Source organism: Anolis carolinensis, chromosome 4 (genome assembly GCF_035594765.1).
Source record: "Anolis carolinensis isolate JA03-04 chromosome 4, rAnoCar3.1.pri, whole genome shotgun sequence".
Classification (NCBI taxonomy): domain Eukaryota; kingdom Metazoa; phylum Chordata; class Lepidosauria; order Squamata; family Dactyloidae; genus Anolis; species Anolis carolinensis.
The window spans coordinates 9918898-9990986 of NC_085844.1; the positions used below are offsets into that span (position 1 = coordinate 9918898).

At 39.4% G+C, this 72089-nt stretch overlaps 5 protein-coding genes and 1 long non-coding RNA gene across 6 annotated transcripts in view; 4 read left to right on the forward strand and 2 right to left on the reverse strand.

Moving 5' to 3' along the window:
• Positions 1-3547: 3547 nt before the first annotated feature.
• Positions 3548-5170, forward strand: LOC100558081 (cation channel sperm-associated protein 2-like). The gene is given in 2 exon segments (XM_008108337.3): positions 3548-3725; positions 3728-5170. Coding segments are annotated over 2 exon segments (1425 nt in total). The 5' UTR covers positions 3548-3577; the 3' UTR covers positions 5005-5170.
• Positions 5171-16059: 10889 nt separating this feature from the next.
• On the forward strand, positions 16060-17754 carry LOC134298764 (cation channel sperm-associated protein 2-like). The gene has a single exon (XM_062979977.1). The coding sequence runs from the start codon at positions 16107-16109 to the stop codon at positions 17583-17585; it is 1479 nt and encodes a 492-aa protein (XP_062836047.1). The 5' UTR covers positions 16060-16106; the 3' UTR covers positions 17586-17754.
• Positions 17755-24734: 6980 nt separating this feature from the next.
• Positions 24735-29613, forward strand: LOC134298765 (uncharacterized). The gene is made up of 2 exons (XR_010005854.1): positions 24735-24990; positions 26565-29613. It is a non-coding gene; the product is annotated as an uncharacterized LOC134298765 (long non-coding RNA).
• A 1372-nt stretch (positions 29614-30985) lies between these two features.
• On the forward strand, positions 30986-40883 carry LOC134298766 (uncharacterized). The gene is made up of 2 exons (XM_062979978.1): positions 30986-31269; positions 39168-40883. Exons 1-2 carry the CDS (start codon positions 31189-31191, stop codon positions 40155-40157), a joined length of 1071 nt encoding a protein of 356 aa, XP_062836048.1. The 5' UTR covers positions 30986-31188; the 3' UTR covers positions 40158-40883.
• A 14125-nt stretch (positions 40884-55008) lies between these two features.
• LOC103278486 (mas-related G-protein coupled receptor member H) lies at positions 55009-55990 on the reverse strand. The gene has a single exon (XM_008108338.2). It carries the CDS (start codon positions 55981-55983, stop codon positions 55009-55011), a length of 975 nt encoding a protein of 324 aa, XP_008106545.1. The 5' UTR covers positions 55984-55990.
• Positions 55991-66334: 10344 nt separating this feature from the next.
• Positions 66335-72089, reverse strand: part of LOC107982764 (mas-related G-protein coupled receptor member H-like) — a 7320-nt gene continuing 1565 nt past the window's right edge. The window contains exons 1-2 of the mRNA XM_062979979.1: positions 70176-72089; positions 66335-68041 (exon numbers count right to left, since the gene is read on the reverse strand). The exon at positions 70176-72089 is cut by the window's right edge and continues 1565 nt beyond it. Coding sequence (XP_062836049.1) covers positions 66994-67983 — 990 coding nt within the window. The 5' untranslated portion in view covers positions 67984-68041; positions 70176-72089 and the 3' untranslated portion in view covers positions 66335-66993. The remainder of the gene's footprint in view (positions 68042-70175) is intronic.

Consider the following 72089-nt stretch of genomic DNA (forward strand, 5'->3'; position numbering starts at 1 on the left):
TTGTCTCCTGTGGAGGGCCAGATCCTGACGGCTGAGCTATAACAGCTGGGCTCGGTGCTTTCTGGATAAGGATGAACTACAACCCCCAGATTCCAAGGGCAATCACCCCCAAACCCTGACAGTATTCTCAGTAGTCCATCTTGGGTCTGTATGACAAGTTTGGTCCAGATCCATAATTGTTTGGGTTCATAGTGTGTTCTGGGTATAGGTAAACTACAACTGCTATTAATTGCCCCAAAGACCTCCAGTATTTTTTGTTGGTCATGAGGATTCTGTGTGCCAAGTTAGTTACAGGTCAATTGTTGGTGAGGTCCAGAGTGCTGTTTGACTGCAGGTGAACTCTAAATCCCAGTACCTACAATGGCTATAAATCAAGGTGAATTTCCCCCAAACCTTTCCAGTATTTTTCTTTGTTCATGGGAGTTCTGTGCGCCAAATGCAGTCCAGGTCCATTGTCAGCGGGGATCACAATGCTGTGTCTTGTACTATCAAACTGCAAAGTGTAGCTGCACCATTAGACAAGGATAAAGTTATGAGGAGAGGGGATGAGAATATTTCCTTTCCCCCAAATAAGATTTCCATTCCACCCAACTGTCTAGCTTTGCAGGAACATAAAAATAGCATCGAGCCATTGCACTCAAAGTAGCATCAAACTGCAATAACTCTACAGTGTAGGTGCACCCTAAGGACCCTTCCAGACAGGCCCTATATCCCAGGATCTGAGCCCAGTTTTTTGCTTTAAACTAAATTATATGAGTCAGCACTGCCAAATAATCTGGGATAAACAGAAAACCTGGGATCAGATCCTGGGATATAGGACCTGTTGGGAAGGGCCATATGTTGTGACTCAGCTTTTGTGTGACTCTGATGAGGATTCTGGGATGCATTTTCAAGATGATGGGATTCAGGTTCAGAATGAGTTTCAGGATGACTCTGATGGGAATTATGGGATTCAGATGCAGAGTGTTCCTGCTGTGGGATATGAGGAGGAGGGAGGCTTTCTCATGGGAAGAAATGATGTTAATGATGATGGTTTTCAGGTACAAGAAGCAGAAAGGGAGAGTGTCCCCAGCCTCAGTTTGATAACACTAACGAGCCCTGTGGCCTTGAAAGCGAAAGCGATGAGGGCGCATCTCTAGATCAGGCTAGTCATTTGGAATTCAGGGAGTTGCACAGAAGTCTCATAATAGCAAATAAGAGGAAGGGCAAAGGGCAAAGAAATGCCTTCATGTTATGCTATTAAAACAGTCTGCTGAGAGGAAAATCTTCGTCAATGCAATTTCTTTGCTTGAATCAAGTACCAAGTCTGCTTTCCTGTATTATCTTGTAGCCTGGATGTATCCTCGTTTCTGGGACTTTGGCTTCATTTTAAGGACCTTGTTTCATGCCTAATGTTTCCATGGATTTGTTTTTACAGCCTTGTTTTTGCAACTATCTTTTGGAACTGAACTTTTGCCTTTTATGAACTATCTTTTCTCTATTTCCTAATAAACTACAAATGACTACTTTTGGTATACAGTCTGGTGTCTTTAGCAAGGTGAAGCTAACCTGAGGTGCGACACCATTAGTCTCATGTTTTGACTCTCAGGGTCTGCGATAGTCTTGATCTGACAATCCTAGAGAGAAGGCTACACTGTCTTTGGTTTGTAATTTTTCTTTTAGCATTATCTGTGGAAAATCAGGTAGCCATTTGTCCTGGATGCCTGAAGGGTGAGAGATTCCACTGGCTATTTTTGACAACATTGAAGCCTTGAAAAATAGCTGGCAATGGGCTGAATTGACAAGGAGCCAATTTTTCCCATTGACTCAGAAGCTGGCTGGTGCCACAGTGACTTCGGACAAGGGAAAGAAGAGCAATCCGGTGATTGAATGCCTTTGGCAGAAGGAGACAACTTTGGCTCAGTCCCATGAGGAATTCATTTTCTTATTCCGACATTGCTTTAGTGTTGTGTTTGTTTTCCAAATTCCATGAGTGGAGATGCATAGAAGAGGTAAATCCCCAAAGACAGCTGGCAAAGAATAGTGACAGATTCAGACAATCAAAATCTCCCGTAGCTTCACTTAATTAACTAATGGCTTGCCTAGAGATATAATGGGATTCAAAAAAGAGAAAGCTTTTAAGCAAAACTTGAAGCCAGCAGCATCCGTAATAGCTGGCTGATACCATTTTCTTCTTTTTGTCTTCTCCAAGATGCATGGCACAATACTGCAAGGGAAAGGGCTGCCTAACTGCAATAGGCTTGCTCCACCTCGTGTTTTTGCATGGCAACTACAGCCAATTTCAAAGTGGATTCAGACAAAATTCAGGTGTAATAATTGTACTAGAGAACCAGTGTGATGTCATGGTTTGAGTTTTGGAGTAGGACTCTGGGAGTTCAGGGTTCAAATTCTTGATCAGCCATGGAAGCCCACTGAATGAACTTAGATAAGCCACACACTTTTAACCTTAGAGGGAGGGAATAGCATACCTCCTGTGAACAACATCTCTCCAAGAAGACAGGTCCATTATAAGTCAGAGTTGGCATGATGGCAGATAACAAGTTGTGTGGGCCGTAAAACAAATCCCAAAGTTAGCATGGTGCATATTGGAATGAATCCCACATGGCTTTGGTGGTGAATTGTTCCCCCCAAAAGGTCATCCTGCTTCATAATATGGGAGTCTGAAAGTGAAAAGAGGGAAAGGCATTGTCTCTGAGCATGTACAGAGTTAGTTGGATACAAACTTAGTTTTGGTGTTGGTATTAAAAAAAAACCCTATGCAATCCAGTTTCAATTGTGGATCTCATTTAACCTTATTGACGACACCAAGCCGCATGTTAGCTTGTATAACGTTTGAAGGTATCTAGTTGGGCTACAACAAGGGAAAGTTTAAAAAAAAGAAAAAGTCATTTGATGTAACATTTTCAAGGACAATTCACTGAAGACTGCTTCACTCTTGAAACTAGAATTAAATCCAGACTGAAATGGATCCAGATAATTCTATCCCACTTTAGTGATTCTCCACTTTTAGTGATTCTCCACTTTTTATTTCCTGTTCAACTTAAAAGTATGTCATGGTGGTAAGAAGGGGAGTGTCATTTGCCTGTATTGGAATCCTTCAATTCACAACAGTAACAATTGGGAAAGAATATGGATGTATGACTTAAACATCTTCAACTTTCCCCCAACCCAATATGATTTTAGCATCTGTGTCTAATGAAGAAGGCAGTGAAGCTTTGGAAGCTATTGGACTGGACAGTTGTTTTGCTACTTTCATCGTACTTATAGCAGATTCCTGCATATTAAATGTAGTCAAAGCCTTTTAACAATCCCATATTTAATGCCTCAGTTCTTTGTATGGACCTGGGAACAAATGTAAAGCAAATATTTGACAACCTGAGCCTACCTAACACATAAATCCAAGAATGCAGATTCCTATTTGTACCAATAAAAACAGATTCCTCTTTGGTAGTAGAATGTTGTGACTACCAGAATCCTTTGGCATTCTTGACTGTGAGGTCATTGCTGCAGTCTGTCGTGCTGCAGGAAGATCCTTTTAATTTTCCCTGTATAGGACTATAAGCAGCAAACGGGAGTCATGGAGTCTACCCTGCACTCTAAAAAAGTTCAAGGAAGCAAAACGAACACACCTATCGAGGTGCACCCCCGAGCAGATGCCATTCGCTCTAAGCTGATCTATACTTTCTACTTGATTGATCACCTGCATGGCCTGAGTCATGCTGTGCCCACCACAACATACGAGATTTCCTAGACCCCAAGAAAAGGAAGAAGCTCATGCTCACAGACCACCACCAGCTGGTTCGGTTTAATGTGATGCCTGTCCGGAATGTGATGGTCACTCAAGAGAAACGCTGGCGCAACCGTATTGAGGTACGCTGCAGTCACTGGCCCCCATTTGCCTTGTGGGCTTCTTGGCTCTTGAACACCAAAATGTTCAATCATTTCATCATCTTTCTCATTGCTTTAAATATGGTGGTGCTCATGATTTCATCAGAAATAGTGGAGAGGAAGGAAAGCCATTTTGTAAAACTGAATATAACAGTGGAGGTGATTGTTTGGGTCATTGTGCTGGTCTTTTGGGGTGAGATTATACTTCATTGGACTGTCAGTTTTCAGCAATACTGGACAAACCCTTGGAATGTCTATGACTTCACAGTCACCTTCATATCCTTTGTCCCTGAGTAGGTTTGTCGTGTGTTACGCTGCTTAAAGCTTTTCTCCAGAATCCAACAGATCAGGGTCCTCATCATGTCCATTGCCAAAGCACTGAAAGCCATGACCTTCATCCTTGTGCTCCTACTCTTCTTCTTCTATGTCTTTACAGTATCGGGCATTTTCTTCTTTGAAACATTTAGTCGCTCAGACCTAGAAGGCCTCGAGTATACAATGTATTTTTCAGACATACCAAATTCCCTTGTGACAATTTTCATTCTCTTCACCATGGATCACTGGTACGCATTGTTGCAGGACATGTGGAAAGTCCCAGAGGTAAACAAGGTTGTCAGTGGTGTCTTTATTTGTGTGTGGCTTCTCATTGGGGCATTCATCTTCAGGGACATCCTTGTGGCTAGCATGGTCACCAATTTCCAGAACATTCGAGGTAACCTTACTGAGGAAGCTAAGGAGATTGAGACCCAGCAACAAGCAAACGAATTTAAGCTGGAGCTCCTGGAAATGAGAAACAATCAATACCAGGGACAATCCTATAAGTGCAACATGTTACCAGAAAAGACGAGCACAGAGTCAGGATCAGCAATTCCATCTGGAGAGGATCCGGAGTGCAGTTTACATGACTTTCACACTGGGCGATTGGATTGGGAGTCCTACGTACACAGGAACCTGCCAGGTCTATATGACGCTGATGAGTCTGAGAAAGTAGTTTGGCCTCAAGATACGCTCTTCCGCTACTTTGAGCTGCTGGAGAAGCTGCAATACAACCTGGATGAGCGGCGACAACTTCAGGACTATGCTGTCTTAGCTTTGTCAAACCTTGAAGATAAATAGAAGGAATATTGGATGTACCAACATGTCTTTCTTAACCAATAAGTAAGCCATATTTTGTTGTGTTCACCTGATCCTACCCCATCACCATCCTGCTGCACTCCTGTTGAATTAAACATAGCTGTTTAATGGTGGAATAAGACCATTTAATAAAGGTTTTTTTTTCAAATAAAAGAAATTTTGTGTCTTAATTCAAAAATCTCAAATAAAATAATTCCAGAGGAATCTGTTTAATTCCCTCAATTCCAGTTGTCAATGTACTAGCCATTCTTCACAGGGAGAGGTAGATACATGACAGAATGTCCATGTCATTTTCCATACATGTTGCATCTGCTTGGACTGATGACATGATCATCCAAAGTACTGTTGGGATTTAGACAGATGGATGTGTAAAGATAAGAAGTCCTTTCTGCGATGCATGTAGTAACCAAACCAGGCATGAAAGGATTAGGATCAAGGATTTGACATGCCTAGACTGAAAGATTGAACATTTCTGGGGAAAGCAATGCATGTAACATCTGTAGGCTTTCTTTGAATGATGAGACTGATAAGCAGAGCATAAATGTCCTTGATGCCATGATGTATTCCTCTTTAGCCATGCACTGCATGCTGTGACTGCAGCTCAGTCGTTTAGTCATCTCCAACTCTTCGTGACCTCGTGGACCACCGCCAGAGCTCCCTGTCGGCTGTCACTGCCCCCAGTTCCTTCAAGGCCAAACCAGTCACCTCAAGGATACTGTCCATCCATCTTGCCCTTGGTCGGCCTCTCTTCCTTTTTCCTTTCATTTTCCCCAGCATCGTGATCTTTTCTAAGCTTTCCTGTCTCCTCATGATGTGGCCAAAATACTTCAGCTTTGCCTCTAATATCCTTCCCTCCAGTCAGCAGCTGGGCATTATTTCCTGGAGTATGGACTGGTTGGATCTTCTTGCAGTCCAAGGCACTCTCAGTATTTTCCTCCAGCACCAGAGTTCAAAAGCATCTATCTTCCTTCACTCAGCCTTCCTTATGGTCCAGTTCTCGCATCCATAGATTACTATGGGGAATACCATTGCTTTGACTATGCGGACCTTCGTTGCCAGTGTGATGTCTCTGCTCTTCACTATTTTGTCAAGGTTGGCCATTGTTCTCCTCCCAAGAAGTAAACATCTTCTGATTTCCTGGCTGCAGTCTGCATCTGCAGTGATCTTCGTGTCTAGAAATATAAAGTCTGTCACTGCCCCCACGTTTTCTCCCTCTATTTGCCAGTTATCAATAGGTGTAGTTGCCATGATCTTGGTTTTCTTGACGTTTAACTGCAACCCAGCTTTTGCACTTTCTTCTTTCCCCTTGGTGAGAAGGCTCCTCAGCTCCTCTTCACTTTCGGCCATTAGAGTGGTATCATCTGCATACCTAAGGTTGTTAAAGTTTCTTCCAGCAATTTTAACTCCGGCCTTGGATTCCTCAAGCCCCGCATGTCGCATGATGTGTTCTGCGTACAAGTTGAATAGGGAGGGTGAAAGTATGCAGCCCTGCTGTACTCCTTTCCCAATCTTGAACCAGTCTGTTGTTCCATTATCTGTTCTTACTGTGGCTACTTGGTCTTTATACAGATTTCTCAGGAGATAGACAAGGTGACTTGGTATCCCCATACCACCAAGAACATGCCATAGTTTATTATGATCCACACAGTCAAAGGCTTTAGAATAGTCAATAAAGCAGATGTTTTCCTGAAACTCCTGGCTTCCTCCATTATCCAGCGGATATTGGCAATTTGGTTCCTCTGCCTTTTCTAAACCCAGTTTGGACAGCTGGCAACTCTCGCTCCATGTATTGCTGGAGTCTGCCTTGCAGGATCTTGAGCATTACCTTACTGGCATGGGAAATAAGTGCCACTGTAAGGAAGTTTGAGCATTCTTTAGCATTTCCCTTTTTTTGGTATGGGGATATAAATTGATTTTTTTCCAATCTGATGGCCAATCTTGTGTTTTCCATATTTGCTGGAATATGGCATCCATCACCTTGACAGCATCACCTTTCAAGATTTTAAACAGCTCGGCTGGGATCCCGTCGTCTCCTGCTGCCTTGTTGTTAGCAATGCTTCTTAAGGCCCATTCAACCTCACTCCTCAGGATGTCTGGTTCTAATTCACTCATCACACCGTCAAAGCTATCCTCTATATTATTATCCTTCCTATACAGATCTTCTGTATATTCTCGCCACCTATTCTTCATCTCTTCAGCTTCTGTTAGGTCCTTGCCATCTTTGTTTTTGATCATGCCCATTTTTGCCTGAAATTTGCCTCAGATGTTTCTGATTTTCTGGAAGAGGTCTCTTGTCCTTCCTATTCTGTTGTCTTCTTCCACTTCCATGCATTGCTTGTTCAAAAATAGTTCTTTGTCTCTCCTGGCTAACCTCTGGAATTGTGCATTTAATTGGGCGTATCTCCCCCTATCGCAGTTTCCTTTCGCCTTCCGTCTTTCTTGGGCTACTTCCAGTGTCTCAACAGACAACCATCTTGCCTTCTTGGTTTTCTTTTTCTTTGGGACGTACTTTGTTGCTGCCTCCTGAACAATGTTGTGGACTTCTGTCCATAGTTCTTCTGGGACTCTATTTATTAAATCTAGTTCGTGAAATCTATTCTTCACCTCCACTGCATATTCACTGGGAATATTTGTGAGATCATATCTAAGTGGTCTGTGTATTTTCCCCATTCTCTTTAGACTGATTCTAAATTTTGTAATAAGAAGTTCATGATCTGAACTACAGTCAGCTCCAGGTCTTGTTTTTACCGACTGGATGCATGTCCACCACCTTTGGCTGCAAAGGATGTAGTCAATCTGATTTCGGCCATCTGGTGAAGTCCATGTGTAAAGCCATCTTTTAGGTTGTTGGAAGAGAGTGTTTGTTATGCACATTGAGTTTTCCTGGCAAAATTCTATCAGCCTACGTCCTGCTTCATTTTGTTGTCCCAGACCATGCTTGCCTGTGATCCCGGTTATCATTTGACTGCCCACCTTAGCATTCCAATCTCCTGTAATGAGAATCATGTCTCTTTTTGGTGTGTTATCCAGTAGGTGCTGCAGATTCTCATAGAACTGATCTAATTCTGCTTCTTCAGCAGCTGTGGTTGGGGCATATATTTGGATCACTGTGATGTTAAATGGCTTGCCTTGAACTCGAATTAAGATCATTCTATCATTTTTTTGGGTTGTATCCAATCACTGCTTTCACAACTTTATTATTAAATATGAAGGCTACTCCATTTCTTCGGTGTTCCTCTTGTCCGCAGTAGTAGATCTGGTGGTCATCTTTTGTGAAGCGGCCCATTCCAGTCCATTTCAGTTCACTGAAATGCTGTGACTAACCTTGTATATAGAGTCTAATGTAAATAAAGCAAATAGCCGCCCCCACTGGGCTGAACTTAAGGGTCACAGTGTGAGTGATTGTGAGGCCAGCAAAGACCAAAAAGATCTATGGTACATCAAGAGAATGTCTTGGAGGTTGGCCAAAGCTCTTGCCCAACATTACAGCCTCGGCATGGTATGGACATCAGGATTGGGTCTGATTTGTTCTGGTCCATTATCCACACAGTCAGCTGAAACTAATCCCTTTCCCCTGCACTCATCAGTACAGGGAAAAGGGGGAAGAATCAGGTCTATTTTACCCCTCCGCTGAGAATCTAGAATTGATAATATGCGTATTCCATCCCATGTAGCTCCACTGCTTTTGCCCTTGGGAGCTATTTTGGGTGGTTAATATGGGCACATGTCTTGTAAATGGGAGCAGCAAGCTGATGTTGACTATTATTTCACTGCCTACAGCTCTCAGCTCCCATCCTGACAAATAATGTCAGTACTGATCATTTCTTCCAAGGCACTGAAATACTTGATCTCAGCAAAGTTTCGAACTAACTGATGTGCCGACATTTGTTTGCTTGCTCGCCATTCCCCAGTTGTGATTACTTTAAAAAAGGAACAAACACTGATTATTTAGTACAGACCCATTAATCGCAGCCTGTTGATACCTGCATTTTTATTCCATCCCATAAACCACTTGTGAGTGAAGCTTTCATGCACTGCTGCTCAAAGCACTTTGGAGATAATAGTGGAATGAAATGCAATGGGACAACAAATCATTAGCTGAGAAGAAATGGATGCCTCATAAAAGCTATCACAAGCAAAATATGAGTGATGTAAAAAGAAAGGGGATCCGTGTGACAAGCACCTAGATTTCCAACTGAGGGGAACAGCTTTTTTTGCCAGGGGTGCAAGAATGACCAGACTTCATAGTGGAAGGTTAGTAAAGGTAAAGGCTTTCCCCTGACATTAAGTCTAGTTGTGTCCAACTCTGGGGGTTGGTGTTCATCTCCATTTCTAAGCCGAACAGCTGGCATTGTCTGTAGATGCCTTCTAGGTCATGTGGCTGGCGTGACTGCATGGAGTGCCGTTTCCTTCCCGCAGGAGCGGTACCTATTGATCTACTCACATTTGCATGTTTTTGAACTGCTAGGTTGGCAGAAGCTGGGGCTAATAGCAGGAGCTCACTCCACTTCCCGGATTTGAACTGCCAACCTTTTGGTCAGCAAGTTTAGCAGCTCAGCAGTTTAATCCTCTGTGCCACCATGGGCTCACAGTGGAAATCCTATGCAAAATGCCAACTGTGAAATAACAAATGACCAATAAGAAATCTACATTAATCCTAGGGTGCATCTACATGGGGAGGGAAACATGTTTAATTTGGTAGTCCTGTCACCATTGTTACAGTGGCCATAGCTCTCCAAAGAGCTCCTGTGTATCCTTACACACCATTGCTAATGTTTGCGAGGGCACCCACAAAAACCAGAGAGAGGAGGGGGAAAGGAGGGTGGCAATCCCCTATCCAAGTCCCTTGCAAACATCAGAAAGGGTGCCCAGGGAAAGCCAGGACCTCTTTGAAGCTCTGTGGCAACAGGACCATCTAGCTAGGCACCTCCCCCCTTGTCCTTGGAGTGTGGAGCTCGGGGAAAATGAGATGGCCATGTGAACAGTGGGGTTGGTTCCAATTCAAATGTCTTCCGGCCTTCAAAACTATGGAACTTGAGTTCCTTTTCATATGTTTCTCTGTTTTTCAGAATGTATACAGGGATGTAATAAAGTAGTCTTATTCTGTGTTGGCTCTTGGCTTTCTTCAATGTCTAAGAGATAATAATAATAATAATAATAATAATAATAATAATAATAATAATAATAATTGTGTGGTTTTCTGGCATTGTATATTTCTGCTGCTTCTGTGACTGTTCATTTGTATTTTGATTCCGTAGCCCACTTGTCGATGGATGTCCAGAATCAGCAGCATCCACTTCGGTGCTTTTTATCCTGGGCGACGACCAAGCCAGTATAGACTTCATTTTGGTTTGATTCTCCATAATGCTAATGGGTTAGGTGCACTTAGTTCCACTCCTCAGTTGAGACCTCTCTGGCTTGGTTGGACCTGCCGGTAGTTACACTACCACCAGCACAGCTCTCAGCATCATTGGAGCAGTTAAGCAATTAAGGCCAAGGTTGAAAAATCAGCTGATGACCCAAAATGCAGACTGTGCAAGGAAACCGACGAAACCATTGATCATATCCTCATCTGCTGTAAGAAAATCACACAGACAGACTACAAACAGAGGCACAACTATGTGACCCAAATGATTCATTGGAACTTATGCCTCAAGTACCACCTCTCAGCAGTAAAGAACTAGTGGGATCACAAACCAGCAAAAGTATTGGAAAATGAGCACGCAAGATACTGTGGGACTTCCGAATCCAGACTGACAAAGTTCTGGAACACAACACACCAGACATCACTGTTGTGGAAAAGAAAAAGGTTTAGATCATTGATGTCGCCATCCCAGGTGACAGTCGCATTGATGAAAAACAACAGGAAAAACTCAGCCGCTATCAGGACCTCAAGATTGAACTTCAAAGACTCTGGCAGAAACCAGTGCAGGTGGTCCCGGTGGTGATTGGCACATTGGGTGCCGTGTCAAAAGATCTCAGCCGGCATTTGGAAACAATAGACATTGACAAAATTACGATCTGTCACCTGCAAAAGGCCACCTGACTGGGATCTGTGCACATCGTCCGAAAATACATCACACAGTCCTAAACACTTGGGAAGTGTTCGACTTTGTGTTTGATTTTGTATTACGAAAACCAGCATATCTATCTTGTTTGCTGTGTCATACAATATAACAACAACAACAACAACAACAACCTTATTTTTATACCCTGCCTCCATCTCCCCGAAGGGATTCGGGGTGGCTTACATGGGGCCAAGCCCAGATAAAAACAGCATACAAGATAAAATACATCAAAAGAAATACAGAAACGAAATAAATTTTTTCACATTGATATAATAAAATTAAAGTAATGACCATAATAAAACATGAATTAAACCCCCGAATAAAAAAGGCAGAATACTTGATGAAACTGTCTTATGTTGAGTCAGGTCACTGGTGTACATAGCCAAAACATTACCTTCTCTCGTGGACAACAATGCTCTGAGTATAGGATCTTTTAAAGAGGGGCTGAGATAATTTTAAGGAGAACCTTTTGGTTGGCCGGAGATGGACTGAAATTGGTTTGCTTAGCATTTTAATGTGAAACAACATGATTCACTCTTCCTGAACTACAGCAAGCTTCGAAATGCAATTATCTTTGCTTTGTGCCCCTCCCTGACTGTCATGATGCAATTACCTGATCACAAAATGCATACCAAGATGTATATGGTAGAGAAAATTGCATACTGACAGGCATATATTAGGGGAATGTCCTTTAAAGAAAGTTGTTTATTAAGAAAAATTGCATTAAAAATGAACAAACAATATGATATGCGGGAAAACCTGCCAAAATTGCAGATGAGCTAAAATAGAATCACTAGCGGATGCAGAAGTAGTATGGGATGAATCAGAAAATCACAGACTCTTAAGAGTTGGAAGGGATCACAAGGGCCATTTAGTCTAAACCACATTTCACCATGCAGGTATACACAGTGAAAGCATTCCTGACAGATAGCCATTCAATTGTTGTTTAAAAAGAAGGAGATCTCACCACACTCCAAGGCAGTGTAATCCAAACACCCCATATCTTTTGGATTTTTTTTCTTAACACTTAGGTGAAATCTCTTTTGGGGGGGGGGCAGGGGGAGTTTGAATCCATTGCTTCATTGTGTCCTAGACCCTCGAGCAATTTTCTTTTTTCAATATGACAGCTTTTCAAATATGTAAACATGATGATCATGCCACTTCTTGGGGTTCTCTTTTCAAGGCTAAATATACTCAGCTCCCTTAGATGCTCCTCATAGGAATGTATGGTGTGTCCAAACCTTTTACCATTTGGGTCACCCTTCTATCAACACATTCCAGGTTGTCAATATTATTCTTGAATTACATTGTCCTAATGTAGATACCATATTTCAGGTGAGGTCTGACAAAGAAGAATATAATGTTACTATTACTTCCCTGTATCTAGACAACATATTTCTATTGACACAACCTAGAATTACATTGACTTTGTAGCTGCTACATCACACTGTTGACTCTTGTTCAGATTGTGGTCTACTAAGACTCCTAGATTCTTTTCACACTTTCTGTTGCAAGACAGGTGTCATCCATCTTATATCTGTGTATTTTGTGTCTGTCTAGGTATAGTGAAGGGACACAAGGGGCCTGATTTATTTTGATTCAATCTGATTTATAAAAAGCAATGGTATTCAGAATGGTTTGATTAAATAAATAGTCTTCTTAATAGTTAGAAGATGTCAATAAGAAATGTTTGTCACAAACACCACCAAATGGCCAGCAATAAAACAAGCCCATCGCCTTCCTGGGGATGCAAAGGAAATCAATTGACCAGGATGACACATGCAGGCAGGGCAATAAAACCTTAGAAACAACAGTCTTATATGTAGGAGTCAGAGATGGCATTTTGATGTAGTTTGATAAATGGACATTTGTTTTTTGTTGTTTTGATAAACGTCTGACCAAATGGTGCCATGTGCAAGATGAAACAAGATGAAAGAAGGAAGGGGCGTGAGAAAAAGGATGTTTGTGAAATTAATTGTACCCGCAAGAATATTATAAATACCCCATGTGAAATCTCAGTTGGTGTGCCACTCCTTTTCATGATGATCACCCGCAGCTCTATTTGCAAATAAATCTGTGTATTTCTATCTCCTCTGCCTCCTAGTTCCTTTATTGGAAAGCCGGCACTAGGGGGTTCTGCAAGGTTTGCCTTCTTTAAAAAGGGATATTGCTTCTGAGCCTCAACAATAGTACTTTACATTTCTCCCTGTTGAAATTCATTTTGTTAGTTTTGTCCTAGCTCATTTTCACTCAAATTGTAGAAATTGAGAATTTCTACAAATGAATGCATTCTCTACCCAATCACCTGATCAGTAACTCAGAAAAAAAAGTATGTTGGCAGTAATGAAAGAATTTGCATATGTTTCAGGATTGAAAATAAATCAATGTCAAACAACTAAAGAGTTCATGCAATAAACACAGGGTTAGAAATAACATTGTTTCCCACAGATCCCATTTCTTCCCACTCTTCTTATTAAAATTGACAAAAACAACCACTTAAGTACCTTATACAGGCACAATCAAGTACTCATTTCAGCTTTGTTAGGCCTAGAAAGGTAAGTACATAAAATTGAAAACACCGGATTGCATTTTATTTAGGGAGTGGGGAACATCTCAGTGGAATACAAAGCATTGCAGGTCGAATCTCGTTTGTATTCAACAGAAAAAGAGAAGGGAAAGGGGGAAAAAAACCACACACACACAGGATCAATGAATGTAATCTGATTATTATCCACTAATATGATGATTTTGCAATTTGTATTCAAACGGTGCATCTGGTTTCTGATGGATCTGCTACATTATAACACAACTTGCCTTTTGGGAAAATGAAAATGTTGTATTCCTGAATTCCTGTTCTAAATGGAACACTTATAGAGTAAAATTAAATGCATTTCTAAATGAACTTTTCTTAATACACACATTTTAAAATGGATTTTGATACTTAGAGCAGTGAGGGAATGTGAACTCTGATGGATAAGTAAATCCTGAGCCACTTTTTCATCCAAGGGTTTTGTGTCAGGTGACTTGTTATCACAATTCGATGAAGATGTAATTCCTCAAACAGCTCTAAAGCGAGCTTATATGCTCTTCACTGTGGTGGTAAGGACAAGAGTTTCACTTCATTTTTAAATAAGAGTTTGCCTAAGCCCATACATTTCTACATGATCAGGATGGAAAGAACACATTTGAATGAAATAACAACTGACAAATTTAACCCAGGGCTTTGAGTGCTGAACTCTTACAAATCTGACTTTGAATCCCTGGGTATTTATTCATTGACAGTACTTGAGGGAATGAAGGCTGAAATCCATATTCAAGCTGGATGTAAACTTAGCAATCCTTAAAACAGAGCCACTGAAATTGATGAGAAATGTTGTCATGATGACCATGATGACCCATTGATTTCACTGACTCTACTTTAAATTTGAAAAACCCAAATTGAATCCAGAAATTTGAAATAACTCCCCAAATCTTAGATCACACTACATTTTGTATCAAGGGAATGACATAGATTCCATTCACTCTTGGGCAAATTCATTTGGTCCATGTAGATAGGCCCTGTGTTTTTCTTTATCTGCATGACCTAGAATCATAGAATCATAGAGTTGGAAGAGACCTCATGGGCCCTCCAGTCCAACCCCCTGCTGAGAAGCCAGAAATCGCATTAAAAGCACCCCTGACAGATGGCCATCCAGCTTCTGCTTGAAAGCCTCCAAAGAAGGAGCCTCCACCACACTCCAGGGCAGAGAGTTCCACTGCTGAACAGCTCTCACAGTGAGGAAGTTCTTCTTAATGTTCAGGTGGAATCTCCTTTTCTGTAGTTTGAAGCCATTGTTCCGCGTCCCAGTCTGCAGGGCAGCAGCAAACAAGCTTGCTCCCTCCTCCCTATGACTTCCCCTGACATATTCAATACATGGCTATCATGTCCCCTCTTAACCTTCTCTTCTGCAGGCTAAATATACCAAGCTCTTTCAGCCACTCTTCGTAAGGCTTGTTCTCCAGACCTGTCTTAAGCATGGCTGTTGTTCAGATAAGAGTAGAGAGAAAGAAAACTATGTTTTCTTCTTTCAGCTCACCAGAAGCAAAGGTACATATAACTATTAGTAATGTTTAGATAAAACCCAGAAAATGTGTACCTTTATTCTGGGATAAAGATTTAATTATTGTAATTTTTCTGCTCTGTAATAGCATTTCACTTTCCCTCCCCCCTCCAAGCCTTGGAAAAAGACAAAAATAGGTGGGCTGCAATTTTGGAAATCCACATTCTTAGTGCAATATTCATGCATCAAATCACAATATTCCCAAAGAAGGTTCTTTCTTTGGCTCTCACAACATCTCTTCCTCCACTCTCCTAGTAATGCTTATAGAGAAGTGTTGAAAGAGCAGACATTTAAATGCAGTAGGAATAGAGGAGAAAACCAGCTTTTTGAGAAATTAGAGAGATGGGCCAAAACTATCAAAATCTCTGAGCATGTAGAGTTTGTTGGATACAAAGTTATTTTTGGTGTTGGTATTAAAAAAAAACCTATGCAATCCAGTATCAATTGAGGATCTCATTTGCCTGTACTGGAATCCTTCAATTGACGACAGTAACAATTGGGAAAGAATATGTATGTATGACTTTAACATCTTCAACTTTCCCCCAACCCAATATGATTTTAGCATCTGTGTCTAATGAAGAAGGCAGTGAAGCTTTGGAAGCTATTGGACTGAACAGTTGTGTTGCTACTGTCATCGTGCTTGTAGCAGATTCCTTCATATAGTTAAAGCCTTTTAACAATGCCATATCTAATGCCTCAATTCTTTGTATGGGCCTGGGAACAAATGCTGAATAAATCCAAGAATGCAGATTCCTATTTGTACCAATAAAAACAGATTCCTCTTTGGTAGTAGAATGTTGTGACTACCAGAATCCTTTGGCATTCTTGACTGTGAGGTCATTGCTGCAGTCTGTTGTGCTGCAGGAAGATCCTTCTAATCTTCCCTGTATAGGACTATAAGCAGTAAACGCAAGTCATGGAGTCTTCCCTGCACTCTAAAAAAGCTCAGGGAAGCAAAACGCACACACCTATCGAGGTGCACCCCCGAGCAGATGCCATTCGCTCTAAGCTGATCTATACTTTCTACCTGATTGATCACCTGCGGGGCCTGAGTCATGCTGTGCCCCGCCACAACATACAAGATTTCCTAGACCCCAGGAAAAGGAAGAAGCTCATGCTCACAGACCACCACCAGCTGGTTCGGTTTAATGTGTTTCCTGACCGGAATATGATGGTCACTCAAGAGAAACGCTGGCGCAACCGTATTGAGGTACGCTGCAGTCACTGGCCCCCATTTGCCTTGTGGGCTTCTTGGCTCCTGAACACCAAAATGTTCAATCATTTCATCATCTTCCTCATTGTTTTAAATATGGTGGTGCTCATGATTTCATCAGAAATAGTGGAGAGGAAGGAAAGCCACTTTGTAAAACTGAATATAACAGTGGAGGTGATTGTTTGGGTCATTGTGCTGGTCTTTTGGGGTGAGATTATACTTCATTGGACTGTCAGTTTTCAGCAATACTGGACAAACCCTTGGAATGTCTATGACTTCACAGTCACCTTCATATCCTTTGTCCCTGAGTTTTTTTACATGTTATACAAGACCCACAGCCCAACAGCCATGAGGCTTCAGCAGGTTTGTCGTGTGTTACGCTGCTTAAAGCTTTTCTCCAGAATCCAACAGATCAGGGTCCTCATCATGTCCATTGCCAAAGCACTGAAAGCCATGACCTTCATCCTTGTGCTCCTACTCTTCTTCTTCTATGTCTTTACAGTATCGGGCATTTTCTTCTTTGAAACATTTAGTCGCTCAGACCTAGAAGGCCTTGAGTACACGATGTATTTTTCAGACATACCAAATTCCCTTGTGACAATTTTCATTCTCTTCACCATGGATCACTGGTATGCACTGTTGCAGGACATGTGGAAAGTCCCAGAGGTAAACAAGGTTGTCAGTGGTGTCTTTATCTGTGTGTGGCTTCTCATTGGGGCATTCATCTTCAGGGACATCCTTGTGGCTAGCATGGTCACTAATTTCCAGAACATTCGAGGTAACCTTACTGAGGAAGCTAAGGAGATTGAGAGCCAGAAACAAGCGAACGAATTTAAGTTGGAGCTCATGGAAATGAGATACAATCAATACCAGGGACAATCCTATAAGGGCAATATATTACCAGAAAAGACGAGCACAGAGTCAGGATCAGCAATTCCATCTGGAGAGGATCCGGAGTGCAGTTTACATGACTTTCACACTGGGCGATTGGATTGGGAGTCCTATGTACACAGGAACCTGCCAGGTCTATATGACGCTGATGAGTCTGAGAAAGTAGTTTGGCCTCAAGATACACTCTTCCGCTACTTTGAGCTGCTGGAGAAGCTGCAATACAACCTGGATGAGCGGCGACAACTTCAGGACTATGCTGTGTTAGCTTTATCAAACCTTGAAGATAAATAGAAGGAATATTGGATGTACCAACATGTCTTTCATAACCAATAAGAAAGCCATACTTTGTTGTGTTCACCTGATCCTACCCCATCACCATTCAGCTGCACTCCTGTTGAATAAAACATGGCTGTTCTATAAGGTGGAATAAGACCATTTAATAAAGTTTTTTTTCTAATAATAGAAATGTTGTGTCTTAATTCAAAAATCTCAAAGGAAATAATACCAGAGGAATCTGTTTAATTCCCCCAATTCCAGTTGTCAATGCACTAGCCATTCTTCACAGCGAGAGGTAGATACATGGCAGAATTTCCATGTCATTTTCCATACATGTTGCATCTGCTTGGACTGATGACATGATCATCCAAAGTACTGTTGAGATTTAGAAAGATGGATGTGTAAAGGTAAGAAGTCCTTTCTGCGATGCATGTAGTAACCAAACCAGGCATGAAAGGGTTAGAACCAAGGATTGGACATGAGAAGTGTTATAGAGACATGTTGAAAGAGCAGACATTTAAAGGCAGTAGGAAAAGAGGAGAAAACAAACTCTTTGATAAATTAGAGAGATGGACCAAAACTACCAAAATCAATTTCAACAGGGAGAAATTTACAGTACTACATTTAGGCAGAAAAAAATGTTCTGGACACCACAATTCAAGAAGAATATTGACAAATTAGAACAGATTCAGAAAAGAGTGACCAAAATTATCAGAGTTTTGGAAACTAAGCTCTATGAGATTTGGGTATCTTTAGCTCGGAGAAAGAAAGCTGAGAAGTGGCATGATAGCCATGTTTAAATATTTGAAAGGATGTCATATTGAGGAGGAATAGGCTTTTTTTGTGCTTTGTAGACCAGGACATGAAGCAATGAATTTGAATTGCAGGAAAAAATATTCTACTTACACATTAGGAAGAACTTCTTGACAGTCAGAGCTATTGAGCAGAAGAATATACTGATGCCCCAGAGTGTGGTGGAGTCTCCTTTTCTGGAGGTTTTTAAGCAGAAGCTGGATGGCCATTTGTCAAGAATACTTGGATTCTGTGTTCCTGCATAACTAGTTGAGCTTGATGGCTCTCATGGTTTCCTCCAGCTTTATGTTTCTATAGTGTAGTGGTTATAACATTGGATTATGACTCTGGAGATCAGGGTTCAATTAGCCACTCAGACATGAAAATCCACTGGGTGACCCTGAACAAGTCATGCACTCTCTGACCCAGAAAATCCCATGACAGGTTTCCCTTAGAGTAACCATAAGTTGTTAATAACACAAACACATATACCCCTAAAAAGAAAGAAGAACCATATCACCAGAGCCGGCCCTAGGCATTTTTCAAGTGTAGGCGAACAGAATTTTGGCGCCCCCCCCCCAACCAATCACTGAAAAATAAAAGCGTTGGATAAGCGAAAATATTTGATAATAAGGAGGGATTAAGGAAAAGCCTATTAAACATCAAATTACATTAAGATTTTACAAATTAATCACTAAAACATCATGTTTTACAACAAATCAACAGAAAAAGCAGTTCAATACCTTGCGGAGGCAGGTCGCAGGAGACAGGAGTTGCCTCGATCGCGCCCCCAACAAGATGGCGCCACAGGCAACTGCCTAGTTGGCCTGGTGGTTGAACCGCCTCTGCATATCACAGATGGATTGCTTCAGTCAAGGAAATCACAGTCATGAATATGCAAGTCCTGAGCAGAGCTGTTGATGAGTGGAGCTCTTCGAGGCTTCTCATTCATAGGGTTGCTACAATTTGAAGCCGACTTAATGACAAATAACAGCAGTAGAAATTCATATATTTCAGTAAATAGTCTGATAATACCAGCACACAACTCTTCTGAACTCTTCTCAAAGAACACAACAACAAAATAAGTTCACTTTTCCCATGGTACAAGAAAACTCTTGGGCACAACTGGAAAGCTGAGCAACAGCCATAGAATAACATTTTCACCTCACCTACTGCTTTTAGGCTGCTGTTCCATATGCAGGGCCGGCCCCACTATGGAGGCACCTGACGCCGCCGCCTCGGGCGCAGGCCCGGGGGGGCGCCGTCAGGCTGGGCGGGAGGCGGGGCACCGCCCTGACGGTGCCCCGCCTCCCGCCCAGTGCGCCCTGGCCCGTCTGGCCTTTTCTAGCTGGCCAGAATGCAGCGGAGGTCCCTGCAGGCCGCAATCGCGGCCTACAGGGACCTCCGCTGCAGTCTGGCCTGCTAGGAAAGGCCAGACGGGCGAGCGGGAGTAGCGGAGGCGGAGCCAGCTCTGACGCCGCTCCCCCCCCGCCCAGCGTGCCCTGGCCCCGCCTCCCACGCTGCGTGGGAGGCGGGGCCAGGGCACGCTGGGCGGGGGGGGCGGCGCCAGAGCTGGCCCCGCTTTCACGCTACTCCCGCTCGCCCGTCTGGCCTTTCCTAGCAGGCCAGAAAACAGCGGAGGTCCCTCCAGGCCGCAATCGCGGCCTGGAGGGACCTCCGCTGCTTTCTGGCCTGCTAGGAAAGGCCAGACAGGCGAGCGGGAGTAGCGGAGGCAGAGCCAGCTCTGACGCCGCTCCCCCCCCGCCCAGCGTGCCTTGGCCCCGCCTCCCACGCAACGTGGGAGGCGGGGCCAAGGCACGCTGGGCGGGGGGGAGCGGCGTCAGAGCTGGCTCCGCCTCCGCTACTCCCGCTCGCCTGTCTGGCCTTTCCTAGCAGGCCAGACGGGCGAGCGGGAGTAGCGGAGGCGGAGCCAGCTCTGACGCCGCTCCCCCCACCCAGCGTGCCCTGGCCCCGCCTCCCACGTTGCGTGGGAGGCGGGGCCAAGGCACGCTGGGCGGGGGGGGAGCGGCGTCAGAGCTGGCTCCGCCTCCGCTACTCCCGCTCGCCTGTCTGGCCTTTCCTAGCAGGCCAGAAAGCAGCGGAGGTCCCTCCAGGCCGCGATTGCGGCCTGGAGGGACCTCCGCTGCTTTCTGGCCTGCTAGGAAAGGCCAGACGGGCGAGCGGGAGTAGCGGAGGCGGAGCCAGCTCTGACGCCGCTCCCCCCGCCCAGCGTGCCCTGGCCCCGCCTCCCACGCTGCGTGGGAGGCGGGGCCAGGGCACGCTGGGCGGGGGGGGCGGGGCCAACTGTGGCCCCGCCCCCCTCACTAATCGCCCTGGCCCCGCCTCCCACGCAGCGTGGGAGGCGGGGCCAGGGCGCGGGAGGCGGGGCCGGTGGCGGGGGCGCTTTTCAGCACCCCCGCTTCCCATTAAAAAATCTCTCCGGCCGGCCCTGTCCATATGTTATATCTATCTGTCATTCCACACACTAACGCAAAAGGCAACTGAGTATTTTGAGAAAAACAGTATGCAGTCTATGCAAGGAGAGAGTAGATGCTTCAGCAAGTGGAAAAGATTATGGCCAAGGGCAAATTACCAATGTTTTTTGATGATAGATTGTCTGGAAAAAGAAACACTGGGGAAGGAAGGCAGCTGGTAAATCTCTCCATAAGAAATCAACATTTCATTTGGTTTTGTCTTTCCCACAGCATCTGTGTCATCTCCCCTCCACCACACATCCAAATAAGTAATTGAAGATTTTTGGAGAAAGCAAGAGTGAACAAACACAAAACTGCAAGGGAAATTGTCATCTACATGTGGGATCATCTGTTATTATTCTGTCTACTTGGAAGAAATGGAAGAAGCATTGCCATATGGAAAAGAAAAAGGTTTGGATTATTGATGTCGCCATACTAGGTGACAGTCAAACTGATGAAAAAAAAACAAGAAAAATTAAACCGTTATCAAGATCTCAAGATCGAACTGCAAAGGTTCTGGCATAAACCAGTAAAAGGTGGTCCCAGTGGTAATCGGTACACTGGGTGCCATGCCAAAAGATCTCACTTGGCATTTGGAAACAATACACATTGACAAAATTATGATCTGCCAACTGCAAAAGGCCACCTTACTGGGATCTGCACGCATCATCCGAAAATACATCACACAGTCCTAAACACTTGGGAAGTGTTCGACTTGTGATTTTGTGATACGAAATCCAGCATATAGATCTCATTTGCTGTGTCATACTATGTCTTTGTGTCAATAATAACAACTTTATTTTTGTATCCCGCCTCCATCTCTCTGGAGGGGACTCGGAGTGGCTTACATGGGGACGGGCCCGATCAACATAATAATATCATAGAATCATCAAATTAAAACACATACATCATTACATAAAACAGGATAATCAAACAGCAGTTTAAAACAAGATAAAACTATAAAAGCATAAAAACAATCTTAACCAATTGTCAGTGAGCTTATGAAAGGTACAATCCTAGGCATAAATGGGCGGAATGGTGCAACACATTATAGATTAGAACTGTTGAATGAAGTGCATGAGTCAGAATATAGTGCATGGGTGAGCAAAATAGGGTGAGGGAATAACCTTGGGGTGGAGAATAACAGTAAAGTGCCAGGACAAATTTCCAATCTTAATAGGAGCCAAATTATCGCGGACTGTCTAATCAAATGCACAGCGGAACATATATGTTTTTAGCTACTTGCGGAAGGTGGAAAGGGTGGTGCTGACCTAATCTCCCTGGGGAGGGAATTCCAGAGTCGGGGAGCCACCACAGAGAATGCTCTCTCCTGCGTCCCCACCAACCGTGCTTGCGAAGGGGGAGGAAGCGAGAGAAGAGCCTCCCCAGAAGATCATAGAGATTGCACAGGTTCGTAGGGGACGATGCATCACAAAGATAGGCTGGTCCCAAACCGTTTAGGGCTTTATAGGTAATAACCTGCACCTTGAATTGGGACTGGAAACTTATTGGCAGCCAGTGGAGCTGTTTAAACGGGGGGGGGGGGGGGGGTAAGTAAGGCGTGGACCACCTTGGCCAAGTCAGAATTGTTGTGGTTTATGCAGAATATAATCCATCAAAGACACAGTAGCTTCACACAGATGAAAAAGGAAACATAAATGTACTCTTGTTCAGCAGAGTCAAAAACAGAAACTCGTGGCATTACATTAAAAATAAATCCTTTACACCAGGCATGGGCAAATTAAGGCCCAGGGGCCAGATACGGCCCCTTGGCTGCTTACCTCAGTCCCTCCTCATTTTCCCAGTCTTCGGGGCATTAGGACACAGCAGTCCTCCGCATCCTTATACAGAAAGAACAGGGGAGGAAGGCACGCAGGAGCTGAGAGCCCTCTGGAGCCCTCTTGGCTGTTGCCTGTCTCGCCCTCCTCCCGACATAATGTCCAGAGTGTGCCCAGCCACCCTCCCTCCCAGCCCAGCTGTCTTGGTCAGGCTCACAATGTGGCCACATGGCAAAAAAGTTTGCCCATGCCTGCTTTAGAGTAACAAAACTTACATAGTCCTTGTATGCATCACATAAGCAGAGAAAGCTTACATATTAGGCCTGGAATGAAGCCTTGGTAACAGTGAGTGAGGCAGGCATCCATTTTGTAGAGGAATGCCAGGCAGCCATCTTGAGTGTGGTTAGAAAGGGGGAGGAGCTTAGAGAGAGACTCCTAGGATTGGAGCAGATGGGAGGAGCCAAGTCCTAGAGTGCAGAGGGGAAAAAAGAGCTCCAGAGAGTTCTGTTTTAGAGTTTGAAAAGAGCAGTTTAGTTTTGGAGTTGGGTGTGTGTGTGAGAGAACTGAAACCTGTGGAAACTGACAAGCTAGGTCAGGCAGTTTGTATCTCTTGAGGGGAAAATAACTCAAGGGATTGACTCTTACTACTGGGCTGGTTAATAAAAGGACTCTAGGTTAGAGTTAATTAACAACCCAGGGGAACTCACGTCTATTCTCAGAAAATAGAGCGAGGGTTTTTGTGACCAATAGATAGATTGGTTGGTTGGAACTGTTTGAAACTAAGTGAAGTAATTCTGAAACATACAACTAAGTTAAGCTGAAGAACGCCTGTAACCGTTTATGCTAATGTACCTCTCTGAAGTAATCATTTACCTGTTTTTAAGAAAATAAATTTTATTCTATTTTCAATTTTCAAAAGCCTCCACAGTGTATATTTCCATCGAGAAGCCTTAATAAAAGTTCCAGCAATACAACAATAAAATACCACAGAAAAGCCTCATAGTGAACATCAGTTTAGGAGTCAGGGTTAGAAACAGTGTGGGCAGGGAATGGGAGAAGTTTGTCTCAAACACATTTAATAACAAAAATCCTAAAGACATTTTAGGTTGGTGGCAGCTACCATTTTAAAAGAAAATCTAAAATCAAAAGGTATACCCTCGCCTCTCACATACGTGTGCTTGCGTGAGCGTGAGTAGAGTGGAGAGTGGGTACGTTATATTAGGTGTCAGCTCCTTTCGTTATATTGGTGGCAGAGCTGTGATATTTTAAAAGATTTCCCCCTGCCTGATGAAGTAGCCTCTTAGCCTTAGCCTCTCCAGTCCCTCTCTGCACTGCTCATTTTGTTATAGCATTGTTGTTTCTCCTGTTTTTAATTAGTAGAAACAACAATATCCAAAAACCAAGAGATCCCTTTCCCTGCCCAAAGCCCCTTAGATTAAAGAAGACTGACACCAGTTTAAAAGCACTTCTTTCCATGGGATAAAATCGTTCTGCATCAAATCCCATAGGATACAAGAGACTGCTGATGTTTGGGCAATGAAATAGGATGGGAAACTTTCATAGTTCCCATCCAGCTTGCTTTTCAGTTGGAACCATGGGAGTAAAGTGTGATAAGAGGTAGGAGCTCTGAACATAATTGCTAGGCCATGTTCAGAGTTCCTTCCTTTCAGGACATTTCTGTCTCGTTTCAACCCTCGAACACGTGATAAGCTTGATGCCTGTCCTTGCTTGAAAAGTGGCTGAAGTGTCCTATGAGGGGAAAATTTCGTAATGTGATATGGTCAGATTGCTGGAGTTCCCTCCTTTCGGGACACTTCTGCCTCTTTTCAACCATGGAGGGCTATGCAGAAGTAGTTTTACTTATGTGATGAGCTCAGTGCCTCTCCATGCTTGAAAAGAGGTTGAAGTGTCCTATGACTGGGAAATTTATCAATGTGATAAGGTGGTAAATCCCTGAAGTGAAATGGCAGATGGTCATCTGAATAAAGGACACCAGAGTGGAGATGAAATGCAGGCAAAGAGATTCAACTTCCTTCCTTTGCTTTTATTATGCCTGGCCCATGCCACTGCTGCTGCTCCTATGCCACTCAGAAAGCATAATTTAGATAGGAGAGGAGATTGAACTTTGCAGATCAGAAACCTGCCAAAGGCTAATGGAACACCAACTAATAGATATGTAGGAAATTTCATGATGCTCTGTACTTTGTGCCTCACCATTCCTGAACCTAAAGGAAGTTTATCTTTGATATAATCTGTCCAGGTTTGGGTGATTATTCTTCAATGAGATGGAAAAAAATTTTTTAGCCTAAGGTGAAGATTGAGAAGAATCTTCTGTTTTGAAGAAGAGTGTCCCTGTACAGCTTGGATTAAAATAAGGTAGAGAACGCTTTGCATATTTAGAAGTATTAATCTTTCCTTTTGCTATTTTTCCCTTTTCTTTGCCTCCCAATGAAAAAAGACTCCACCTGCTATTAAACTAAATGACTTTGAACCATCATGAATATCTTTGCTCACATTTCATCCTCATTCCTTTGCCTCATTGTTTCCGTGGGCTTTCTTCTACATCAAGGTAACCTAATCCTGGTACTACAAAGCAATTTATTTGAAAGGTTGTATAAATGATGGAAATTCAGCACCTTTGCATAATCTGATGCTTTGCATAATTTATGTTGCAATTTTGCTTTCATTTGTGGTTCCCAATGATCTAAATGGACAAAGGATATTCTCTCCATAATCTGTGAGCAACCAAATAAAATGCCCTCTTGGTAACAGTTGTCAGCCTAGTTTTGGCTGGCTGATGGAAATGTCCCACAGAATACCTAAGTGTGGAGGTGGATTGTATCAGAGAAGGTAATTCCACAGGTAAATTGTACTCAAATCATTTAAAAATTTAAAAGAATTATCCAACACTTTATACTTGCTTGGAAACCAATTGACAGCTAGTGCAATGGTTTTAATATTAGTGTAATATAATCAGTCCTAGATATACCAGTAACTAGTTTGGCTGCTTTATTTTGAACTAAAGGAAGGTTCTAAAGTTGATGAAGAAGCCCAATGTACAGGCCACCTCTCACACAAATACAGGTCAATGGGGACCATATTGCTCCAAAATATCCAAATTGATTCAACAAATGAAGCTAGTGACACCAGGTTAGAAAATTAACCTGCATAATTTCAACATCTTACCTTACTGAATGCCTTCTGTCTCTAAACAGGATGGACCTCAGCTAGAAGTCTAGTCTTGAAGTTGCTGGCACTACAGTAGAGTCTCACTTAGTCAACATAAATTGGCCAGCAGAATGTTGGATAAGCGAAAATGTTGGATAATAAGGAGGGATTAAGGAAAAGCCTATTAAATGTCAAATTACATTATGATTTTACAAATTAAGCACCAAAACATCATGTTTTACAACAAATTGACAGAAATACACGGTAACGTTATGTAGTAATTACTGTATTTAGAAATTTAGTACCAAAACATTGCAATGTATTGCAAGCATTGACTACAAAAACATTGACTACTAAGAGGCAGACTGCGTTGGATAATCTAGAATGTTGGATAAGCGAGACTACTGTACTATCTTTAGATCTCCCAGCTTTGGGAAAGGATGCAGATGGTGAAACACCTAATCTGTTACCTCTTTCTAATCTTCCTCATTCTTGTATGTAGAATTAAATTAGCAAATGTTTACATCCCTAGAAGAGAGTATCACGCTTAAGCAAACTGGAGGTTTGTAGTCATTAATACAATGTACATGTATGTGTCTGTGTTTAGAGCAAAAATAGATCCCCCCTTAAATACAAAAGCAGATCATTGGGGACTGCATTGATCCAAGATATCCAGATTGATTTAAAAAAATGAAGGTCGTGACATCAGACTGAAAAATTAACCTGCATGACTTCAGCTCCTTACTAGCAACTGAATGTATTTGTCTTTTGTCTCTTCATAGGTGCAGCCCCAGCTAGAAGACAAGAAACTAAAAGTAGCAGCTCAGCATCATGTTCATTTTCAGTCTGAGCTTGCTGTCCTTTTCAGAGGCTGAACCAGGATCTTTTGATTGGAGTACCATAGACCTACCAAACTCAATCAGTTACGAACCATATTATATTAATGATGATTATGATGCAGTATTGATTATAAATACTTTTACTTTTGTAATCTCCTGCTTTGGAGTTGTGATGAATGGAGCTATCTTCTGGATTCTTGGCTCAAGTGCTAAGGTTTATCCATTCACCATTTACATTCTAAACCTGTCAATCGCTGATGTTGGGATCCTTGTGTTCAGAGTCATATGCTCCTTTGTCTTCATGTCAGAAAAAGTGTCAGTTTCTCCTGGGAGTGCATACTTGCAGTTCTTCCTGTTTATGTGTATTGTTGATCAAATTCTGCTGACAACCATCAGTACTAATAGATGCCTTCTTCCAAAATTGGTATCAGCACCATCAGCTGGAACACCTGTCTGCCATTTTGTGTGTTGCCATATGGATCCTTTGCTTCCTGTTCTTTGCAAATCATTTACTGTTTTGAGGAAGCCGAAAATACTAGCACCTTGGTCTTCTATCCATTCAAGGTGACTTTTCTGGTTTGCCTTCCAGTCATGACTATTTGCAACCTGATCCTGTAGTCAAAGTGTGCTTCAGAAGGCAACAGTCTCAGCAGGCTATGTGCTTCACAGCCATCATAACTTTTCTTTTGTTCTCCTTTCTCTTTACCTTCCCTTTGAATATCATTTGCATCATCCAATCATCCATTTCTATCTATGCATTACAGTGGGTCCCCAGATGTTTTGGCCTTCAACTCCCAGAAATCCTAATAGCTGGTAAACTGGTTGGGATTTCTGGGAGTTGTAGGCCAAAACCCCTGGGGACCCATAGGTTGAGAAACACTGATGTATTGGAACTGAGCTACTTAAATACTTGTCTGAGGAGCAGCATTAGGTAGTCATTTATTTCCTGGTTGGGAGACAGAGGGGAGATGTGTGCATAAAAGATATGAAGGTCATTTTTCAGACGGTTTTCAATGAAGAAGAATACGAAGGAAAAGAATATGACCTGGACCTGGAAATCGCCTATTAAAATCCAGCTGTGAGACCTTCGTAAGTGTATAGAGTTCCTAGCTTTGCCAGTCTAAGCATTCTGACAACTCTATGGTGTTTTTAGTTCAAAGTTATCAGAAAAGTCAATTTCAGTTGCTGTACATTTGCCACAGATTTAATCAGAAGGAAAATAGAGAGGTAGCTTTGATCCTTTGATTAATAGATGATAGCTCTCATTCCAGAAATGGAATGAGAGCCACGAAACCATTCAGAAATGTCTCCAACTTAGATGTCCTGAACTTCAATGCTATACCAGTTTAGGAGTCCTAGCTAGGGATGGATGGATCTGTCTGACATTGCTTTCTTTGACATTCACACATTTTGCAAGTACAAGTATGTCTCTTCCTAATTTAACATCATTTTGTTACATTCGAACACTTGTCTAGGCATTGCTAGATCATCCTGTATTGTTCTATGATAGGCTTTGGATGGTATTTTTTTAAAAGTCCTTTGTTCAGCCTAGTAAATGAAATGAGATCTTCAGTTTCAGAAATTTCTGCTGTTAGACTTCCTATTGCTCTTGAAGAAGGCCATTGGCATATGTACATAGGTCAAAACATGCTATGATATTCAAAAACAAAAGAGCATTTAGAAATGTATCTTCCCTCTTTTCTCATGGAAAAATAATAATAGGCAATATACGGACATATACACACAAGTAAAGTTGACCATTGAAATCAAAGGGAGTACATGTAGTAGACTAATTCAAAACCCCTGTTTTAGGTCCCAATAATTTAATTGGTTTACTATGGGGAAGAATTAAATCTGGACCCAACCCAGTGTCACTATTACGATAATTTGTTGTGGTCATAATCATCAGTATCTCAGTATGACAATATACCTGTTGACATACATTGAAGCTGCGCTCAGACATCAATTATCGGGCCTTCCATCACTATGCACAGACTTTGCTTACCCTGTAGTGTTTCCGATTGCTGGCACTATTTGTACCCAGTATGCTATTCCAAAACCTCCAAGTGAGCTAGACTAAACAACTAATGATGAAACCTTATCACCAGTGATATTTAAGCAACTCTGCCATTGGCTAATGAAAGCCTTGATCCAACTAATATGAAAGTGTTGTTGTTATTAACCATTATAGAACTCCTGGAAGCACAAAGATGGGTTTTGTGTTTCTGATGAGGATATCTGTGGGACATCACACAATTTCCTGTGTAAAAATATGCCCTTTCAGTGAGATGCATTAATCCCTGCTAGTAACACTTCTGTTAATTCTTTCCACTCTCTTCTTTATTAGTACTCTTTTCTTTCCAGGAGCCGGCTCTATATGTACTAAAGCCAATAATGTCAATAAATACAAGTGGATTGAAAGGAACACAATCAGCACTCACATTTGTGGGTTTCTCTTGCATGACTTATGGGTTTATAATTGATGCTTAACTGAAGTCCCATCTACACTGAACATTTAATGCAGTTCAAAGCTATCTTCAAACTATCATGGCCAGGCAACAAACTCCTGCAAAACTGCATAAAAGAAAGCCCTTAACGAGGAAAGATTTAGCCTTTAGGAAAGATTTAAAAACGTGGCTTTTCCGGTGTGCTTTCGGAGAGTAACTGTTATACACTTCTTTTGTTACTCCCCCCAACATCTATCCTCTAGACTGTTTTTCTATCTTATGTCCCTGTTCCCCGTGGTTTTTATTCTTATCTTTTTCTCACCCCAAGTTTTAACTGAGTGTTCATGCGACGCGCCCTGTTATATTGCTTTTTTGATTTTGTGTTGTACTGTACATGATTATTTATTGTATTGTTTAACTGTATTATGATATGTTGTTTATATTTTGCTATATTGTATTGTCCTGGGCATGGCCCCATGTAAGCCGCCCCGAGTCCCCGTTGGGGAGATGGTGGCGGGGTATAAATAAAGTTATTATTATTATTATTATTATTATTATTATTATTATTATTATTATTAATGTGCATGAGGGCTCTGCAATGTGTGTAATCACCATCCAGATCTTCAGCTGATCCCAGGATGTCCTATATAATCATTTGCAAAATGAAACCACTTTCTTTAATACTAGTTTGAATTAAATGGTCAGTGTAGATGTGCCATAATTCTACCTCCTTGCCCCACTTCTTATCTCGCCCTTCCACATCTTCAGGACCACCCTGCTCAACCCATCTGCACCCCACTTCCTTCCCCACATTTCCATTGTGAAACCTCATCCCGATTTTAAGTTTCTCCTTGGTCACTTTGTGGTTGGGAGATGGGGAAGGGGAGCCATCAAAGCAGGGATTTAAAATCCAGATTAGATCCTTCATAGTTGGAGGGTTGGGAAGGGAAGGTTGAAATGTGGGGGAAAAGGGGGAAGAGAGGGATGAAGGAAGGGGTTTTAAATCAGGATGAGTTTTCTTGTTGGGAAGCTGAGGCAATGACTGAGAAACTAGTGGTATTGAAAAGAGAGTGATGGAAAGACAGAGGGACACCAGATGGAGCAGGGTGAGGAGATGGATTAGAAGGAAATCTGGAGTGATAGTCCATGGCTGTTGGTGGGAAAGAATATTACAGCATGCATATTTGTTTTTTTGAGGGGGGCGGGTTGCTTATGATGTTCACTGTTTTTTCACTTTCATGGGGGTCTATAACTTGGAAAAATGTGGATGGAAGGCTTTATTATATAGAATTAATATTATTATATTAATATTATATATAATATTATTATATAGAATTTATTTTAATAAAATAAAAATGGTGAGAAGCATAGGACAGCTTGGCTTCATCAGTTGCATTTCTTTATCAGTTTGCAATTTGTTGGACATATTGTTTGCATAAAATTGCATGCATATTTTTGAAGGCATTTCTCTGAATAGATATATTCTTCTAAGTATTTCTCCTACTGCAGACTCTCTGAGAAATGCCTTCAAAAGTCATACATTTGGAGGAATGTGTAGAAAGCTGCACGGATTAGGAAACCTATAACCATGCAGTCATTAGGAAAATACAAATGTCCATACAATGCATACAAAATACATGAAGTGAGGAAAAGTAGTTGTGTGCATTCAAGAGCTAGGAAGCAGTTAAAATTAGAAATCACCTTTGCATCCTACCCAGTTCCAGAATACAGTAGCATGCAATTTATGATTAAGGGAGTGGTGATGGTGTAATACAGTCTGGCTATTTTTAAAGAAAGCTTCTTCTGTGAACCGTTATGCAATAATATAAAGATGGTTACTAACTCACAAAGCCACCTTACTACTGCGTTGTAATAAACCAGACACTAAAAAAAGAGGAATGGTAATTTAAGGAAACACAAAGAAGTGTCCCTTTTATTGTGCCATCTTGACTTTTGGAACCCATGCTGGGCCAATTTCCTTAAGTGCCTCTATAAAAGTCGACCCTAATCCCCCATGACATATCTTTAAAGCATCTTCCTTTAAGTCCTTGCTTATCCCATTTGCCGAGCTCTCTGCAGTCTGGGATCACATCACAAGGACAGCATTGGCAGCACTTGGCATGAAGCAGTCGTGTCATTGGCAAGAACCGCGAGTGGGAATGATAACGCAGAGAGTGAAACAAGACCTACCTGGACGACTTGTAAGTATACTGAAAGGCAAGGTTCTCTATAGCTAGAGATAGATCTTGCGCGGGAACTTTTCACTTTGTTTCACTCAAATGTATATAGCTCTGTTCCAACTTCAACCTTCAGATCAAGTTCCACTCTATTTAAGGGGACCATAAGGATTTGTTTTCTGCTGCTATTTGCACCAGAAACTACACCAAAGAGAGGGGGGAAAGAACGGAGGCAGCCAGAATATTTCTAGACTTTATCATTTCATACTTTAGGTTAGAAGGTTATATAATCCCAATATTTTTCCATTTTTTCTTTTACAAAACTCTCTAGCCTTAGAAAATGACCTTGTCGTGTTTGTTTTCTAAGAGCCAGGGAGCCTTTGCTGTGAAATAACAATTTAATCCATAACGCTCCCTCTTTTGAATAATTTCTTTGCATTGAAGTTGTCATTCTTTTTTTCTTTTCTTTTTTTGCTTTCTCATGTGTTTTTGAGTATGCAATTATCAGTTGTGCAAATTGTATGGTTCTATGATACACCCTTTTCATTACATTTGCTCAGTAATATTATCAGGAGCATTATCATATTAGAATCATAGAATCATAGAGTTGGAAAAGACCTCATAGGCCACCCAGTCCAACCCCCTGCCAAGAAGCAGCAAAATTGCATTCAAAGCACCCCCGACAGATGGCCATCCAGCCTCTGTTTGAAAGCCTCCAAAGAAGGAGCCTCCACCACACTCTGGGGCAGAGAGTTCCACTGATGAACAGCTTCCACAGCTAGGAAGTTCTTCCTCATTTTCAGGTGAAATCTCTTTTCCTGTAGTTAATACTAATAAAGCTTTACATGTGTAGTTCAGTGTGGGAATGAAAAGGATGTTCAAAAGTATTTGAGGAATTATTGGAAAACATGATTTTTGAGTATCAAGAAACTCTGATGAGGAAATTCTGGACCAATGAGAATTTTTTGCAAGTTAAGATTTATCTGTGCATAAATTTCATGAGATCACTTTGAGCAGAAAACAGTATTTTCAGTATAGGATGTAGAGTTTCCTGTGCATAAATACAGTAGAGTCTCACTTATCCAACATAAACGGGCTGGCAGAATGTTGGATAAGCGAATAAGTTGGATAATAAGGAGGGATTAAGGAAAAGCCTATTAAACATCAAATTAGGTTATGATTTTACAAATTAAGCACCAAAACATCATATTATACAACAAATTTGACAGAAAAAGTAATTCAATGTGCAGTAATGCTATGTAGTAATTACTGTATTTACAAATTTAGCACCAAAATATCATGATATATTGAAAACATTGACTACAAAAATGTGTTGGATAATCCAGAACGTTGGATAAGTGAGACTCTACTGTAACACAATTTTTCTATGGGAAAGCAAGATTACAAGTTAGCCAACAAATAATTATGGAAACCCAGACACATCTTCCCATTAGATCAGAACTGTTGGACCAATGTAAACTTGGTTCCATTGCAAACAAGACCTGATTTTGGAAAAAAGAAAAACGTGTGAGATAATGCAGAAGCCTCATGCTTATAACCCCAGGTGTCTGCTGAAAGAGCTTTTAGTATTACTAGGCATGTGGATCAGGGCTTCATAGTACTGCCATAATGCCATTAGTTGAAGAAATGACTCGTGATTGAACATCTTCTTTAAATGATTTGTTATATTCTCTTGCCCCACGTGCAGCTTAATCTTAAGCAGGTTTGTTCTATATTCTCAAGTACGTTTGCATACATGTGCAGCTTTATTACAGATCACTGCTGTCTCAGCCACTCTTCTGTTCCTAGTGTTTCACAGAATGTAGCTTAAATGCCTTTTTGGTTTCTTGCCAACAGTATCTCACATAGTGCATTTGTTTGCTTTGTTTCATCTCTCCATTCTAATATTGACATTTCAGACTCCTACGTATATTTGTCCAGTAATGGTGCTACAACTCACACTCGACAGGAGGTTGCTCCTAAATAAGGCAGCTCAACATTCAATTGCCTCTCTCTCTCTGACCGTTATTGCATACCTGTCTGTGTGGCACCATCACATCATGGATTTCCCCTTCAACTGTATTGTTAGTGTTAAGAGAGAAAATCACATATTGTGATAATGTTATGACTTGAGTAAGCATCAGGGCCAGCCCTATTCATTAGCCAGGACAGTAACCCTTAATGACCTGATGGCAAGAAAATGTAGTCGTTATTACTGATTTTTACTATGAGGAGCTCCCGGTGGCACAATGGGATAAACACTTGTGCCAGCAGGACTGGTGACCGAATGGTCGGTGGTTCGAATCCAGTGAGAGGGGTGAGCTCCCATATGTCAGCTCCAGCTTCCCATGTGGGGACATGAGAGAAGCCTTTCACAGAATGATAAAACATCCGTGCGTCCCCTTGCAGACGACCAATTCTCTCACACCAGAAGCAACTTGCAGTTTCTCAAGTCGCTCCTGACACGAAAAAAACCTACTAGATGTAAATGGGGGCACTGGGTTTTGTATTTCATATGTCAACAAATAACTTAAAACTTGACTTGGAGGAGGGGGCATTAGGGGTGTAATGCTAGGGGTTCTCCAAGGAAGCAACATGTGATTTTAGATATTTTCTTCTCACTGCAAGAAAGCCTTTGAAAATTGTCATGTTCAAAGAGTATTCATAATTCAGGATTTACTCTGCACAATATTCACACGTGTTGTTTAATGGTGTACTTGGGGTGGTCTGATTTTTAGGCCACCTTTATGGCTTGTTTGCTTAATTGTTTATCATGTGATAAGTTGAGCTAAGACCTAATCATCTGTTCACAATCCTCTCATAGAATCTTATAGTGGTGACTGGTGGCTTTGACATCAGTCATGATGTGAACCCATTCCAGGTTTCCTGCCTTTAAAGGAACTGTCCACCGTGCTGAATCTATTTAAGGAAATGATTCCGCAGGTTGAAGAGCTCCTTTGAAGTTTGGAGTGGATTTATTATCCCATTGACATGGGAACTGACATGGGGACATGGGAACTACCAGCTATAGCTGGTAGGGTTCACCAGTTTTATCCTTATTTTTTCTTATCAACTATGAGATGACAACAGTTACAGTAGTCACTCCCATCATAGAATACACACATTACTTTTCTAATCAAAATATAGAAATAAAATAGGACCAGTAATTCAGGACCATAAAGAGAATGGATCATAGGATTGTTATGTGTTTTCCAGGCTATATGGCCATGTTCTGGAAGCATTCTCTCCTGACATTTCACCCACATCTATGGCAGGCATCCTCACAACCTCTGAGGATGCCTGACATAGGTGTGGGTGAAACGTCAGGAGAGAATGCTTCTGGAACATGGCCATATGGCCCGGAAAACACACAACAACCCTGTGATTCCGGCCATGAAAGCCTTCAAAAACACAGAGAATGGATCATATTTCACAGCAAGCACAAGGAATTAATACAAGAACAACAGCCTGAAATCAACTCACCAGCTTTTGATCAGGTCTATTTCAAAGAGCCATTTTTCAGTGACATGACAAAAGGAGTATCCAATATTGATGAGATATGATAGGATTCCCCAGATAACTTATCAGAAATCTGGACAGATTTCTGCTCCAAAAATAAGTGAATCCAGAGCTGCTTTTTGGTTTGAGAGGATATAGAAAAATATGTTGGAGAAGGTATTTATTCAGGTATATAGAGCTAGATCTTTCTAGAAGTTTCTACACTCTTATTAACAGTAACCTATGATATGGAAGCTTATACTAACAGGTTAAGAGTGAGCCATTTTCTGAGACTCATCCACTGAGGTTTATAGCTAAAGGCCAATTAAGTTATATTGGATTAGACTTAAATTCAACATGGTGGCATCTGAATTATGTAATTCCTGTTCTAGGGGAGTTAGATTAGCCTCCTTATAGCTCAGTTGTCAGTGAGTAGGAAAGGCTTTTTAGTTCTAGTTGGTGCTAGATATTTATTTTTAACAAAAGACTGATAGCTCAGTTTATTCTCTATTGGAAGCTTTAATGAATGCTCATGGGGTAGAAAAACAATAAATAAATGTATTCAGTGGTCTGTTTTTCATCCTTTTTATATTTTAAATTATTTTCAAATAAGTTTTATATATGCCCTTATGGTCATTATAACTGAATAATAATAATAATAATAATAATAATAATAATAATAATAATAATAATAATAATAATAAAACTTTATTTATATACCGCCCTATCTCCCGGATGGGACTCAGGGCGGTTTACAGTCATAAAAGCAACACAAACATTACATAACAACATAATACACATTATTAAACAAAGTAAAATAATACAATTATAACAATAAATCACACTTACATGACCAGATCAAGGGGATGGGAACCATAAAGGGAAATCTTATGCAATATATTCAGGCTCAGAAATCGGCGGTAGTCCAATATAATTACTCAAAAACCTGCCGACACCACCAGGTCTTCAATGTTTGATGATGATGACAATGATGATGATGATACCATCATCAATGAAAACCAGTAAGACCACCAAAAACCCTGGGACGTGCCAAAGGAGTACAATATAAAATACATGTGTGAACACAATACACACAGAGGAAATTAAGGAATAATTAAAATATAAAATTATGTAACACAATTGTAAATCAAATTATCCAGAAAAAAAAATACAAAAATGCAACATAATATAAAACAAGTTGACCAATCTATGTAGTCAAAATGTAGTTGATTATAAAAACAATATCAAACTAAAATTCCCTTTGGAAAGTAAGAAAGTTTTAGATTGTGATTTTAAAATTGCAAGAGTGTGGAGCAGCAAGGGAAAAAGAGCTGTGTCATTAACTTGAAAGCACTCAAATAACATTCAGGGCATAGTTAATACAAACACAGAATAAAGGAGCTGGAACTGGTTATATCAAGTGTTAATACCTGATTTGCTACTCTGTGTTGTATAGAGACTTGAACCAAAATCACCAAGCTCCAACTCCTGCATTGCATTTGCTATACCTACTTGTTATACCTACTGGGTTATTCCAGATCTACAAGGAAGAAATTGTGATCCCTGGCACATAATCTTTTCTTTTGTGTAATCATTCACCTTTTCCTATAAAAATGACATGCTGTTATGAAAGAGCACCGCTCAATAGAATGATACAAAAAGGGATTTAACATAAGCTTTTGCTTCTCGTGTGTCTTCAAGTCATTTCTGACTTATGGCGACCATGAGGTGAACCTATGAATTCTCACTCAAATGTTTAGCTGTAGGAAGGCTTATGAAAAGCTAGAGGCCTTCTCTCCTGAGATAGACATATCTATTTAGGCATGGACAACTCAGAGGGTCACAAAATAATATCTAAAGTTAGATTGCTTAGACTTTATATTAGTATTTTTAAAATGAATGGCGTCAAAATCACTTAGCACTGAAACAAAGCTAATTTTAGATTCTTAAATGTGGATACCATTGCATAATTTGAGATATCTCTTCTTGGGAACCTTGATCTTAACCAATTTAAGTGCTGAAGCTCAAAGGTGTATGACATGGTCAAGGACATGTAGGGATTAAATTTCGATACTTGGCACTCCCAACTGAGTTAATTCTTCTCTTGCCTTAACCTCAGTTAGGTATCCTTTTCAGTGGGTGAATTATAGCTAGATTAAGGCTATTAAGAAATCAATTGCCTCATTATGTAACTGTTACGTAAAGAGCATAGGTGATTTGTAGAAAGAAGAGCTGCATTCAGGTGTTATGTAATCAAATTTAGATAGATATGCAAGCAGGGAAATGTGCTACTTTCCACCTGCCCTGACATTGCTTTCAGCATAAGGACAGTGACATTAAGCGAACCTCTTTTTGTGGATGGAGACCCTCAATATTTAGAAGACATCTTCCTCTTCAGACCATCACTGTCCATAGATACAGAATGATGATGGAAAAGAAGGAGCTGGATGCTTACCCTTTTCAATGTTTATATAATCTGGAATAGATAATATGTAAGGCTATAGTATCTAAAACAATCTGTTGGTTCAAGTCATTGGCTTTTTGACTGGAACTCAACGGGAGTCTAGAAGCACATATGTCTTGCAGCAGAGTCTGAATTGTCACTGAATAAAGGCCTACAAAAGAAGGCAGCCTTTACATACTGCCAAGGATCAATATATAATGTCCCTCATACAAGAGTTCTGTTGTATGTGCTGAGTATTTCTCCACCATCTCTCTTCCTTGGTTTATTGGACAACTACGGACAGAGGTGGGGTGGGGTGGGGTCAGAATGGAGTTCAGTGACAAGTTGAATATAATCACTGTATTTAAAGAGACTATAAGAGAACATGTGCCATTGAGGGGTAGAGAGAAATCTTATGCTTAAGGTTTGGCAAACATTAAGCTAATTAGTGCAAAGCTATAGGAAGATTACATTGACACATCACTGGGATTTCTCTGGTGTGATTCTTTTATGTTTCAAGTTTAAAGTCAATAATAATCTAGCAAAGAGTGGATGATAGCAACTACCATTCCATAACATATCAGAGAAATAGCAAAAACAACAACACCCCCTCCCATTCAGCACTTTAATTATCACACTGTTTATTGTTAGGATGGCTTTGCCTCTAGACATCTAGGCTCTTAAACAAGTTCTCATTGTTTTCATTGTTGTCATTTGCTGTCAAGTCAACTTCATTTATGACCATCGTATGGATAATAGACCTCCAAGAGTCTAATAAGATTGCTTGTTTCAACCAGTCATCAACAGTTTTGTCAGGTTTTCGGAAAATCATGACCATGGCTTCCTTGAAAGTTATTTCCCTTGTCAACGTTTTTCCTCTTTTCTTGCTATCTACTTTGCCAAGCTTAATTCCCACCCCCCCCCCCCCCCATGATATTTATTTTTCCATGATATGTCCAAAGTATGATAGCCTTAATCTAGTCATCTTGGAAATAACATTTCAGTGGTGGTAGGACTCCGTGTGAGGTTATAAAGATGGTAGAGTCTCCCACAGCAGATATAGTTTTCGTGAAGAGCCAGATAAAATTTGCCAAATGGTTACTTCACAAAAGTAGTAGGGATGTATGTGAGAATGATGAAGAATCCTTCAGAGATAACAATTGTTATCCCTGAAGCACTTTATCTAACTCTTGTTAGAACGGCATAGAAGGCAGCAATGTTAACTCTTTTTACCTTGAAAACTCTGTGATGAGACAGAGTAGTACTGTCAAGGAAATATTGATGAACTTAGTAGGACTGATATAATTTAATTATTAAAGTGTTGTTATGGATTAACATGACCATCTTATAGGATTAAGTATATGTTTCACTGGAAGTGGAACGAATATTTGAGAATACTTGAGAAATGATTAAAAACACACTTTTCAATTGTTAGGAAACCCCAAGGAAGAGATTCATGGACTGATGAGATACTTTGCAGTTTGGGATTTATTCTGTGCAAAATTTGCATGTAGTTGTGCAGAAAATAACAAAATAGGTAACATCATTTTCTGTCCAAGAAATAATCTCTATGCAGGAATATTATTTTTGTGCAAAAATGCTGTTTTTAAGCAAAAATGTATGAATTTTGTACAAAATAAGTCCTGAATTGTGAATTTTTATACAGTGGGGAGAACACTGCTAGAATTATTCATTGATTCTTTCAAGAAGAAATTTAGCGAGTGAAGACATAACTATGTATCTCAGAAAATTCTGTATATGTCAATCTTCTAGGCTTGTCCTGGATATTTTCTTAGTGAATCAAAGCTTTCATGAGAGTTTACACTTTTCTTCTTTTTCCAAACTGAGTTGGGAGCTGATATTTCTGTTTATTTTCTGAATTAATGACTTTACTAACATGGAAGAATTCCTTGTATGAAAAATGTGTATTAGGACTTATTCATGGTACAAAATGACCTCTAATTTTTTGTTATATTTTCAGAGTTCTGGAAGAGGAGAGGAAGGAATGTCAAAGTTCAATTGCACTGTCAGTGACATTACTGTAATGAATCTGCAACCTCAGAAACCCATCCTAATACTACCAGGAGGAGAAAAAAAGGAGAATAATCTCAGGCCTCCCAATTTCCACCGCTCTGCTCCCAATCTTTCAGATACAAAGCTAACAAATGAGGAGATGAAAGTACCCAAAGAAGGGGGTAAATCTTTCAAATTTTATGCAACAGAGGCTCAAAGCATGGATAATCTTGCACTGAGGAGACCGATGAAATTGACTCCTCTTGAGATCCCCTTGGAGGTGAAAGAAGCTCAGCTGAAGAAGATCATGAGCCTTCAAAGGGATGCTCAACTGGCAGCTTTTAAACTAGCTAGTGTTGGCTCTTTTAATAACGAGCCTCATATTAAACGGGTTAAAAATGTGACACTGGCAGAGGTGGAAAATCTTCACAAGGCCAAGTCAGTTGAGAAGTCCAATTTAGAGAATCAAGAAGATATTCATTTATCAGCTGGTTCTAAGCCCTTGTGTGAGATTCAGATTATTGTGCCCACAGAGGGAAATAGCAAGATAGCGAAAAATTCTCCCATGCCATGTCGTAAACCGCTAACCCGCCAGTATGTGTTTGAGAACCTTGAAACCTCTGATCCCCAAGATGATGCAAAGATTCCAGACAATCCTTCCCAGGGATCTGGAAGACACCGTTTCAAACTGAAACAGATGAAAGAGCCACAAGAGCACTCAGGAAAAAACAAGCCCCTGAAGGCCATAGGAACGAACCAGGAGGATGTAAAGTTGAAAACAACATGCCAGCGAGCTCATAAGACTCTCAGTGATGCAACCAAGTTAATTGACTCTGTAGCCAAAAAGCACAGAAGCCAAAGTAGCGAGCAAGAGGAGACAGAAGAAGATCTCCTCATGGGTAGGCAATCCTCACGAAGAATGGCTCTTGGGGACATTATCTTGGTTGATGATGAGTGAAACTGGACCCTAGCTCTTATCCTTTCAGGCTTGAGTCCAGAATATTGGTGGTTTCTGCATTGTCATATCCATGAAGGAAAATGACATCTCATTTCTCTCAACGAATCTACAGGTAGTTTCATAGATATATATTTATATCTATAGAACAGAATAGACTGTCTTTGGGAATGGTGGACTCTCCTTCCTTGGAGGTCTTTAACAGAAGTTTGATGACCATCTCCCAGGAGCACTTTAGGTGTGTGCAGTCCCTTCTGATTTTTGCATTTCCTTCTGATTCTAGGATCTCCCTCTCTTTCTCTCACCCCAGTCCTCATCCAGGAACTGAAAGTCTCTGAGGAAGTTCTTATCTATAATCCATCAGTGGGAAGAATGCATGTGCTCTAATTGGGGGTACTCTTCCCTTGCATTTTCCATTGACTTCAATGCTGGCTTCACAATAGCACCAAGTTAAAACTTGGTCCTTTATATTTAACTCTTTACCAAAGTTTTTGTGGCTTAGAGAACATGGATAGACCAGTTGGTTTGAAGTATACTGTATTGTGCTATAGTTTAAATTGTTACATGCTTTTTAATTGTTTGCGATTGCTCTCTTTTCTGTACACTGCCTTGAGATATTTTGATATATAGATATTTTGATGGGAGATACATATTTTAAGAAATAAACAAGCATGCTGCTAACAGCTTTATTATGCCTGACGAATGTGCAATAAATATCACTTGACCACACCAATCTGGTTCTTCTAAGTTCGTGAGTGACCTTCAAAAAAATTTCCTTTTCCTTTCTTTAAATTGTTGTTTGAGGCAGTTGAATTTGTAGTTGATCTATAGAAAGATTATGTCAGTAAGATGGTTCACTGGACTACAGAAGCTGGCCTGGTCAAGAGATTCCAGGTCAAGAGATTTCAGAACCAAAACTAGAGACTGATGATGTCATTAGGCTTAATACATTAAGCATCAAGCATTAAAATAAAATAATAAAAAAACAACACCAAGGCCACTCGGATATGTTTGCTGGCTATATAATGACTGCATTCAGATCAGGTTTGTGGAGTAGCAGCATCACATGCAGCAGTGTTGCACATGAAAGTACATAGGGCACAATTGTGCATATGATTGTGCGTTAGTGTACATATTTGGTGCTTTGGTTTAATTGAACAACACCTTCATTTAATGTGAAAGTTGTAAAGCACAATTGAACACATTAGTGTTATGCAGGATTTCAATTGATATCTAAAGCTATGGATTCATCTCTCAGCTGAGGGGAGTCCCCATGACTCTTAGCTGGATTTGCAGCAGAAGTGCTTCATTCAGTCATTATGCAGATCAAGGTAGAAAGGGATTTACTTTGTAGCTTTCTGGGAGTTCTGGAATGTTCCTGGAATTTTGGAGGTGAGGGCAGCTGGATCAAATTGGTTCTGGCCTGATCCACAATCTATATGTTCAATGGACCCACTGCTGCATTGCCAGACAAAATAAGCTCCCTGGCAGATGTTATTTCTGGTGAGGTTGCACCAGGATGCCAACCATGTGATTAGGAAAGGCAATGTCACCAGCAAAGACTCTGGTTGGTAACACAGTGGTGGTGGCAATGGCTCCAATGCATCTTTGGCTTTTCTTAGGGCTCCAAGACACTCTTAAGCTGCATTGAGACAGTTTAGAGGAGTTCTGTTGATGTGTGAGAGGCTAATTGAGACATATACCTTTTCCCCGTCTCAATTCCTCTCCTTCCGAAGATCTGGCGATCTGTCCAGTCTCACGGAAATAATAAAACTCTCATCAGCCAGATGTCAGCTGAAGTTGTGGTTCAGAGCTTTATTAATGTTATTTACAACTATGTACAAATGTGCAGCTAACATACATGTCTCTTCTCCGGCAGAATTAATGGCTTATCAGTGACTTATGTCTGCTATGTAAAACGGAAGCTGCATTCCTGTCACTCTATGCAGTAAATCTAACTCTATGCAATTAACCATTCCTCTGCTGGAATGCTTACTGAAGCACTCACATATTCACTTTAACAATGAGTGAACACGCTACAATAACCATTACTTTGACATATTCATAGGGTAAATGTAAACACAGCCTAAGGAAAAGAAAAAGAAAAAAAATCAGAATTTTGGAAATAAAGTTTCTCAAGCTTTTTACAAAACAAAAACAAATCTTATCCAATTTTTTCCAAGCACTGCTTTTAACAAAACATCAAAGCAAGGGAAATTTCAGTCAGTCAGCCAGTAGCCTTTATTTCGGTCAACAAACCATTGGCTAGAACAAGTTACAGTACAATGATGGAATACAACATTTGAGTAATTTATGACATTGCATTTGGCTTATGGTTAATAACAAGTATGTCCAATCTCTATTGGTTATTTGGCTATCTTTATAATCTAAAACAAAAACTGATTACAGATTAGTAAACCGTCCCCTAGATATACTTTGTTATACTCTCAACACTTACAGGTTTTTCATGAAGCACTTACGGCTTTTTGCCGCTGAAAAGAGAAATTTAGCCACCTGCTCCGTTACCCTTTTGTCAAGATCAGACAGTAAATAACTGCGGTACCAATTTAGGGTTCTTCCGGCCATTTAGAGAGTAGAGGGGATATTAACCTTAATCTATCATCTTTGTAAATTGTACAAATAAAAAGTACATGTATTACAGTTTCGACATTATCCTCCCCACAAGGGCATGCTCTATGTTCGTATTCAGTGCCTTTGTATCTACGCTCTAGTATGGCTGATTTGAGTGCATTAAATCAAACAAGGGAAATTTCAAGGAACCATTCCCATTAACTAGTGGCTCATCACAAGCCACATTTCTTTTCTTTTCACGCCTGGTTTATATAACACTCCTTCATTCTCCAAATAATCACCAGACTCAGTATCATCATGATACGAATTGAACATCTCCTTGAAAAAGAAATGAGTGTGGAGTTACATTCCTAGAGAATGCACAATTATGATTTCCAACAGCCAATGGCTAAACCATATATGGATACACTAGAAGCAAACAGCCACACACATTGGCAAATGACATTCATATCTTGCACTATGATGGTATTTAGTTGAGGAGTTGCATAAAGCACAAGAGACATCACTCAGCTGGTTCTTGTTTACAATATACAGTACCAATAGCGGAATAGCATTGTTTCTTTCCTCTTTCCGCCTCCTTTTTCTCCGGTCAATAAATTGTATTTTTACTGTATTCTTATGATCATTGAAGAATCAGCAAGTAAATTGTTCTGTGAACAACAACCAAAGAGAGACACTTGTGCATATAAACCAGAGTGATGCACTCATATGTTACTAATAGGATTCTTATCAAAAGTTGTGGTGGGAAAGCAATGCAAGTTAAAAATGAAATGAAACCGAAATGTTTAAAATGACACAGTTTTCCATGTAATAACTCATGTAAGGCAATAGGCATTTGAAATTAAATTGCTCTCAGACAAGCAAATAGAATCATGGGTAAACCAACACAAAAAGTGAAAGGAGAAAAAGAAAACAGATTTGTATATCTTCTGAATCAGATGTTTTCATTTAATGAGATGCTTCCTTGCCTAAACTGAATGAAATCGCTTTTGACTAGAAACAGCATAGCCACAACTCCACAGCAACTGCATTGTAAAGCTTGCTAAAAATAACACCAAGGAACAGCCAACAACGTGCTAACAAGGTTAGAAAGGGGGCAGCTGATCTCCATTACTCATTTTGCTTGTTGAAAGAAAAAAACCCCAAACCAATTCTTCTTTAGAACAATGGTGTGCATTTTTTATCTGTTATTCTTTTCATAGAGAGATGAAACATGTCATGTGCTAGATGTACCACCAAAAGAAACTAGAAATGGCTTCACTTCCACCACCATTAGTTTTTTCTAAGTTCTTTTCCTTCCTATATACTGATATTAGTCATGGTTAGAGAAATGTGCTCCAGCTTGCTATTTTAGCCAACAAAGGATGCTGAATATTTGAGATGTGCAAATAATGCTTGATGAATCAATGGTCCCATTTCACATTTAATGAATATATTTTTTGCTTGAAGGCTCAAAACAATTCTAAGGGTGCTTTGTAGACAATTAACATAAATATACTTAGCTAAGTAACCTCTCCTGGCCCAGTTCTTCTCTCCATAAACCTAACAGAAATATCATTCACCTATTCTCTCATCTCCAATAAGGTAAATTGAGGGGGGAGGAGAGTTACAATTATGGTAATACAGTAAGATTTCCATACTTACAGGGGATACATTCCTTGATGAACTGTGATTTTCTGAAATGGCGGACATAACCAAAAGGCATTAACTTACCTGAATTCCATTCCAAGTATGCTATAGAGTTGCCCTGGAGGAGCGAGATTCCTAGAGAAGTATCCTTCCTAGGAATTTGCTAAATACTCCAGCAAAGAAAAAGCAAGGATATTTCAACACACTTTATCATTTTATATTTAGTAATACATGCTGGGATGGAGAAGAAGAATAGGACATGGAGCAATTGATTCAAATTGCAGGAAAAAAGATTCCACCTAAACATTAGGAAGAACTTCTGGACAGCAAGAGCTGTTCTGCATTGGAAAATGCTGCCTTGGATCATGGCGGAGGCTCCTTTTTTGGAGGCTTCTAAACATAGGCTGGATGGCTATCTGCCAAAGGTGTTCCGGCATGACAAAATGGGATTGGGTGGCCCTGGAGGTCTCTTCTCCCTCTTTGATTCAATGGTTCTTTGATTCTAAGGCTCAGTGGACTCAGAGATCAGTGGGTTAGGCTAAGAGTTTTTGAGTGGCCTAAAATTATTATTTTTATTATAATAGTCTGGTATCCCCATCCCTTCCTGACAATATTATGGCTTGAGTGGTGCCAGGTTAGTACATTCACATTCACTGAATAATGTATTCATGGCAATAGTGTAAACTGACACCTCATCACTTTTCTTCTTCCATGTGATTTTCCACATCTTTGCTTGATGACAAAGACAGTGCAGCTTGGAAAGCATGCATTATATACATTTTTGGTGTTTTGGCTGGCTGAAAAAGCTATTGAGCTTTTGTGAATTTTGTATTTTGTTGCATTTTGCAAAAAGGAAGTAGTTTCACTATGAAGTGCTGTTATGTTAGTTTACCACCAGATGGCAAAAGAGTGTCATAAAAAGAAAAACACCCTTTGGATCTTAGAAAGAGGGCGCCATTTCTCCAAGCTGAAATAATAATTCTCATACACACTGAACTCAGTGAAACTTGTGAAAACGTGAAGTGTTGTCTCCAGAATATCTGAAATACCTGAAATGTGCCTTTACCATAAATAGCCTTTTTCAGAAAAAGAAGTACTCACGTCATAAAATACTTTCTATTTTCTGGAGACTTTCCAGGAAATCAACTTCTGATTAAACTCTGTTTTTTTAGATAATTTTATGATTAATATGGGCATGGGAATAAACTGGAGAGAGTGAATTACAACTCTGACAAGTCAATCCCAAGACACATACAACATTATAAGCAGCAGTTTAAATCTGGCAAAATAAGACAATGTATGGAAGTGCTTTATTTTAGTTGCAGATCTTGAGAAGGAAGATGTGCAAAAATGATGTCACAGGGCTTGGGAGATCCAAACAGAAGTTTGCAATGAATAATGAAATTAATCAAAACAGTGTAGATCTGTGCCTCTCATCCCAACCCATCCTGCATGAGGATGGCATAAACCATGCAAGCAGTTTTGAGCTCATTAGTGGGAAAGATATAAATGTAAACAACATGTAATATATATTTTGCAGGGTTCTGCCAAGGGTCTAAATCAGGATTGTATAACGTGAATGAAGAGAGGGAAAGAATGGGCACATTAGGATATAAGAGATTACTAACGCAGTGTCCTACTCTTTTCCAATTCAAAAGTTCACAGGTTTTCTCAAATGTGGAATTTGTTTCCAAAACATACCATATAAAAAAGAAGAATGAAAAATGAGTTATGGATGGTCGCCCATTGTTAACTACGAGTAGAATATTATGAGCAGATGGATTTGGTACCTTTTGGAAACAAGCTTCACTTGCTATATTCCTTGTCTAGTATGGTGAGACATGGTGGACACTCCTTTTCCTGCATTTAAAATTATTCTTATCCTGCAGTAAGTACTTGAGCTCGAGATTTTTTTATCTTCTTCATTCAGGAAGTTGGACTATAGCAATGAATTCATGAAGTAACACATTCTGCACATCTATTCACTGGTTTACTGTAGTAGTAGCAGTAGTAGTAGTAGTAGTAGTAATTATTATTATTTATATTCCGCCCTGTCTCCCCAAGGGGACTCACAGTACACATACACGGCAAACATTCAATACCATTTGGAGAGGACAGGACAGGACAGGACAGGACAGGACAGGACAGAATAAGACAAACAGAAGGGGGTATGTAGTCTTGAAGTCCAGTTTTTTGGTACCTTGGAGCTTGATGTTGCACTCAGATTCAGTCACATGGGGTGCTGTTGCTTCATTCTCTATGATGAAGAGCCATCGAAACTTTCTCCTTCTACCTTCCTTTTGGTCATCACATTTCTGGTCTTGTTATTAATGGTGCCGTAAAATACCTCTCCCGCTAAATTAGAGGTACCTAATTTCTCTACTTACAGCTTATAAACTGTTTTCAAACTGCTTAGGTAAACAGTGAACTGGGCTTGAGGTCGAGCGCTCACCCCTGACCAGGTTTCGAACGGGCCACCTTTCGGTTGGTAGATCTTATTACTGCTGGTGATTTATCAGCTGTGCTACAACCCAGCCCTTATGATACTGTAATCTATCAGGTAATGGAACTTCAACTATATTCTCCATTGGAACATTCTTCTTTATGAAACATTATCCTTTCCCAAAGGTGGAAGTGGGTAGCTGGCAATAAAAAGGTATGGTTTTTAGAGTTTTTCAGATTTTGGATTTCTGGAGATTTAACCCACTAAATTAGGAATTGGAACGTGTGGGTGGAAACTGAAAATTATCATAGATTTATCAATTTTATCAATGAGCAGGTTGAAACAATTCATGTTTAACATGTTAATTAAATTCTATGTGCTTGGAAACATATGTTAAAAGAAAGAAAGGTAATAATGAGAAAGAGTTGTTTTCAGCTGCAATTTTATACCCATGTACCCATAGATAAGCTCCATTTAACTCAGTGGGATTTTTGAGTAGGCAAAAGTATTACCCTTTGTTTTGATTTGCCTACGACCAACATTTATATTCCACATAATTATTGTATTCTCCAGCAACTCACAAACAAAAAGGTGCTAAAATATCATAATGACCATGCAGCAAGGAAAACAATTGTAGCATTAAAAATGTACAACAGTAGAGAGCAGTTAAAATGCCCATTATTGTACTTTTCACCCACATTCTCACAAAGTCCAGCCATTAACAATGAACATTACAATCATAATTGCAAAATGCCATCACTTTCATAACAAATAATATGCCTCTGGTTATCTCATAAGAGTATATAATGAGCAATAAACTAATGGCATAGGCAGCTACATTTTAAGCATGCCGGAAACAGCAGAAGCAGGATCAACAACAACAACTTCAGTCTTGTCATGGGGCACATTCTGGCCCTCAGGCCTATTCCTTTCCCTTTCATTGTGTCCCATCTGCTCTTCTCTTCTGTGAATTGAAGCAGAAGCATGCCAAGGCACACTAGTAGTGCATTGTCAAAATGCAAAATAGAGTTGCAGTCTTTATCATTCTTGTCTTGGTTTACTATCAACTTGCCTTAAGATTTGGCCATATTGTCTAGCATAACCAGTAAACTCCAGTAATGTAGATTACGTGACCTATTGGCACAATCCAGTTAAAGTTAAACCCTTTTAAATTTTGATTGTTTTCCAGAAGTGAGGCTTTATGTATGCATCAAAGACAGAGTTGAACTCAAGTTGAAATCTCTGTGATTAAAAACAGCTTGATTTTGGATAATTTCTGTCCATGTTGGATATGATCTTCCAAACCATGTGGAAATATAGAAACATCATGTTGAGTTGTTAATTGTAGTTGTATAGCCTCAGTCATTTCTGACCTATGGTGACTAAGAGGTGTTGGGCTGCAGCACAGCTGGTTAATCTCCAGCAGCAATAGATCACTGCTGATTGGAAGGTTTGCAAGTTTGATGATCGAGTCGGATTGAACTCCCAAATTCCCCCCACTAAAATGAGTTTACTGAAAATAAGATGAATAAAGGGTTAACTCCACCCGGGACTATTATAAGATAGCTTAGGACAATACATTACAAAAGGAGATTTTGCTGGTTGCAGTCATCTCTCTGGAGTTCTTGAAAGTCTTCTGCCTCTGATGCAAAGTTATGGTTTACAAGCTGGTGCTCATAAATTGTCTCAATCTTCTTCCTTGTGAAGCTTAAGCTGGTTAAAAGCTTCTGTTGTCTCTGGAATTGGAGGTATATGAATACTGGCTGAATGCAGGTGCTAAGGATGTCTGTTTTGGATTGCTTGGGCCTAGGATTACCAGACAATGCCCAAGCCTCTGGTCACTGTAGCTCTGCTGCAGAAAAAGGAGGAGTCTAGCAAGAGAGCTCTGTCTGTATAGGCAAATGGAATAGACCAACTAAGGCTGGCCTCTAGCGGGTTTTCATGCTCCACCCAAAAAACTAATACAAAGGGAGGTATCTACACTATTAGGAAATCGTATAAACAGAGGTAACTAAAGCAAAGGGGAGAATTTTGGACATAGAAGCTCAAAAAGATATACAGTAGAGTCTCGCTTATCCAACATAAACGGGCTGGCAGAATGTTGGATAAGTGAATATGTTGGATAATAAGGAGAGATTAAGGAAAAGCCTATTAAACATCAAATTAGGTTATGATTTTACAAATGGAGCATCAAAATATCATGTTATACAACAAATTTGGCAGAAAAAGTAGTTCAATACAAAGTAATGCTATGTAGTAATTACTGTATTTATGAATTTAGCACCAAAATATCACAATGTATTGAAAACATTGACTACAAAAATGTGTTGGATAATTCAGAACGTTGGATAAGGGAGTGTTGGATAAGTGAGACTCTACTGTAGCTACTCTCAGTGGGGTTGCCAGCCTAAAATGGCTGAGCCAATATAAATGTACCTTCCAAATTGTCAACTATCTAAAAATCCAAATGCCAAAACACTTTAGGGAGGTATTTACTCGAGCTAGATTTGATCAGCTTGATACAATGGTTAGATATGGGAGATTTAATAACATCCCTTATAATGAACGATTCTGTATCTGTGGAACATTTGAAATTGAGGATTTAACACATATTTTATTTGACTGTAAACTGTATCAGAAGGTGAGAGATTTCTTCCTTGGTCCATATATCAAACGGACAATGCACTGGGAATTGCACATCAGAAGAATGTATTTTATGTTTGGTCAAGATCCAAAAATAACATAAAACAGCTCTGTATTTGAGCAAAACAATGTTTGAGATCCACATATGTGGGGCTGATTGGGGTAAATTGTAGGGGTGACAATGAAATATGATATATACATTCAGTTGTATCATATTTATTTATTGTATTGTTACAAGTGTTTTTTTAACATTGTTTTTATTGTGCATTTTACAAGCAACTTGTATCTTTCTTAATACAACCAGTAAACAGGAGTCTTTTTCCCCCTGTAGAATAAAAAGAATATCTTTTAGATACCACAACCCAAATACCAACATAACGTGTATGAAAAACCAAAGAAAAAGAAGAGAAGATGAGGGGAGAAGAAAAGAAAAGAAAAAAAAAGAAAAAGAAAAAAAAGAAAAGGAAAAATTAATAGTGGATATATACATATCATTTATCAGTTGCTATAAGTCTCTGTGACTTCCAGAGCTCTGGAATTGGTCTTCTTTATTTTCCGCCATAATCATATAGTTTACTTTTATGTTTTAAAGAAACGGTTTAACAACATTTGTTATTAATGTTGTTTTTATTCCTAATATTTCCTCAGGAAGTTTCCTTAGATCAATTCTATGTGAATATTTATTTTTTCTTTTATTAAGTACTCTTTCATGGGCCTCCAATCCGTGCTGTTTTGGGGATTTCTGTTTTGTGCTAACCTCTGTGTCAATAGATCCATATTCATCACGTCCATTACTTTATTAATCCATTTCTCCATACTAGGCACTTCCTTTGTTTTCCAGACCTGCGCTAGAGTTATTCTTGCTGCTGTGGTTAGAAAAAATATTAGTCTATCTGTATTTCTATCTATCTTTGGGTCAGTAATCCCTAGTAAAAAACATTCTGGCTTGAATTCAGACTTTTTTTGTACAATTTTTATCATTTTTTAATAAATTTCATACCAAAATTTCTTGATCTTCTTGCACTCCCACCACATGTGGAGGAAAGTGCCTGAGTGTTTCCCACACTTCCAGCAATTTCCATTAATATTCCCTTTACTGTATCTGGCTAGCTTATTTGGTGTTAAATACCACATATGGAACATCTTGTACCAATTTTCTTTAATTTCTGTGGCATATGCCCACCTCAGTTTTTTTCTCCAAATTTCTTCCCATTGACTAAGATGAATTGTATGACCTACCGCTCTAGCCCATTTTATCATCACTTCTTTTATTTGTTCTTCCTCAAGAGCCCAAGAAAGTAATTGTTTATAGAGTATTCTTAATAATTTAGTATTTATTTTCAAAATTTTATCCCAAAATTTTTCTGTCGTTTCGAATCCTTTCTCCTTATCTTCTTTATATTCTTCCCTAATCTGCCAATAGTGAAGCCAGCTACTATTTGAGTCTACTTTTCTTATCTCTTCATGTGTTTTTAGCTTTATCTCTTGATTATTGAGTGTTAATAATTGTTTATATGTAAGCCATTGATCAGTTGAGGATTCTCTTCTGTGATTAGCTTCTATAGGTGAGAACCACATTGGAGTTTTGGTGTGGAATCTAAATTTGTATTTATCCCCTATTCTAATTAGCGCGGCCCTTATGAAGTGATTTTTGAATTTTTTTTCTATTTTGATCTTGTCTTTCCATAAATAGCTATGCCATCCCCTTCTCAACTCTACACCCTCCAATGCTAGGATTCTTTTCTTTTCTAATGGGACCCAGTCTCTCACCCAGGTCAATGCTGCCGCCTCATAATATAGTTCTAGGTCTGGGAGTCCCAGTCCTCCTCTTTTTGTCATCTTTTAAGCTTTTTTATTCGAGCTTTTTTATTTTCCCAAATAAACTTCTTAATATCTTTATCCCATTTTGTAATTATCTTTCTAGATCTTAATATTGGTATTGTTTGGAATATATATTTATTGTATTGTTACAAGTGTTTTATCTATTTTTGTATAGAATGTAATCAGGTCTTTTCAAGCCTGGTTGTTTGGCTTGGTACTTTGATATGGCCTAAGGGCTAATCAATAAAACGTTCTTCTTCTAAAGCAAAGGAGAGGAAAAGGCAGACATAAGACTTCATACATAGACACTGCAATTCCTGGATTCAGGTCTGATCCCATTCAGCAAATACTATGACAGCTTCCCTGCCTTGAACCTGCTCCTGTACTGTTTGTGTTGGTGCTGCACAGTGAAACCAATTCAGTTTAAACCAATCCCAACGGGATTTTAGAGTCAGTGTTGAAGGGGTATTCCCTGACTTCTGCTAAGGTACAGCTAAACTGGGTTTAACCTGCACTACAAGCCAGAAGTCCATTCAGAAGGTAGTGCTAAATGTTCCTATTTTAAAGCGGCTATTGGCTCCTTTTGTTCCGAGACATCTTATTGATACTTGGAGAAATATCATGCCAGAAACATTAGCTTTAATGAACAAGCATACAAACAACATTATAAATTGTAGTATTTGGCTTAATAAAAGAAAAAGTTATCTTAGAATACATTTTGGAAAAAAATAGTCATCTGTAGAAAGTTCAAAACATTTTTCTTTATTCATGTGTTGCTTATCTGACTTGGTTGTTTCATTGTCCATGTGCACATTGTTAATTTTGAATAAATAGATACAGACATAAAATGATAGATACAGATCAATAAATATAGCAGTGTTATGTATGATTATGCAATAGATATAGTATTTTAATTACTAAAGATATCAATAATTTAGACATATATAGCATTGTTAAAACAATTCAAAAGAAAATGATACAGAAATATGCCCCCCCATCACAAAACATTTATATTCCTACAATGACTACACTAACTAAATTTCAATACAGCTCAAACCCTAAAATTTAAGTTTAGATCATGCATATTAAAACAACAGCTTTTATTTTGGTAAAACTGACAGTTTTTTTAAAAAGTGGAAAGTACAAAATGGAGAAATTGAAATTGAATATGACTTCACAAGGGGTTTTCAAAAAGGTGCCATTGACAACAGAGTTACATAATCTAAAGCGTATTGATATTGGGTATTTGGAACTTAAGGGGGATATCAGTGATTTATGATTGGGTTTGTTTTATATTTTATGCCAATGGGTTCATCCTTCATTTTATTCCATGCATTCTTTTTCTTTGCATTTCTATTGTTGCTCTATTGGGCTGTCTTCACTCTTTTTTCTCTTTTTGTAGTCTGGTTTTACATTTAAACTTTTGGGCTGCTCTCAAGTTTCCTTCCCCCCCCCCCCCTCCTCTTTTTCTACAGTTAAAGGCTTTACAAGATCCACCATCTAAAGATCGGGCTTTAGGCATTATGTAAACTAATACTTTTGTACTACTATAATGGGTGGCTTTCACTCTTTCTCACTTTTTAAAATTATGGGATTTCAATAGAACTCCAGGATTTTAATTTCATATACATACAACAGATATTAATAGATAATAAGTCATCCCCTTTTGCTGGGGTTAGGGCCACTGGACTTCTGCAAAAGTGAAGAAAAACACTATTTAGCCTCCACTCTTCAAGCCTTCCATACACAATTGAAGACATGGGTTTTTTTGACAAGCCTTTGACCATATTTAGATTCCTTTAATTGAATATATGTGAAGGCCCATAGATTTCACTTTACATGACTGAGATTGATTACTGTGGTTTTATACCTGCAGCCACTACTGCATGTTATTGATTTTAACCAGGGGTTTTTGTGAAGTGAGATATTTATGTTGGCTATTATTGGTTTATGCTATTTTTAAATGGATGTGTAATGGATGTTTTTAATTGATGTTTAATTTATTTTAATAATAATAATAATAATTAAAAAAAACTTTATTTATACCCCGCCACCATCTCCCCGTGGGGACTCGGGGCGGCTCACAACGTTACAAAAGTAACAGCGCAAATACATTAAACAATATACACAGTTTAAAACACAAGACGATGATAAAACAGAAGTTAAAACAAAGGTTTATACAACAGTAATAATATCAAACAACCACCAATGCAAATCCGTCAACTTCAAAGGGGGGGGGGGGGCTATAGCAGCAATATAAGATAAAATCATTAGATTACAATACCCTGATGAAAGGAACCTAATAACATTCAGAATATAATTATAATGAGGCTGGTCATCCAATAGCTGTCTCTCCAAAGGCCAGCCCAAACATCCAGGTTTTCAATTGTTTCTTAAATTTATTTTAGTTGTAATTGTTTTAAATATTATGTTTTCTAGCATCTAATGATTGCTGATTGTGAGGCCATCCTGAGTCCCCCCCCCCCCCCCCCGGGGTGTGTGTGAGAAGGGCGGGATATAAATGTCTGAAATAAATAATAAATTTATGTTATTGTTTCTGCAAATTTTATATTTTGCATGTTTGCACATTTTAGCACTTTGTGAGCCACCCCAATGGTGGCAGGGTATAAATAAAGTTGCTGTTGCTGTTGTTGTTGTTGTTGATGATTTTTATCCAAGAGAAAACCACTTGTATTACTCCAGATCTTTAGAAATGAAAATAATACATAAATAAAAGAACTCACAATATTTTTTAAAGCAGGTAATAATAATAATAACTGCAAAAGGCCACCCTACTGGGATCTGTGCGCATCATCTGAAAATACATCACACAGTCCTAGACACTTGGGAAGTGTTCGACTTGTGATTTTGTGAAACAAAATCCAGCATATCTATCTTGTTTGCTGTGTCATACAATAGTAATAATAATAATAATAATAATAATAATAATAATAATAATAATAATAATTTATAGACTACCCTATCTCCCCGAAGGGACTCAGGGTGGTTTCCAACAACATGGCAACCATTCAATGCCAAAAGAAAACCATACAAACAGTTTACATGAGGGCAAGACACATTAGACAAACGAAACAATCTAACTGTAACTTAATAAACAAAACGATGACAAATAAAATAAAGATTAATAAAATAAATATAAGAAATATAAATAAAATACAACCATCATAAAATACAGAAACCCTGACAAAACACACTAAAATAAAATATAAAACCGAATACATTGGAACTCCATCAGGCGAGGTTCAAGAATCCAATGGCCAGGGGTTTTCAAAAAGGCACAATAGATCTGATAAACCTGACATTCATTATGAAAAAAGTGCATGAAAAAGTGCATGCAAAACATTGAAAATGAATGTTTGGGTTTTTAGGATGTAAGCCGCCCTGAGTCCCCTTTGGAGAGATAGAGGCGGGGTATAAAAAAATAAAGTTATTATTAGTTAGGAGGTATCAGTGATTTATTTAAAGATTGTTTCATTCTCCATTTTATCCTGTGCAGTCATTCTTTGTTGGATTGCCCTCCCTCTTCCCTTTCTTCCTTTGTTTTTACATTTTATGGTTTTGATAAAATCCACTAAACCAAAAGCTATATAAATGACTTTTAGCTCGTGCCGATTTATATTTTAATATGTATGTTATTGGTTTGCCTTGGCAGGGTATAAATAAAGTTATTATTATTATTATTATTATTACTATTATTCCACTGACTTATGTGAACTCTGTTTCATCTTTGAAAACCCTTTGCAACATGACTTTGCTGGATTCCCATGATCTACACTTGCACTCATTCCCGACAAAGAAGTAAAGAATTGGGTTAATGCTGCTGTTCAGAGCAATTAACAGGCTAAAAATTGGAATTGCAATAATGTGAAAATCATAACGAATAATAGACAAGAAGTAAACACAGTTATAAGGAACAGCAGTGAAAATGAAGAAAAGGAGGATTATTAGTACAATGGTGTGAAGCTTTCCTGGCTGATGTCTAAATGATATCTTGATAAATAGGATTAGAGTAGAGACCACCATGATTGGTGTGATGATAAAAAGAATTATAGCAGAAATAGTTCGGATATATATAACCCAAGAGTCTAGCAAACAATAATAAGAAAGCAAGAATGTAGTTACAATATCAAGGGCAGACACTATCCAGCACAAAACTGAAATAGTAGTGGAAAAGTATGTTGGCCGGTGACAGTGGGCCCAGATTGGAAAGAGAACGAAAATACATCTTTCCACAGCAATGGCTGTCAGAAGATATAAACCCACACAATGTGTGAGGACAACAGAATACCCCAAGAGTAGCTTTATTGTTTTGACATCCGCCCCATTTGACATAGAAATGATGTCAATGACAAGTGAAACAAATTTATTCATAAGCATACTGAAATCAGCGATGGCTAAGTTTAAGACATAGATGGTGAAATGATTTCTTTTAATACAGAAACCAAGCAACCAAATCACAAATCCATTCCCCACCATCCCTACAATGCTTAGAAGCAAAGTAAGGATAGAAATAACCTGCACAATTGGATCGGGTTGGGATGTGAATTCTATATTGAACAATTGTTCATAGAACTTTTCAGCTTCACTGAGAACCTTTACATAGGTGCCACTGCAAGTAGAATAAACTCCATGATAGATTTCTTGTTTGTCTGTATGGTTCAGAGCAAGTACACTTCTCATGGTCAAAATGAAGCTGCTTATCAGATAAAGTCCACAGAGAAAGAGAGAGATAGACCTGTTTTGAGACAAAATACATGATGGAATTATCCATTCTGGTGCACCACAGATTTGGCCCACATCTCAGGCCATTTGTGACCTTCAAATAAGACAGCCAGGCTGGCTCCACACGAAGTCCATGGGCAAGTCATAGCTCTACTTTGATCAGCCTAGGACCACTGTGGAAAGCCTACTTGGCACTACTGCTGAAGTGGCAACTTAGGCATGTGGTCATCAAGGAGGGGTTACTCTCCCTCTTTGTATTGACTGTATTGAGAAGTGGGATAGTGCCTCCTCTGCTATATAGATCAGGACTTCCTCTCATGACCTCTTTCCTCTAGAGAAATTTTTACATGGCTCCGGGTATATAGATATTTAAAATAGGCATATAATAAACTATTTACTGATTATAAATCAGCACTTGCAAGGGCTTGCTAAACAAGTTGACCTTCCTTTGGAGTACAGCTGAAGAAGTTTCTTCATTGCATGATGTTGCTAACAGATTTGTGTACCGTATATACTTGAGTATAAGCCGACCCGAATATAAGCCGAGGCTTTTTACCACAAAAAACTGGGAAAACGTATTGACTCGAGTATAAGCCAAGGGTGGGAAATGCAGCAGCTACTGTTAAATTTCAAAAATAAAAATAGATACCAATAAAATTACATTAATTGAGGCATCAGTGGGTTAAATGTTTTGAATATTTACTGTATTTCAAAGAAAAACAGTAAACTAACTCTATAAGTGGAAAAGCAACAATAACTTTATAATAATAATCATCATCAACAACAACAGCTTCCTTTGTACCCTGGCCTATCTATCTCCCCTGGGGAACTCAGGCCAGCTTCCAACATAGTAACAGGCAAACATATAATGCCTACATAAACAATGCAGAGCTAGATATAGATCTATCATTATATATACTAATTTCACATGTGTATTTTCCCCTGAAACCTTTGCAAATCCTCTCTCTATGTGCATTTTCCTCCTGCAATATTTCCAAGCCCGATTTATCAATGTTTATATCTATCTAGACATCTGTGTGTGTGTGTGCACGCACGCGCATTTTCCCTCTGCACTTGCAAACATGTGAGGATAAAATTCATATAAAATTCATATATAAAATTAATGTATACATATAGGAACAGATATACAGGTACATGGAAATCTCTAGTTATCTATATTTACATAGGATTTGCAAAGACCTGTAAACATATGAGGGGAAAATTCATATATTAATGTATTTGTAGGGGGAACATCTATATAAATATTTAGAAGCTTTGGGGCATGCATTTACCCAAGGAAGGAATGCAAGCAAAGCCACCCTAAAAACAACTTTGTCCTCTTTTCTCCTGCCCTTTCCCACCTCTTTTCTTTCTCCCTTTTTCAAACTCTAAAAGTAGCCAGAAAAGGCTTTTTAAAACTTCTCTCCCCCTCCCAAAAAAACCCACCTCATTTTTGTTTCCTTCCCTCCCTTTGGACGCAAATGTTCTTGCAATAGTAGTAGTAGTAGTAATAATAGTAATAGTAATGAATCGTGCAAATTTGCAAGAATATCTTTTTTCTTCCCCTTCTGCCCATGCAATCTGGCTTGCAAGGGTTTCTCTTACACTCTCCTTTTGCTTTTGAAAACCTTTGCTTCTCTTCTGTCTCTCTCTCAAAAAAATATAAGATATCCAGCCTGGGAGGAGAAGCAGAGGAGGGAGATTTTGGAAACAAAAACATACTGTGGCTTCCAGGCTCCACTGCTGGCTCGACCTTGACCTGAATATAAGCTGGGGGAGGCTTTTTCAGCTCATAAATAAGGGCTGAAAAACTCAGCTTATCTTCGAGTATATATGGTAAATGGCTAGTGTTCAGAAACCTTTTACTGTTACCAAATTTTTCACAACCCCAATTTAAGTTAAGGGGATCCCATTTGGGGTTGGGACCCACAGATTAAGAAGCAGTGATATAGATAAATCAGTTCAAATTGGACCCAATCTAGGCATTCATATGGCAGAAGAACCTAGAGACAGTATAAACTATTCCCCAACTTTGTTTAGTTTGGAGCAAAGTTGGCTTAAGCACAAAAAGAGATGGATCACCCCTAGAAAAAGTTGGATGTCATTTGAAATGATGGCACCAGCTTCAGGGTGAGTCCAGTGTCCAGTTCAGGGTGAGGCCAGTGTAGATATATCCCACCCCTTTCTCATAAGTTTTTTTTTCTCATAAATTTGTATACATGCTTTTAAAGCAACAAGACTAAGTATCAAACTACTAGTTTATACATGAGAGAAAGGATAAAATGAATGTTTCATTAACTTCCATTCAACACAAGATTGCAGCAGAGTGACCCTTATGGATAATCAAATTTGCTCTGGAGGGCCCAAATTTTGTAATCACTGAATATCCCCAAAATAGAGGAAGGGATGTTTGTGTTCCAGAACTAGTGTACTTTGCACCATGATCGAAATGACATCACTGGTTTAGATGACAATTCGGACAGGAGACATTAGATAACTATCAATTTAGATAGAGCTAAAATATGGCTTTGTCTTACATTTCAGTTGCAATACTCCATTCCTTTCTTGAGAATAGAAATGAGATATGGGATAGGTTCCCTGACTGCTGTTATCCATGAATATACAAAACTATGAAATGAAACCTATTGAAATGAAGGATTTCTGTTCCCAAAATGCCACAGAATCATAAAAGTGGATATATTTTTTCAGACATGAAAAAATGAATCTGAGACTACCAATCCTACAGATATAAGTTTTGTATATTTCATTAATCTTCATCTGACCAATTCCTTTTCTATTGGAGTTGCCCTTATGGTTGAAGGAAACCCATCTAATCCAGAACTTTCTAGTGTTGAATGAACACAACAGAGACTATGCCATATTAGTTACAATAGAATGTGACTTTTAAGGAGCCAGAGTCAGCTAATTTCTAAACTATTGCTAGGTTGATTCATAACATTTAAAAACAGTTAAAACCAAAGCAGGACTTCAAAAACCTGGAAAGGAGGGAACATAAGAGTGTAGATGTTGAAATTAATGCTTTTAGTTTTGTTTATGATAAGGACTATGTTGGTGTGAAGACAACAAGAGAGAGGAGACAATTTGAGTGTCTATGGAGAAAAAAAATATATAGCCTAGAAAAATAGGAATACAATATCATACCTTGTTTCCAGTTCAAATGCTCAGAAATCCATTAAAGCAGCATTGAAAAAATCCAATTCAGAAGTTTCAGATGTAATTCCAAGTTTTTGTGTTCGAAACAGTTGGTTCATCCAGAAGAGACACCTAGTTATAGATGAGTTACAAGAGAACAAAACATTTATTTCTTGGTTCAGCAAGGTCGAAGCAAGACCATCATTGGTAAGTGCCTATTAGTCCTGGGTATTTTAGCAATAAGGAAAGAAGATGCCTCTAAAGTTTTAACTCCAATTCTAATTCCAACAGAACATTGAGGAATTATAAATCTAGGTTCAGTTATATTGTAGTTTTGATTCACATTTCAGTTTCCTACTCCATCCCTTTCTCAATAACAGAACAGAACAAATGAAATCATGTGTGCATTTAATAGGGTAAGGTTAAGGTTTTCCCTTGATATTAAGTCTAGTTGTGTCCGACTCTGGACGTTGGTGCTCATCTCAATTTCTAAACCGAAGAGCCGGCGTTGTGCGGAGACACCTCCAGGGTCATGTGGCCGGCATGACTGCATGGAGCGCCGTTACTTTCCTGCAGAAGCGGTACCTATTGATCTACTCAAATTTGCATGTTTTCAAACTGCTAGGTTGACAGAAGCTGGGGCTAATAGGGGGAGCTTACTCCGCTCCCTGGATTCGAACCTCCAACCTTTCAGTCAGCAAGTTCAGCAGTTCAGCATTTTAACATGCTGTACCATTGGGGGCTCTGTGCATTTAATAATAATAATAATAATAATAATAATAATAATAATAATAATAGGGAAGTATTCGACTTGTGATTTTGTAATACAAAATCCAGCATATATATCTCGTTTGCTGTGTCATACTATAATAATATACTTTATTTGTAACTCGGCCTATCTCCCCAGTGGGACTCAGGTCAGTGGCAAAGATTCAATGCAATACTTGTGCATAAAATATGTACATAAAATATGATTTCTCCTGTTCTCTTGTTTCAGAGTCACACACACAGGTATATGTTAATGATGTTGGAGAGGATTAAGAAAAGGGATCTTGAGACATTTACACATGTCATGAACTATGGGGGAAAGGACTTTTGAATAGGGCAGAAACCTGTGTCTGGAGGGGATAAGATCCTCCACTTTGTGTGTACATATAAAACCATGAATAATAGCTAAACCCTTTGAAATGAAGACATCTGGCCTACAAATACCACGGGGTTATATTGGACAACCTAGAAAATCTATTCCAGCAGCTTTCTTGTGTTGCATGAACACAATAGGGAACATGTCGCAGTTGTCCTAAAAGGCGACCTATCAGGGATTTGCATCAGGTTCAGTCAAAACCTAATTGAGCTAAGCATGTGCATAATATTTCAGAGTAGTTAAAACCAAACAAGGACTCCAAAAAAACAGAAAGGAATTAACTTAGAGTGTCTAGATTTCGAAAATACCATCATTTTGTTTAAGATAAGGAATAAAGGAAGGTTGCTGTTTGGAGGGGTGTTGGGAGAGAGAGAGGGAAAGAGAGAAAGAGGTAGGGAGGGAAGGAGAGAGTCCATGAAGAAGATCATCAAGAAAAATATGGATAGAATGTCCTACCTTGTTTCCAGTTCAATTGCTCAGAAATACATTGTAGGAGGCTTTAAAAAATCAATTTAAGCGTTCCAGGTCAAATTCCAAGTTAAAAAAAATAGAGGATTTTTTCCCCTAAAGTGACACCTTGTCTTAGAAGGAAAACAACAATGTTTCTTACTTGGTTCAGCAAGAGTGGAGCAAGAACAGCCTTGAGGGGCTCTTGGCTGTTTTAGTAATGAAGCAAGGACATTGTTCCCAAAAGTTTAACTCATAATTCCAATAGAAATTTGACCCACCCATTTTGATTATAATTTAGGGATGGGCTTCTAGTGGGTTTTTTTTTCTTCTGTAGCTGGAGCATGTTGGGAGTTGTAACTTCCTAGGCCATTTCCTTGTAATTAATACTAACACCCTTTCTTTCTTTTGTTGTTATAAATACAGGTCTTTAATTCAGATGGTTCTTGCTACAGATGGGACTTTTATGGCCAGTAGGATCTATGCAGTTTATGGAGAGGGGCAGTGAAGAACATAGGGTTTCCATTAACCCTTACAAGCTCTAGGGAGAAAAGGGGGAAACGGAAAAGAAAAGCCTCATATCTATTGGTTTTCCATTATCTGTTGGAAGAAACACCTTACTTGAATTATATCTTTGAACAACATCATAAGTTTGAAGAATACTGCATTCTTTAATGGTAAAAGCTTAGAAATGCTTTTCAGAAGGCAGTGTGGTCGATGTTTTGAACTTGCATTTTGCTTTCTATGTTATGCCTACCCAAAATGGATACTATTAATGCCATGACTTGTCAAAAAACAGCGGTTATTCACACTATTGCCATAACTGTAAATGGATAAATGATGCTGCTATCAGGTTTTGGAAACAGGCCAGCATGGTTTGAGTATTAGACTGCAAATCTGAAAACTGACCACTTAATGTGAAGCATTGGCGAATCTGTTTCATCGTGGAAAACAATGTACAAATCAGAGTGTAACTGAGTGTAAGATGCTTTTGCACTTTGCACTCAGAATTTCTCTGTCTATACTGTAGAATTCATGCAGCTTGACACCACTTTAACTGTCATGGCACAATGTTGTGGAATTAGGAAAACGGTTTGATGAGGCATCAGTACACTCTGGCAAAGAAGTCTAAAGAGCTTGTAAAACTACAACTCCCATGATTTCATACAATTGAGCATGGTGCATAACTTTATTAATTCTATAGTGTAAATGCATCCTTAGGACACATCTACATTGACCATTTAATGTCATTTCAAACCGGTATTGAAGAAAGCGGTTTCACTGTGTAGTTGATTACTAGCCTTGTGCAGAAAAATCATATCTCATCATAAGTTGGAACTAATTTGTTAGCTTCATACTTATGACGACATATCTGATGCATGGGCAGGGTCTGCACAAAAAAATTAAGAACCAAAACTTCAAAGGGCTTCATTTCTTAAGTTTTGATTCCTTCAGAAGTCTGTGATGCAGCAAAGAAATCACAGAGCAACGAAGCCCTGCTGAAAGGTAAAGTAAAACATGGAATGCCTCTCAGTCAATCAGGGCTGAGGGAGGGCAAAGGTGAAGGCAGATGGACCACCATTTGGCTTTAAATTCCAGAGCGCATTGGCGCAGTCTCCATTCTGTTATCTTGTGTCATTGGATAGAAAATTCAAGGAGCTAGCTCTCGTAGTTTTGTTTTACAAATGTTGTTTATAAAAGCTTTGAAAATTCCCTAAACATCCATGGATAAGTAAAACGTTCTGAAATTTGGTAGGCTGACAGTGATAAATGTGTCCTACCATTGTAGCAAGTTTCACCTCAATATCTATAAATATGAGGGAGAAAGGAGCCCCTGAAGTCTTCCCATTTGTGCAATTACTATAACAAAAAGTAATGAAATGTAATTACTCACATTATAGCAACGAAATTATCATACTTTGACACCATGTTAACGGCAGTCTCTGAGAATGTAACACGAACATCTGCTTGTCCAGTTTTAATGGATTCATTTCAATTGGTGCAGCTCAAGGATGTGGACAAGATCTTTGGAGAGGCAAGGCCAACCACATGCATCCTTGACCCCTGCCCATCCTGGCTGGTAAAGGAAGCCAGAGGGGGGTTGGCAGAGTTGGTGAAGGTGGTGGTTAATGTCCCCCTTCAGGAAGACAAGATTCCAGCCAGCTCAAAAGAAGCTGTTATAAAACCGCTGTTGAAGAAACCAGCACTGGACCCCACTCAATTGTCAACTTTCGGTCAGTTTCCAATCTTCCCTACTTGGGCAAAGTCATGGAATGTGTGGTTGCCTCGCAACTCCAGGAATTCTTGGTAGACACTGATTTCCTAGATCCGGCACAGTCTGGCTTTAGGCCAGGACATGGAACTGAAACAGCCTTGGTCACCCTCGTACATGATCTACGTCTGGAACTGGATGAAGGGAGTGTGTCCCTTTTGGTTTTGCTGGACCTCTCAGAGACCATGGTATCCTCTTGGGACGCCTCACAGAAATGGGGCTCAGAGGTACTGTTCTGCAGTGGCCCCAGTCCTTCCTGGAGGGTCAGTCCTAGAAGTGGTTGTTGCAGGACACTTGCTCGGTCCCACAACCATTGTCTTATTTAACATTTACATGAAGCCGTTGGGAGAGATCATCAGGAGTTTTGGAGTACAGTGTCATCTGTAATTAGATGATGTCCAACTCTGTCACTCCTTTCCAGGCTATGCAGGTCCTGAACTGGTGCTTGGCAGCTGTGTTGGACTGGATGAGGGTGAATCCAGGCAAGAAAGACGTCCTCCTGGTCAGTTGTAAGGCAGAACAGGACATAGGTTACAGCTTGTGCTGGACGGGTTACACTCCCCTTGAAAGCGCAGGTTCGCTTTCTAAGGAGAGCAAGTGACAAGTTTATAATCTTGTAAGTACCCGGAAATGTGTCTTAGTATATGATATTTAATGGATATATTTATAGCATATGCTGATATATATAACAATTTCAAACCACCAGAAGAAGGCCTGCAGATAGGCTGAAACCGGTCGTGGGCGGCTGATTTACAGTCAAGAACACACGGCGCTGATACTACAGCAGAGTCTCGCTTATCCAACGTAAACGGGCTGGGAGAAAGTTGGATAAGCGAATATGTTGGATAATAAGGAGAGATTAAGGAAAAGCCTATTAAACATCAAATTAGGTTATGATTTTACAAATTAAGAACCAAAACATCATATTATGCAACAAATTTGAGAGAAAAAGTAGTTCAATACACAGTAATGCTATGTAGTAATTACTGTATTTACGAATTTAGCACCAAAATATCAAGATATATTGAAAACATTGACTACAAAAATGCGTTGGATAATCCAGAACATTGGATAAGCGAGTGTTGGATAAGTGAGACTCTACTGTATCTTCAAAGTGACTCTACAAAACCCATACAATATTATTTGTTATCACTGTGAATTTGAACAGTATAACTGGTTTAATATTCAAATCATTTACTGTACTTACTTATTTTCTATTTTGTGTATAAGTGGGCCATTTGTGTTGAGTTTGTCTACTCAGGAACCCATTCAAATATTGTAACATGCCCGTTTGTGTACCTGCAGCACTTCTTTCTTCCCACCCATTATGAAACTACTACTTTCATGTAAGGTTTTCCCATCTTATTGATAAGGTCCAGAAGTATCCACCCTTAGGGATGAACGCACAGATAATCAGTGTATACCTTTCATTGAACAGTTATATCAACACAATTGCCCATTGTGTTCATTGGACTCCTTCTTTGTTTAACCTGGCCTGAACAATTAATCCAATCTTCAGGGTGGAATTTCAAATGGACCCACATTTCAAACCAGTAAATGAGCTCCTTGAATTTATCTGCCATCAGGAAACCAATCACAGAATCCGCTGCACAGAGTTCTTGGCCAATGGAAGTCTGGATTCTATCAGGCTCTGTTTTCAGCCAATCAGAGGTGCTGAAAACCTCTGGTGCAGGGACTTTGAATAGCCGTGAAAGTAAAGATCTTAGCAGATAGTTGAAATCACTTAACAAGAAGATCTTAGAATTCTAATGGGCATATTAGAATTCTAATGAGGTATCTTCTTTTAAATAGCCCGGACCCAAACTGTATAGGGCGGTACAAGTCGTAACCTGAGTTTTGATTTTTTTTCCCCCTTAAGCCATGGGTTTGGTTGGCACTGTGAAGTCCTATTTCACTTTGCCCAAAGAGGACACATTCAGAAGGCAGTGCTCAATACTCTTCTTAATCACTGTGGCTATTGGCCCATTTTTGTCCTGAGAGTTCCCATGTAATGACGATGACAATGAGAAACGTCATGCCAGAAACATCAGCTTTACTAAGTAAGCATATAGGCGACATTACAAATTGTACTATTTAACTTAGTGAAAGAAAATATCATCTCTGGATGCATTTTGGAAAAATATTTTATCTACAGACAGTCCCCAAATTACAAACATCCGACTTACAAACAAAAGTACAAAATGTTTTTTGTTATTTATGTGATGCTTATCTCACCTGATTGTTTCACTGCACATGTGCACATTGTACATTTTGAATAAATAAATGCATATAGACATAGATAGAGATAGATAGCAATAAATATAGCAGTGATACATATGATTGTCATCAATGCCCCCGGTGGTGCAGTGGATTAAATCGCTGAGCTGCTGAACTTGCTGACTGAATAGTCACCAGTTCAAATCCGGAGAGCAGGGTGAGCTCCTGCTGTTAGCCCCAGCTTCTGCCAATCTAGCAGTTCGAAACATACAAATGTGAGTAGATCAATAGGTACCGCTCTGGTGGGAAGGATGGTGCTCCATGCAGTCATGCCAGCCACATGACCTTGGAGGTGTCTATGGACAATGCCAGCTCTTCGGCTTAGAAATGGAGATGAGTACCAACCCCCAGATTAAGACATGACTAGACTTAATGTCAAGGGAAAACCTTTACCCTACATATGATTATGAAATAGGTATTATTATACAATTGTAGTATTATTAAATACTAAGATATCAATTATTTAGACATATATGGCATTCACAAAACAATCCAAAATAAAATTTTACACATACATGACCTCACCATGAAACTTTGTATTTCAGCAATGACTACACCAACAGAATTTCTACAAATCTGTTATGGATATAATCAATTTTTAACCCACACACAGTATACAATTCAATTACAATACAAAGTTTTCCAGTTATAAATATTTAAAATAATGTCCTGAATATTAATATTAGAAGCAGTGATTTTGATAAAACTAATTGGGTTTTTTTTGACAAATGGAAATTATAACATGGAAAAATTGACTTCACAAAGATGCCATTGACAATTATTCACATCAATATACTGTATATTCCAATCCAAATAAATGTTTATTTATACTATGTGGAATAAGAATTCCACTCCCTGCAAACGGGCTAGCAATGAGAGAAATTCCAAAGTTAAAAGAAATGAAGTTTAGAAAAGTGGATGAGGCACTGAGTCTACAACTGGCATGGGAAACTTCAGCCCTCCTGGTGTTTTGGACTGCAACTCTCACAATTCCTAACAGCCGGTAGGCTGTTAGGAATTGTGGGAGTTGTAGTCCAAAACACCAGGAGGGCTGAAGTTTGCCCATGTCTGGTTTGCAACAACAGAGATATTAATACTGGATATTTGGAACTTGAGGAAGATATCAGTGATTTATTCCTGGGATCATTTTGTATTGCCATGTAGCCAGGTCTTTGCACTTCTACTGTTAGACTGCTCTCAATTTTCCTTCCTCTTTCTTTTAGTCTAAAGCCAAGGATCTTTATAAAATCCAACATCCAAATAAATGATTTTTAGGATAGTTAATAGCCATTTATTTGGATAGTGAGTTTTACCGAACACCTAGAATGGTTTTTAGGATAGTTAATAATGGAGCCCCGGTGGCTCAGTGGGTTAAACCCTTGTGCTGGCAGGATGATGACTTGAAGGCTGGATTGCTGGCCTGAAGGTTGCCGGTTTGAATCCAACCGGGGGAGAGCACAGATGAGCTCCCTCTATCAGCTCCAGCTCCATGCGGGACCATGAGAGAAGCCTCCCACAAGGATGGTAAAAACATCAAAAACATCCAGGCGTCCCCTGGGCAACGTCCTTGCAGACAGACAATTCTCTCACACCAGAAGCGACTTGTAGTTTCTCAAGTTGCTCCTGACATGGAAAAAGGATAGCGAATTAAAATTTAAGTATCTTGGCTTTGTCACTATGTCATTATGGTTTCTGCATGCTCTGTTTCATCTTTAAAAATTCTTTGGAACACATCTTTGATGGATTCAAAGGATCTACAGTTGCACTGTATCCCAACAAAGAAGTAAATAATTGAGTTAATGCTGCTATTCAGAATAACTAACAAGCTAAACACTGGAACCGCAATAGAATGAAAATTATAATTGATGGTAGACACGAAGAAAAAAGTACCATATGGGATAGCGGTGATTATGAAGAAGATGAGAATTATCAGTATGATAGTATGCAGCTTTCCTGACTGATGCCTAAAGGAAATCTTGATGAATAGAATCAGGGTAGAGATTACCATGACAGGTGTTAAAATAAAGAGGTTTATACCAAACATAATCCTGATAAATGTAACCCAAAGATCTAATAAACAAAAATAATGAAGCAAGAATTCAGTAATACAAAACAGGGCAGATACTATCCAGGACAAGACTGAAACAGTGATGGAAAGCTGCTTTGGCCGGTGACAACGGGCCCAGATGGGAAAGAGAATGCAAAGACACCTTTCTACACCAATGGCTGTCAGAAGATACAAACCTACAGAATATGAGCAGAGAGCAAATTGCCAGAAAAACCACTGTATCTTTTGAACATTGGCCACTTTTAATTCAGTATTGAATAGAGGGACACTGAAAGCCAATGAACCTATAAGCATACCAAGATCAGCGATGGCTAAGTTCAAGACATAGATGGTGAATTTATTTCTCTTAATGCAGAAACCAAGCAGCCAAACCACATATCCATTTCCCACTATCCCTACAATGATTATACAAAAAGTAAGAATAAAAATGGCATGGATAGTTGAATCAGGTTTGGATAAAAATGCTACTTTGAGGAATTGGTCATTAAACCATTCAGCTTTACTGAAAACGTCTTCATCGCTGCCACCGCAAGTAGAAGGACTTCCATGATAGCTTTGTTGTTTGTCTGTAAGGTTCAGAGAAAATACACTTCTCATGTTGAAAATGAAACTGCTTGTTGGTGAAATCCACAGAGAGAGAGAGAGATAGATGGTCCTGTTTGGAAACACAATACATGAGAGAATTATCCATTCTGATGCATCACAACTTTTTGGAATTATATGTTTTATTAAAATCAAACATAGTAACATTCACATTACACACAGAAAATTAAGATAATGAAGGGTGATATTAAAATAAAAATTATACTTTATCTTAAGGCATTTGTCTACACTGGTCACCTAGTCCAAGGCCAGTTTATTTATTTATTTATTTATTTATTTATTTATTTATTTATTTCCAACATTTATATCCCTCCCGGACTGAGGGCAGTGTACACAATTGGCAACAATTCAATGCCGACACATAATTAAAACATAGCAGTAAATAAAATTCATTACAAACAGTTAATACAATATAAAAATATAAAACATATAGTTAAAATCTGTAGATCTAGATTGATTCCAGATCTACCATGATAGTGGCCACACACATCTGACTGAATACTGCATAGAATAGGTGACCATGTTCAACTAGGACAGCCAGGCTGTCACCTCATTGATTGAATGGGAAAGTAACCTGCTTTCAGCACTGCTGTCTGCACTTTCTAACCAGCCTAGGATCACTTAATGTGGGATTACTCACCCCATCTGTGTGGATTGTAATCCCCCTTTGGTTGTGTATCTTCTGCATACAATTAACTGAGCAGTTCAGACTGGATCCAATTAAGGTATTCACATGCATCAAAACCTAAGGTCACTATAGACTGGTCCCCAACTTTGTTTAGTTCAGAGCAAAGTTGGTTTAAGCACAAAAAGAAATATATCCTCCTCAGAAGAAGCTGCCTATAATCAGCACTGAGAGCACTAGCTTCAGGCTGAGTTCAATGTAGACATAGGCCTTGTCTTCCACCTTTTTGCCATAAAGTGAAGCAAATGTGTACACAATATTTTAAAGCATATCTTGCTTATGCATGAGATGGTTAATGGAGGAAGTATAAAATGAAAGTATCAGTTACTAACATTCAACATAAATATGCATCAGAATGACCCTTATTGGTAATCGGTGTTTACCCTTCATGGCCAAAGTTTTGGAATCATTGAATATCCCCAAAATGCAGATAAGGAAGTTTGTGTTCTAGAACTAGTATACTTTGCACTGTGTTAAAATGAAATCACTAGTTTAGGTAACATCTACACATAGCCCAATTTGGACAGAAGAGACATTAGGCAATTGTGAGTTTAGCTAAAGGTAAAGGTTTTCCCCTGATGTTAAGTCCAGTCATGTCTGACTCTGTGGGTTGGTGCTCATCTCCATTTCTAAGCCAAAGAGCCGGCATTGTCCGTAGACACCTCCAAGGTCACGTGGCTGGCATGACTTCATGGATCGCTGTTACCTTCCCGCCACAGCGGTACCTATTGATCTACTCACATTTGCATGTTTTTGAACTGCTAGGTTAACAGGAGCTAGGGCTAACAGCGGGCATTCATTCCGCTCCCAGGATTTGAACCTGGGACCTTTTGGTCAACAAGTTCAGCAGCTCAGTGCTTTAACACGCTGTGCCATCAGGGGCCCCAAGTTGTGAGTTTAGGTAGAGCTAAATTATGGTTTAGTTTCACATTTCAGTTGTACACACCATTCTTTTCACAACAAATAGAAATGAAAGCCTATCTATCTATCTATCTATCTATCTATCTATCTATCTAACTATCTATTTATCTACCTATATACATTTTGTTGGAGAGGGATTTGAAATGAGAGTGGTATGAATCAAGGGGAGAAAGAATTCTGAGTACAGAATGATCCTGTCTCCGTGTGACACATGTTTCCAGACTTTGCATGGATATGCAAAATCATGGATAACAGCAACATTTATTGAAATGATGGACCTCTAGTGCCAAAATATCACAGAGACATTCAGTAGATATATTTTGGCAGATGTGGACAAATAAAAATGTGTCTGCTTGACCCACAGATAAAGGGGTGTGCTACATTTCTTTCATTCACCATCTGACCGATTACCTTTCTATTGGAGTTGCCCTTATGGGTAAAGGAAACCCATCTAATCCAGAACATCCTAGTGTTGCATGGACACAACAGAGACTATGTCATAATTACATTAGAGGGTAAATTTGCATGTTAATGGAGAAGAAAATATATAGCCAAGAAAAATAGGGATACAATGTCTTACCTTGTTTCCAATTCAAATGCTCAGAAATATGTTAAAACAGGCTTGAACATTTTCAGTTCACACATTTCAGGTGTAATTTCAAGTTATTTTCTTGTGTTCAAAAATATTGCTTCATCCAGAAGGAACACCTAGTCATAGAGAAGTTACAAGATAACAAAATATTAATTTCCGCAAAGTTGAAGCAAGACCATCAAGTGCCTATTAGTCCTGGGTATTTTAGCAACAAGGAAAGAAGATGCTCCAAAAGTCTTAACTCTAATTCTAATTCCAACAGAACATTGGGGAATTATAAATCTAGGCTCCATTATTTTGTAGCTTTAATTCACCTTTCAGTTTCCTAGCTACTCCATTGCTTTCTCAAGAAAACAAGTGAAATCACGTGTGTGCATAAAATATGATTTCCCCTGTTCTCTTTTTTCAGATTTACTTTGATATATATACAATATATGATGAAATATTGTGGGAGAGGATTAAGAGCAGGCATCTAAAGTCCAATTTACACATGTTATGAACTTTGGGGAAAAAGGACTTCTGAGTATGGTATGAACTCTGTATCTGCAGGTGATAAGATCCTTGACTTATGAAACCATGAATAATAGCAAAACCTAATCTAACCCAGCAAATAAATATGTTTAGCCTTCAAATGCCATGGGATTGTGCTGTAGAACCTAGAAAATTTAGTCCAGCTACTTCGTAGTGTTGCATGAGCACAACAGGGTATATTCCATATTTGCTGTCCGGGATCTGCATCAGCCTCAGCTGGAGTCTAAATTGAGTATCAAACTAGGATGCTTCATAACATTTCAGAACAGTTAAAACTAAACCAGGACTCCAAAAAACAAGACAGGGATGAACACGAGGGTGTGGATTTTCCAATTAATAGTATTCATTTTGTTTGGAATAAGGACTAGGGGAGGTTGCTCTTTGGAGGACCATGAAGACATTAAGATTTTAAATACTCATTAGAAAGAGGGGAGAGAGAGCATGAGAGTCTATGGAGAAAAAAAAAGATATGGATAGAATGTCTTACCTTGTTTCCAGCTCAAGCGCTCAGAAATGCATTATAGCAGGTTCAAAAAGAAAAAAAAAATCCCATCCAGACAGTTACTCACATCCTAATGGGTGGATCTCACGCAACATACATAAGTCTAGTTGGCTAATTGCACCCTTTACAATTATTTATCCCTGGACGCTCCACAGGTATAGATGCTCCACTTCTTTCACTACCATCAGATCCTCTGCCAGCCACAGATGCAGACAAAATATCAGGAGAAAATGCTGCTAGAACACAGTCATAAAGCCAGGAAATCACCCAAAACCACAGTGATTCCGGCTGTGAAAGCCTTCAACAATACAAGGAAGGAAGCTGCTTTTAAAGGGTAACTATAAATCCAAACTGAAACTTGATAATACTCTTTTCACTATAGTTTAGGGGTGGACATATAGTGATTTATGTTTGTAGCTGGAGGAACCGTGGGCTTTTTAAAGCTCCCAAGGTCATTTCCTCGTCATTAATACCAGCACTTTCTTTCTTTCAGTCTGTCCAGTACAAATATTTAATTCAAGTGGGCCCTGCTACAGATGGGATTTGTATGGCCAGCAGGCTCCATGCAGTCTATGCAAGGGCAGTGAAGATACCAGAGTTTCCATCAACCCCTACAAGCTTTGGGGAGAAAATAGAGGGAAGAAATAGACAAGCCTCTGACCCTTTGGTTTTCTATTATCTATTGGAAGAATCCTCTTCCTTCAATTATATCTTCTAACAACGTCATAACTGTGGAGGGAGTCTTTTACCAAGAGAATACTACATTCTTTAAATGCAAAAACTTAGAAATAGTTTACAGAAGGTGGTGTGGTCATTTCTAGATACAGTCCTTTCGACTTGCATTTTGCTTTCTATGGTATGCCTACCCA

Bases quoted from the DNA above. Each gene is read 5' to 3' on its own strand.
- LOC134298766 (XM_062979978.1), top strand. From the start codon at position 31,189: ATGAAGCAGTCGTGTCATTGGCAAGAACCGCGAGTGGGAATGATAACG. The intron at 31,270-39,167 runs GTAAGTATACTG...TTATATTTTCAG, and splicing joins AAGACCTACCTGGACGACTT to AGTTCTGGAAGAGGAGAGGA.
- LOC103278486 (XM_008108338.2), bottom strand. From the start codon at position 55,983: ATGAGAAGTGTACTTGCTCTGAACCATACAGACAAACAAGAAATCTAT.
- LOC134298764 (XM_062979977.1), top strand. From the start codon at position 16,107: ATGGAGTCTTCCCTGCACTCTAAAAAAGCTCAGGGAAGCAAAACGCAC.